Source organism: Myotis myotis, unplaced genomic scaffold (assembly GCF_014108235.1).
Source record: "Myotis myotis isolate mMyoMyo1 unplaced genomic scaffold, mMyoMyo1.p scaffold_m19_p_5, whole genome shotgun sequence".
Taxonomy (NCBI): Eukaryota; Metazoa; Chordata; class Mammalia; order Chiroptera; family Vespertilionidae; genus Myotis; species Myotis myotis.
This window is the reverse complement of record NW_023416357.1, coordinates 65,540,179-65,612,267: the sequence shown is the minus strand read 5'-3', so window position 1 is coordinate 65,612,267 and position 72,089 is coordinate 65,540,179. Positions and strand designations below refer to the sequence as shown.

The 72,089-nt window shown below is 39.0% G+C and overlaps 1 protein-coding gene and 1 pseudogene across 4 annotated transcripts; both read right to left on the bottom strand.

Moving 5' to 3' along the window:
• Positions 1-16,053: 16,053 nt before the first annotated feature.
• On the bottom strand, positions 16,054-56,657 carry WDR36 (WD repeat domain 36). Of its 4 annotated transcripts, none has more exons than XM_036309879.1 (23): positions 56,374-56,657; positions 53,499-53,526; positions 51,485-51,585; positions 49,796-49,913; positions 47,895-48,027; positions 46,120-46,174; positions 43,487-43,619; positions 43,053-43,228; positions 42,605-42,725; positions 42,168-42,233; positions 40,907-40,993; positions 39,652-39,797; positions 32,936-33,050; positions 32,281-32,446; positions 31,935-32,043; positions 29,898-29,977; positions 23,661-23,768; positions 22,168-22,265; positions 21,643-21,788; positions 18,959-19,078; positions 18,669-18,750; positions 17,383-17,570; positions 16,054-16,230 (listed from the first exon to the last, which is right to left on the bottom strand). In XM_036309879.1, the coding sequence occupies exons 1-23, from the start codon at positions 56,566-56,568 to the stop codon at positions 16,078-16,080; spliced, it is 2,724 nt and encodes a 907-aa protein (XP_036165772.1). In that variant the 5' UTR covers positions 56,569-56,657; the 3' UTR covers positions 16,054-16,077. The 4 variants fall into 4 exon arrangements, with proteins under 4 accessions (XP_036165772.1, XP_036165774.1, XP_036165773.1 ...); XM_036309881.1 differs by having other exon boundaries at positions 53,503-53,526; positions 56,374-56,474; XM_036309880.1 differs by lacking the exon at positions 42,168-42,233.
• A 3,239-nt stretch (positions 56,658-59,896) lies between these two features.
• Positions 59,897-61,983, bottom strand: LOC118656514 (annotated as a pseudogene).
• Between the last annotated feature and the right edge of the window lie 10,106 nt (positions 61,984-72,089).

Here is a 72,089-nt window from a genome sequence, read left to right as displayed (position 1 = left end):
TGAAAATAGTTGGAACTGATTCCAAACTCCTAGACTGATACATTGCATTATATTAATAATTTAAACATTTTTGACTTATCACTTCATTGGCTTAAGCCAAGGTTTGCCATCAAGTCCTTACTGAACTCAGCAGACCACTGATCCCAACTAAATCTGAGGTTGAATGGGATCTCAAAATCTAAGAGCTTCCCTGGCCCCAGTGGCCTTCTCAGAGGACCTGAGAGTAGTATTGATTCATTTTCCACATCTTGGAAATCAAGTTTTAGGCATTTTTGGAGATAAGCATTGGGTATTGCATAGTAAATGCTGGCACCGCCTAATCAGTCAATCAATCAATCAATCAGGTAGGGTAGTAAGTCTTAGCATTTTTGGTCTCAGGACTTTTTCACAAAAATTATCAATGAGCCCTAACTGGTTTGGCTCAGTGGATAGAGCGTCAGCCTGTGGACTCACGGGTCTTCTCCGGTCAAGGGCATGTACCTTGGTTGCCAGTACATCCCCAGTAGGGGATGTGCAGGAAGCAGCTGATGGATGTTTCTCTCTCATAGTGTTATGGGTTGGCTCAACGAGATAGACCACTGACTCAGAATTTAAATTTAAGAGCCTTTTATTAAGCTGGCCAGCTGACCACAGCGCCTATCTCCCCCTCTGGGAGATTCGGAGCATGTGGCAGAGATCAAGGGTGTAGTATGATCCTTTATAGCAAACAGTGTTACCTTAGAAGTTCACAGAAAGTTCAGAAGAACAAAGGGGGGGGGGGGGGGTAAACAGAGTCACACCTGGCTGGAGCGTATCATAACACATTGTTTTTCTAAGACAATCTAGCAATTTTTCTTCCATGGTTCCTAACCCTGCAATCCCTCTCCATACGTCAGTACCCTCTCCCAGCACATGCACAATCCTTCTCCATATCCTGACAACACAATCCTTCCTCATACATCCTCCTCCGAGCACATTCAGTAACATTCTGTAACCCTTCCATGCCATAGTCCCTCACCCTAGCACATTCCCTACTGGTCTTATGCCCGAATCAAATCTTTGATTCAGTACTCTCCTCTACGATATAATTGGCCAGGGTCTCGGCTGCTGACATAGAGTCTTAGTTCCCATGTCTTTCTCCTTCCCATTGGTGAGTTCATCAGGTGAGAGGCATGAGGATGATGGGGTTCCAGTGCCTCTTTCCTGCGACTTTGATGGCGGTTGGAGTGCTCAGCACCACCATCTGGCAGGGTCCATCCCATCTAGGTTCCAGGCTGCTAGGGTCGTGGCGCTGCACCCAGACAAGATCACCCAGAGAGAAGGCAGGCTGTGTTGGACTGGATCTCAGCACGTCCTCCTCCCGTATGGCTTTCATCACCCATTGTGCTGACATGGCGCTGCTCTGCAAAGCCTGTAAGGACTTAAGCAAATTTCGGGTAGACAGCCGGGCAATTTTTTTCTTCCCTTAGGTGGGGAAGAAGATGTGGCGGCCTGTCAAATATAATTTCAAAAGGGGTGAGTCCTTTTATATACGGAGTACATCTAGCTCTGAGGAGGGCAAAAGGAAGGAGACTTACCCAGTTTTTGCCAGTCTCTAATTTTAACTTAGTTAATGTTTTCTTTAAGATCCGATTTATCCTCTCTACCTGTCCAGAACTCTGTGGTCTATAAACACAATGCAATTTCCAAGTAACTCTCAGGGCCTTAACTATGGATTGTAACTTTGGCGATAAACGCCGGGCCATCATTGGACCCCATATATAGTGGTAGGCTAAACCGGGGGACAATTTTAGTGAGGAGTTTTCTAACTACTACCTGTGCTGTCTCTGCCTTGGTTGGGTATGCCTCAGGCCAGCCAGAGAAGATGTTAATGAAAACCAGCAATTATTTATACCCTCCTTGTCCTCCTGGTATCTCGGTGAAGTCCACTTCCCAGTGTTCTCCAGGGTTCTGACCTTGGAATCGCTGTCCCGGCGCGGCGACAACAGGGAGCCCTTGATTCACCCGGGCACACACTTGGCACCCTCTAGCCAAGTCTTGGGATATTTTCTGGAGCCCTGGGATGTAAAATTCTCTTTCTAGTAGTTCTGATAGCTTCGTTCCCCCCAGGTGGGTGCTCTAGTGGGCCTGGGAAGCAATGGTCCGCCCCAGGGCCTCTGGCACTGTAGACCTCCCATCTGGCAGAATTAGCCATCCAGCCTCTCCTTCCTGGGCCCTTAGTTTCTCAGCTAGCCACTGCTCCTCTGACAGATGAGTAGGCTTCTCTGGGAGCCTTCGTGGTAGCAGGGCTACGAGAAATTCTAGGGGCCCTACTGGTCTTTTAGCCACTTCCTTGGCCTCCTGTAAAGGGCAGTGTGAGGAGATATATCCTTGCAGTCCCTGGGTAGGTCTGGCAGGATGAGTGCCGGGGCGCTCACCAGGACTTCTTAGATCTCCCCTGGCTCCTCCTCATGTCACTACTGCCGCCCCACATACTGCATACCGGGTACCTTCCTCTACGAAGCTGCTCCCTCCGGATTCTGCAGGGGCTGGTCCACAAGGTTCTCGCGGAGGGAAGTGAGGGTAGTCAGTGTCTCCTCGCAGTCATGCAAAGGGGCCTGGGCCTTCTCGTCAGGGAGGAGTGTGGCAGGGTTCAAGGCAGCTGTTTTCAGGAAGCTGAAATGTTTGCTCTTTTTCCCTTTCCCACCAGAGGGCCTGAGTGAGTGCTATGAGTTCCACAACGAAGTCCACCTTTTGGCCCCCCACTGTCAGGGTCATTCTGGGCTCCTGGGGGCTAGCTGAGCCCCGACAACCCCAATCCACCTCCTCCACCAGCATGGGAGGGAGTCGGTTTCCCCGCATGTTCAGGGCACTCCCTTTTTCAATGTCCTTCCTTTCTGCAAAACGCACATTGATTTTCCCCAAGCCTGGGTTGGACTCCTTTTCTTCCGTGAGGCTTTTCTTTGCCCTTGTTGTCTCTCCGGCCCCTTGGGCCTCCCTCCTCGCTCAGGGCCAGGAGGACCTTGGCCATCCGGGTGTTTAAACCTGCCATCGGGTCCTTCCGATTGTCAAAAACCTTCTGGGCCACCTCAACCAACTTAGAGATTGATTTCCCCTCAAAGCCTTCTAACTTCTGTCATTTTTTCTAATATTTGGGGCCGACTGGGAAACAAATGTAACATTGACAGCCCTCCGACTTTCCGGGGCATCAGGATTAGGCCCCTGGACTGTCTCTGTCACTTTAGAGAGGTTTGTGGGTCTCCAAGCAGCAGCTCAGATGCCCCCAATAGAGTCTGGCAATACCGATCGAGAGCCTCCTTTCCCCTGTCACTATTGGGGTTTCAGTTGGGTTGCCTGGAGGGAAACATAGCCTTTAATCTGTCTTTTATTTGTTCTTTCAGAACGGACTAAAGGAGCTTTATTTCCCTACAGGGTCTTATATGTCACAGGACCTCACAGGGTCTGTAATTCATGTAACAGAGGGCTAGTATTCACCACTTTATTAACCCCCTCTGTTCTAGACAGGCCTTCCCCAGTTTCCTACAGTTGAGATTTTGTGCCACCCCTGACATGGGCATGGTCGCACAGGCCTGTAAGACAGTATACAGGTTGCTGTCAACTGTCTCTCAATAGAGACCAAAATTTAATGGGTATTCTTTGCCCACCTGGGCAACTGCCCTCTCGGCAGCTAGACACCTTTTACCTTTTGGGTTCATCCTACATAGTCTTCTTTCAGGACAGTTTACATATAGGCTAATTCTTCTTTCTAGCCATAAATACAGTTTGTCCAATTTCCGTAAAATGTATTCTGGCACAGGAGAAAGTTGTTTTGCTGTACATAGGTAGCTTAACCCCTATACAACTGGGCTCGGACCTCTGCCTAGCAAATTGCAGTCTATAAGTTCAATATGCAGCCTCCGGTCCTCCTAACCCAACGAGGTTTCGGCTAGTCTCTGAGTCAGCCTTCTCCTCTCTTGGAGAATTTCAAAGTCCTGATGGCTCCCAGGTCTAGGGAGAGTGCCCTTTTCTTAACTCTGTTTATTAGTTACAGGGCCCTGCTTTCCTTGTCTTCCCACCAGTCCCCTTTATGGCAGAGCAGCGACCAGGCCTCTTTGAAGGGAGTGTACTGGAAGGGGATATCAGCCCCTCCTCTTCCAGCAGCAACAGATACTAAACTCTTTCAGTACATTTGCAAGCAGGGAGCTTTTCCTAGCTCTATCTGCAGTTTTCATAGATCTCAGGCTTGCTACTCTATTTCTGGGGCTGTAGGAAGGCTAGTACCAATCATTGGCTTATGGCTTAACTGCTGTAGCCTGCAAGCCAAAGGCCTAAGTACTTTCTCGCTGCTGCTGCTGCTTCTCTTTTTTTAGGGCCACTGCAGGCAGCTCAAGCATCCAGCCCCCCTTCTTTGATCATTCATTCCCTAATCTGGTCTGGAGCTGGGGAATAGCGCCTCGGTCTGCCTTGCTTCCCCAGAGGGCTGCCTGTCTAGCCCCAGATCTAGAGGGCCGGCCTGCCGTAGTGGCCACATAGGAACTGCAGGGCTGGCGGATGTCGCAAGGTCCTGCAGGTTCTCCCCCTCTCTCCCTGAAGGACCGGGGGAGCCTTTCCCTTCTGGGGCCCGGCCAAAAGAATTGTCTGTCTCTGTCCCAATTTTCCCCTCGGGAGGCAAGCCCTCATCCACCGGGGTTTCTTGGACAATATGTCAATTTAAACCTGAATATAAGGAATTTGATCAGGATGCCCTGGGCGGCCGTATATGACATAATGGACCCGGTAGGCAGCGGTCAGATCAAAAGACCCTGCATTCGGCCACCCCTCCTGGAAAGTGGGCCACTCCCATTCACAGAATCGCTGTAAATCAAAAGCATTAACATTATAACTTTTAAATCTACCCCAGAACTTCAGTTTAATACAGTAAATTACAACCTAGGTAAGAGCCACTGATAGACAGAAATCTTTATTAACTAAGTAGGCCGATTCCCCTTTAACAGTGAGCAAAAGACTCTGAGAAAAAATAATTCTCGCAGCTGCAAGAGGCTTTGAAGACTATTAAAAGGGCCAGCCCAAACGTTCAGCCAAACGTATCAACAGAAAGCAGAATAAATCAAAGTAGCTTTTACTTTACACAGACCAGTAATGATTTACACTTTCTTAGTAGATCAGCCTAGGCTGGAGCTGTATCTAGTCCTGCTTCTCTGTAGTAATTTGGCTAGTCCCAAACAAACAAACAAACTTTTTCCCGACCCCATGATGATTGGTGGTGAGAGACAGACAAGGGAGGGGGTGACCTGTTTTCACAGATCCTCATGCAGGTGCCCGCCTGGCCGAGTCCCTTGGGAGCTTACATTCATCATAGCTAAGGTGCACCCGTATAAACCCCGGGCCTGGTCACCTCCACATGGGGGCGAGTCACCGTTATGCCATATGATGAATCGCGGAACCGCAGGTTGGGGCCCACTCGGACTCCGTAACCGAAGTCGTGGAGCCACACAAAGGAGAGGAGAGGGCAGGCCCCCTCCAGCTACACTCACACACTTTCACCAGACATTCACTCAGAGTTTAAACAATCCACCCAATTCCTAACAATTTCCCAATTCCTGAGGGAGCTCTATAGCTTCCCAGGAGGTAATCAAGCTTCCCTTCCACTCACTCGGAGTGGGCCTGACTGATAGGGGGTCGACGAAGATGACTGACCCTATCCCATTTGACAAAGACAAAGACAACAAAGAACAAAGACAAAATAAATCAGCCAAATGCAACCCAAGGTTGCCCGGAACCTGCAGCTCGCTCCTTGAAGTCCTGAAAATTTTCAAAAAACATTGCAGCAGGGTGTACACAGAAGCAGACAACTTTTTGACAATAAACACCAAGACAAACAAATACCAGACAGACAAACCCAGTGCAGTCTACAGCCGCACAAACCAGGGACCCCGGCCACCGTCGTGGCCGCGGGTCAGGACCAGGAGTACCGCTGCGTCCAGCCCTCCGTATAGGTCCTTCCGTGGGACGTCCCAATTCCTGTTTAACGACCGGTCCTTACCTCTCTCGAGAGTCCAGGTGGCTCGGTTTCCGAATTGAAAGTTTTTGGGTGGACTGGAGGCCTCCTTGTTAGTCGTTCTCCACAGGTGTGGGGTATCTCGCTGAGTGCCCAGCGACAAGTGGGGGAGAGCCTCCTGCCTTGAATAGGGGGTCCCTCTCCTCCCTGCCGGGGGAGAGCCTCCTGCCCTAATCAAGGGGTCCCTCTCACCCCTGCTGGAGGAGAGCCTCCTGCCTTGAATAGGGGGTCCCTCTCACCGCTGCCAGGGGAGAGCCTCCTGCCCTAAACAAGGGGTCCCTCTCCTCCCTGCCGGGTATCTCGCTGCAGGCCTCCAAATGTTATGGGTTGGCTCAACGAGATAGGCCACTGACTCAGAATTTAAATTTAAGAGCCTTTTATTAAGCTGGCCAGCTGACCACAGCGCCTATCTCCCCCTCTGGGAGATTCGGAGCATGTGGCAGAGATCAAGGGTGTAGTATGATCCTTTATAGCAAACAGTGTTACCTTAGAAGTTCACAGAAAGTTCAGAAGAACAAAGGGGGGGGGGGGAGTAAACAGAGTCACACCTGGCTGGAGCGTATCATAACACATTGTTTTTCTAAGACAATCTAGCAATTTTTCTTCCATGGTTCCTAACCCTGCAATCCCTCTCCATACGTCAGTACCCTCTCCCAGCACATGCACAATCCTTCTCCATATCCTGACAACACAATCCTTCCTCACACATCCTCCTCCCTCCGAGCACATTCAGCAACATTCTGTAACCCTTCCATGCCACAGTCCCTCACCCTAGCACAATAGATGTTTCTAACTCTCTATCCCTCTCCCTTCCTCTCTGTAAAAAATCAATAAAATATATTAAAATAAAAATCATCATTCTCCCCTTTAAAAAAATTATCAATGACCCTACCAGGCTCTGGTTATACAGATAATACCTATTTATATTTCCTGCATTTGAAGTACTGAGATCAAAGAGTCAAATAATTTCTTAGCCTTATTATAAAAATGGTATTTCGTAATATTCTGTGGACCCCTGAAAAGATTTCAGGGACCCCCAGGGAACACGGAATCACTCTGTAAAAACAATGGAATTAGGTATTTACTGAACACTTGTGGTATGCACAAAATTTGGTCTCTATTGTAAATTTGGAAGCTCAGCTGAGGGCAACAGCACAAGCAGAGACAGAGCCCTGGGAATGAGGCTACATTGGCAGAAGAAGAGGAAGCCAGGCAGAAGATTGGGGAAACAGTGAGAGACACTTGCTCATATGATCTAAACTCACCTTATGTACCTCTGGGAAATGCTATCTGTTCAGGGGTTTAGCTACATAAGAATTATAAGAAAAAAGGCCCTTTGTTTTAAAAAGAGTAATACTTTTTGAAGAATTCATATTTTTAAAAAAATAAAATTGGTTTCAAGTGATACGAGGTGTGGTATACTTGGTAAGTGACTGTCATTTCCCAGCAGGAAGAGGAATGGTAATTTCCCCCTTTGGGCTCTGGTAAAGGGTAAAGAGATAAGCTAATTGAGACTATGTCTCTCTTTGCCATTTAGTTCATGTGGAACCAAGAGGATTATTTCTGTTTATTGTTAAAGGAGAGTGAAACTCTCCACCCCAATATTCCTCATGCTTTCTGGGAACCCTCAGGTATGCACCGTTTAGGTGAGGACCTCTTCTGCTAAGAGCTGCCCTTCCCACCACTTCCTGGAGGAGTTCCAGGCTCAGTCAAGCGCCAGGTGACTCATGGCCGTTTCCATGGGTCTTCTGCCTCCCTGCTCCTGTCAGCACAGTGCAGAGAGGAGATAAGACCTGGAAACTATCCTCTCCTCTCAAAGAGCAAATGCTAGGGACTCAAGTCCAAGGGTGTGTTATCAGGTCAAGTGGTCCCTAGAGGTGGCTGGGAAGGGTCAGTGATCCGAGCAATAAACACAGTTGTAACTTTCAGGGGTGGTCTTCCAGGAGAAGTGACATGCTGGCCAACCACATAGAATATATGTACATATAGGTGTATATGCATGTGGATGGTGATTTATATATAAATTTATTTGTAAGTATATATAAATTTTATTTTAAAACCTAAGGAAGAGTAAAAAATAAATAGGATAAAAAAAAAAACACAACTCAATAAAAAAAAGTATTGGGATGTATATATCTCAAGGCCCAGAATCAATAGTTTATCCTATTTTGTCTAATTAAAAAGAAATTTACCATGCAATAATGCAGAAAAGTTTGTTTCCTTTGCACTTAGGTCATGGGCCCACACATTTCCAGAGGTAATAACTAGCATGCATTTAGCCACCCCTGCTTCCTACTGCCTTTTTCATTTCCCCTTGGTTTCTGAATTCTGTCTTTCTGTGTACCTCCCCCTCCCCCACCTCTCTTTCAAGATCCAAGATAGTCATCCTCTTCTCCATGCTGCGCTGCCTTTCCTCTGGCATAGCTCACCTCCTGGAGTTGACAGTCAGGCAGGCGCCTTGTCTCATTAGCATGAATATCTCCAACATCTTGTGGAACCCACACAAGGATACTGAATGAAACACAGGAAAGGGAATGAGGTGGGTGGAGAGGCACATGGGTCGCCACATACACCTGGGATTTCCTCACCGATTGCAGCAACCAGGCATAAACAACTCATCATGTCCTTTGCTGTCACTTTCTCATTGGGCTCGACTGTTTACTGTGCCAACAGCTAACACTGGCACTCAGCCCCCTGGGGCGTGTCCCTCAGCTCCCTAAGCCGGGTCTAACAAACACCAAAAGGCCAATTCCTTGCTTTTGTTTCCCCAGATATGGCCATCTAGTACCAACCCATTTCCTCCAGAGAATGCAAGGGAAGGTGCCCTCAGAAAAAAAAGAGTAGGGGTTTTTTTTCTCATTTTATCTCTTCATATGTATTGATTTCTGTGCTGTAATCAAATTCTTTGTTGAAACAAAAATGGCAGTAAAACAGCATGCAGGCCTTTTGTCATACTGCACTTTCTTCCATGCAGATATATGTGTACATTTAGAAGCTACTTGAGACCTTCTGTCTGCAGGCATACACATATACACACTCACACACGCACACACGCATGCAAGTGTACTCCACACTGAAAAACAAGGAAACAACTGGCAATCCCTTTTTTGGAAAGTGTGAACGCTTAGAAACAATTTCTCTTTCATCTTTGTCTAAATAAGAACAAAGCCAAAGAGGCCAGGCAAAAAACATAAAAGAATGATTTGCTAAAATTAAACTCCACAAGATCCAGAAATCCTTGCATGTTTTGTGTTCTGCTGTATTTCAAGAGCATAAAACAGCATCTGAGACAGTGTAGGTGTCTCGTCTTTGATGAAATGAATAAGTCAACTTCACTAGGTACTCTAGAGGGCAGGGTGTGGTCAGGAGTGAAGGAAAGAGGAACCAAAGTTATGGGACAGAGGCCAGATTGGAACGTTCAAGTGGGGGAAAAGGGCCAAAAACAAAGAAGTTGTAAAGACTGAAATTTAGTCAGATAGTGGAAAAAGTTAAATGATAGCATAAAAAGTGCTGATTTGAAATATCCTGGCCATAACAAATAAGTGATACAGCTAAAAATTATTGGGATTTATGCCACTCTACTTTTTTCAGTAAATCTTATTAAATCATTATCTATATGTCTGTGGATATAACACATGGACATTTTTTAAAAAATGGAGATTAAAACTATTGAAAATTTTACATAACTCCTTAGGAACATTTAGTAGAATTCAGCTGGAATTGGAAATTAGCATAATTGGAAGTAGAAATTCACTAGAAATTTTCAGTAGACAAGAGAAAATCCCTACAGAATTTATTACTTGATATAACTGATTACATTTCATCACAAGCCCTCTAACCACCGGATTTGGAGGGGAGTGGTCCAAAATTACCAAATAGTTTCTCAGTCTCTTTCACTTTCCAGTGGTTCTCAACCTTCTGGCCCTTTAAATACAGTTCCTCATGTTGTGACCCAACCATAAAATTATTTTCGTTGATACTTCACAACTGTAATGTTGCTACTGTTATGAATCATAATGTAAATATCTGATATGCAGGACGGTCTTAGGTGACCCCTGTGAAAGGGTCGTTTGACTGCCAAAGGGGTCGTGACCCACAGGTTGAGAACCACTGGTGGACTCTTTTGAATATAAGTAAAAATTTATATCCAAATTTTCAACTAAGCTGTTTCTTTCCTCTCAGCAGTTCAGTCCACTCCCCTTTTCTTTCCAAGATGCATGCCGATAAAGAGAAGCCTTCTGTCTTGCCAGATCATTTCCTCACCCTCCTTCCACCCACCACCACCCTGTGCCTTGTCTCAGCGCTCCAACTGGGCCCCGGGCTAGGGTGCTGCTGCCACCCTCGGGTCACGGCTCACCCTGCCACAGCGGCTCCCCTGTCAGCCTGTTGGCATTATATCTCAGCTCCCTCCCTTGTTCTCTAAGGAAGCAGGTGGAAACTTCCAGAGCTCTCCCAACATTATGCAGTCATGGAAAACTGAGCTGCCACAGGCCTCTCCCTCTGCCTAAATATGTTACCATACCCCGCCACTATGGCTCAGAGTTTAAGTAGGCTCATAAGATTCTATTTCAGGATTTTAAAAAAGATAATCACTCTCTGCCTGAGAACCGTCTGGCTCAGTGGTTGAGTGTCAACCCATGAACCAAGACATCACATTTTGATTCCTGGTCAAGGGCACATACCTGGGTAATGGGCTCAATCCCTAGTAGGGAGCGTGCAGGAGGCAGCCAATCAATGATTCTCTCTCATCATTGATGCTTCTCTCTCCCTCTCCCTTCCTCTCTGAAATCAATAAAAATATGTATTTTAAAGGTAATCACTTCCTAATTAGTTTAGGGGGGAATGTGTAAATTCAGAGCTGCCGGCAGCTGAATTGCCTCAAGTTTTAATCAAGTATATCTCACAGCACAAATGAAATTCTGGCACACAGTATCCTCAATAAGTATCTGAAGACTCAAGGAATGAGGAGACATCTTGACTGAACATTTAGCCAATAATGAGGAAAGCAAAAGGGGGAGTTGGAGAAACTGATTCCCAAGTAACCCCTAGATCTAGCAGTAGGTAAAGTCAATTTTTATACCTGGACTTTGCAGACACTGATGTATTTGAGTTGAGCTTCTGTCATTTGCAACTGCATGATTAATAAAAAGGCATAAACATAATAATTTAATCTAAATGATTTGTAAGAAAAATATAAATTTTTGAGTCAGAAAGCCCAATTAGTTTAGTAACCATAGAATAAGTTCAATAGACAAAAATCACCATATAATAAAGACTTTATGCAAGACTTTTTTCACCATTTGATGAGACAAATTTAAATATATAGGTAAAAATTTATTGACAGGAAACAGACAAATGCACCAGTTTCACCTTATCTACAAACAATTCTATCCTAGGAATGAAAATATGAATAATAGAAATCTTTGACTAAAGTTCACTGAATTGCAACAATTAAAGAAAACACTGATCTTTTGATATATGCTGAAAAATTTTTGTTAATCCTCACCCGAGGATATTTTTCCATTGATTTTGAGAGTGGAAGGGAGGGGGAGAGACAGAGAGAGAGAGAAATATCGATGTGAGAGACACATTGATTGGTTGCCTCCGCATGAGCCCCTACTGGGGCTAGGAATTGAGCCTGCAATTGGAATCAAAACCATAAGCAGCTGATGCTCTATCCACTGAGCCAAATCAGCTATGGCTCAAAAATCTCGTGATAAATCCTATATTTACCTCTAGTTTAAAAAGTACCAAATTACTAATACAATAGAACTTAACAAAAGGTGCCTACCAGAAATTTAGAGCATACATTATCCTTAATGGTGGAACATTAAAAGCATTTCCACAGAAATTAGTCAAAAATTTCTGCTAAGCACTGTTATTATTCAACATCATATGCCAGATCATAACTGAAGCAATTCTAATAAAACAATTAAATGAAATACCAATACTGAATAGGAAATGAAGTCTTACAATTTCAGAAGGTGGGATTCTCTTAGATTTTCTAAGAATACATTGAAACTTCTGCCTATAATTTTAGTGCAACCAAAATCAAAACTTCAAGATATGCTCACGAATAGCCAAGAAATTTTTGAAAATCATTAGGCTTTCTCCCCCACCAAATCTGTAAACATACCAGAAAACTATAATAAAAGCAATACATTATTTATTAGAGATATCAATTAAAGAATTTAGCACATAATAAAACTGATTTCAAATCAGTGAGTAAAGAAAGAATGGACTTTGGAAAATAGATTTTGGACTTTTGAATAAAAGTAGCTCTGTATCTTACACTCTTTACAAAATTCAATTCCAGATAAAGATCTAGATGCAAAAATAATAGATGTCTTAGAAAATACAGAATATGCTTTATATTTTGAAATGCCATAAGAATTATTTATCAATTTGACTATATATAAATATAAAACATCTACAAAAAAGATACCGTAAGTTAAAGACAAGTAACCAACTGAGACCAATACTACTAATAGACGTCAAAGACTATCTAAACTATGTGAAAAACTCCTAACGAACCCATGAGATGAAAAGACAAATCATTCAACAGAAAAATCAGCAGTATAAAAGATAATTCACATGAGAAATAGAATGCTCTAAAATAAACATAGTAAAGATGCCCATTCTCACTTCATCAGAAATTTTTACATTAAAAAAATAAAAATGTTTTCACATTTTAGATTAATAAAAAATTTAAAAATTTAATATCCTTAATGATATGGGGAGCAGGTACTCATTATTGCTGAGGAGAAACTGTAAAATGCTAATAGTCATTTTAGAAGCCAACTGAAGTATCTCTCAGGTTAAAACTGCCTAGCTCTGGCCCAGCCATTCAAAAGCTAAGCATATACTACAGAGAAATCTTTTAACTTTTTATTTTTCAACTAGAGGCCTGATGCATGAAATTCATGCAAGAGTAAGCCTTCCTTTCCCCGACTGCCAGCACCGGTTTCCCTCTGGCATCCAGGACCTGGGCTTCCCTCACAGCCCCGGCTTTGTCTGGAAGGATGTCCAGTCTAATTAGCATATTATGCTTTTATTATTATATAGTTTATGCCTCAATATTTTTTTGTATTAGTTTCATGTGTACAGCAGGGATTAAACAATTGTGTACAAAGTGGTCCTCCTACTTCAAGTACCCATCTGGCCCCACACACAGTTATCATATTAACTATAATCTCTATGCTGTAATTTACATTTCTATAACTACCAATTTCTACTTAAGCACTTCACCTTTTTCATTGAGACCCCCAAACCCCTTCCCCTCTGTCAACTGTTTGTTCTCTGTATGAGTCTGTTTCTATTTTAGTTTGTTCTGTAGATTCCACATATAAGTAAAATCATGGTTTTTGTCTTCCTCTGATTTATTTCACTTAGGATAATATTCTAGGTTGATCCATGCTGTCATAAAAGGTAAGATTCCTTTTTTGTTATGACCGAGTAGTATTTCATTGTGTATATGTACCCAGACAAATCTTATATGCAGAGAGAATAATACATTCTTTCAGCACTATTAGTTATTAGAAAAAAAGGAAAAGAAATTTAACCTAAGTTTCCATTATAGGCTATATAGATTGTGGACTACTATACAAAAGAGGTATGATTGTAATAAAATAAAAGATACCAAGTAGAAAAGTTGCTGAATGATATACATATATTTATGTAAAAAACAAGGATTACACACATTTTGTTTCATGTGGCTATATATAACATCTATATACATTCATAGACAAAAGGTATAGATGGAAAGTCAACAAGTGTTACTTCTAGGAAGCGTATTGAGATTAAAGGTCAATGTAAAAATATAGAACTGTCTCTGATGTTTTTACAAGTAAAATGCCATAAAATATATTTGTAATTTAAATTTTGAAAAGCAGTATGCAAAGACATGCATTCTCAGAAAAAAATATACACACAAATTATACTCTGTATTTCCTTCTTTTTCCCTTCCCTGATGGCAAACACACAGGAAAGGTTCGAGAGTACCTAAAAATGAGGATGTAATGCTGTCTAAATAAAACAATATCTCAAATAAAAACACTCAACTTCTGTATTCTCATTTGAAGAGAAAAAAAATTCAGTTCAACATTTATAAAAGCAATACAATTTCAGTTTAGAGCTCTTGTTTCAGCCATTTATAATTTTCACATGGTACATGCTTATATTTTGGAATTTTGCCACAACTTTAGAATATAGTATTGGACCAGAGGGAAATACAGTTTCAAAAGTTAGAACTTAAGTCATTGTTAATATTTTGATCAGTGGCTTTAAGTTTATACACACTTTTAAAAGAATAACAAGAACATAAAACTAGATTGGCTTATTTCTTTAGCAGTTTACTAATTCTACCTTATACAATTAAACTACATGCTTGATGTAAGTTATCACTGACAACTCCTTGTGAGGACTGTTCCTTCTGGAGATTATTCTGCAAAACCTTCTTACCCTAATGAGAATGATGATAATTGGCATTCAAATACAACCAGGTGAATTTTGTGAATTACACTACTTTTAAGTATATAAACTAAAAATTGTTTTTACTTTATTTTTAAAAATATATTTTTATTTATTTTAGATAGGAAGGGAGAGTGATAGAAACATCAATGATGGGAACCACTGATTGGTTGCTTCCTGCACGAACCCCACTAGCTATGGCTAAAAATTGTTTTTAGAGCACTGTGCTTTTAAGAACTGCTTATTTTTAATTCATGTATTGCTAGAGTTTTGAACCATGAAAGGAAAATAATGGTGAGAAAGGAGGAATTGCCAGAGCTATCAGGTTTCACAATGGTGATGAGAGAAAAGTTGAGTCAGCAGTTTCTTGCTAAATAAAGAGGTCATCAGTAAGGAAGAAAAACCTTTGAAGGATATCTTCAATGGAATTTGGAATTTCCCTCATCTATCTTAGGTATCTGTTCAACTGTCTCCTACAGCAATTTGCCAAGTCAAAGTGCCTCTCACATTCCTAAAAGAACATTTAGAAAGGCTACAATGGAGGGAGAGAGCACTAGGGCAGTGTCAGAAAACCTGGCTCTGACGCTGAGGTCCCACGCTGACATTAGCAGATTCCTCCTCTGATTACAAGAGGGCTGCACTAATGTCTGACAGCCTCCCAGCTCTGAGAATCAATGACCCCCATGTTCAGCAAAGGCCACCAAGAAAGGAAACACACCTTTTTACTTCATTTCATCAAGGTGCTTTCATAACTGTACCAGAGGCCCAGTGCATGAAATCTGTGAACTTGGGGGGGAGGGGGGGGGAGAAGCAGGGGGTCCCTCAGCCTGGCCTGCACCCTCTCGCAGGCAGTCCGGGAGCCCTCAGGGGATGTCCGACTAATGACTTAGGCCCACTCACCTGCTAAACCATCAGTCAGACATCCCTCTGGCAGTCTGGGCCCCTCACTCCTTACCGCCCCCCCTCCCCCTCTCCCTGCTCCTTACTGCTCAGCTTGCAGCTCCTTAGCACTATGGCAGAGGTGGGAGAGGCTCTCGCCACTACTGCTACGCTCGCCAACTGTGAGCCCAGCTTCTGGCCAACTGGCGCTCCCCCTGTGGGAGTGCACTGACCACCAGGGGGCATCTCCTGCATTGAGTGCCTGTCCCCTGGTGGTCAGTGCACATCATAGTGACCGGTTGTTCTGCTGTTTGGGTCAATTTGCATATTAGTTTTTTATTATATAGGATTATAGATCATTTTATCTTCAACATGATTAAGCAACATTTTACATGAAATATCCAGAATCTCTTATATACTACAAATATTCAAAAAAACAGGAGCTTGTGATGACAATTTTAAAAAAAGTCATACCTAAGTAACTAATGTGAAGAGGATCAGAAAATAAATTATTTGAGTGGATTCTTTAAGTTTTTAAAAAGAAAGGCTGGTATAATTTTATTTCAAGAAAGTATTTATCTTTTAAGTAGAAAATGACTGACTAGTCAGTAATGCTACTTTCTCTTACAATGAAACTTGAAGAACAAAGTATGAGTTAAACTGAACCCATTTAATATAAAAGTCTTAGGTTTATAAAAGTCACAAATTTATTTTTATTGTAACAAAGCACTTTTTATGTAATTTAAAATGCACATGCTTTGATTGAAGAGTGATTGCAAATGAATCCAGTTTTCTTCCACCTGGGATGACAACTGTGTCATTTCTTCTAGAAGTTTTGGCTCTGAAGGAAGCATTTTAAGGTGTAACTGAAGGAAAAAAAATAGTTGACCATTTAAGAAAATTAAATTTTGTTTATTCTGGACTCAACTTTTTTACTAAGGAATGTCAGAAGACACCATCCATTCTGAATATTTTTTTCTTAATTGCTGATTTGTTACCATCTCCCATTTCCCTGTCCTCTATCAAACTTTTCTTAGTTTGAGTTCCTTTAACTGTCTTACATGTCACACCCTTAGCAGAAGTGAAGTGGTCCTCATTCCCCTCCACTAAGAATAGTCCTCAAATAGACCCAGAAACAAGGACATAGTTCCTACACTAAATCCTTTTTCTGTGCTTCTTTAAGTTTCTCCTTCAATTGTAACCCACTGGTAATACATGCAGATGGGCTCTTTGTTTTCTAAAGATTTAAGTAACTTTTTATTTTTTTGGTAAATTTGGGAAAAGATATAGAAACTATTAGTGGAATTTCAATATTTTTCATCCCACATGCTATCAACTAAGTATATCTACTTTTTAAATAATTTTAAATAATCAGATCAAGTGAAAAGATTTTATATATTGATGAAGAATCATATCTGCTATCATTGAAAAAATGAGCATTATCTACCTCCTTCAATCCATTATACCATTGAACTTAACATAAGTCCTCCATTACATTAGTCATGATAGCAACTCTGTTATTGCCAAATCACTTGAAACTCCTTCAACCAAGAGAAAAGTATTTTTACCTCAGCATAGAAAAAAAAGCAAAAAATGAATATAAACCTGACTTTCTCTTCATGATCACAGAAAAACAGCCAAAATGTAACTACTTTAAAAGTTAATAGATGTCATAGAAAATTCAGAATTGAGTCTAAATTCTGCTGAGTAAAAAACTTAAATAAATAAATAATTAAATTAAATTAAAAACTACAAAGCTGTGTAGTCCAGGTGCCCAGCATGGTAGTCACGAGGTACAGGTGACTGTTCACATTTAATTAAATTCCCATAAACTAAAAAGTTCCGTTTCTCAGTCACATCAGCCACATTTAAGTGCTCAGGAGCCACATGTGACAGATAAATGGCTGCCATGCTGGGCAGCACAGGCATAGAACATTTCCATCTTTGCAGAAAGTGCAATGAGACAAGTTGCTTCAGAGGAAGGCAAGCTGAGAAGTACTGTCTTACATTAGACTTACCTTTAGAAACAGTGCAAGGTATGCCTGGGCTAACTCAAAATCACGCTTTCGGGCCAACATCATTCCAATCATTTTTAAGAAACTCTGCATAACTTCCACAGACCCACCACCTTCAGGAGACAAGCTCCGCAGCTCTGTTTCAATTGCCGACGGACCTAATTCTTTCAGAAGGTTAAGAGCAGCATCATCTGTATTAAATTTTAAAAAGAATCCAGTTATTACCTGTATCAATTTACTTAGGAAACTAGTTTTTCCATTTCATATCCCAAGCAACATATACATAAATTGCACAGGAAATTCTCTCTGTGGATTAATTTTTTTCTGTTAAGTAGTAGAATAAACCAAATTAAATAAAACCAGTACAAATAATGAGAGCAATACAATAAAAAGTACTAAAAATACTAAACTACACTAGTGCTTCCCTTCTTTGTCTCCCACCCCCAAAAGTAAAACTCCTTTTATGAACTTGCTGTTCTTCAGTCATCAGTACCATTCTTTGACTTTGCAAATGAGGACTCGAGTAATTTTGGTACAAAAACAAAAGCATTTGGAACAGACAACAAGAGGATAAATCAAATAAGAGAGTGATTGTGATTTTGTAATTGCTTACAGCTCTTATTGTTTATCATTACTAGCTACAGACTATAGCTTTCAAAAAGGTATATCTACTATTAACAAACTCAATAAATTTTAAAATTATCTTTTGATGAGATAATTTGGGAATATCTAAAATCATTGAAGACAAAAGTCTCTGTTATATTCCCAAACTGTGTGGCAAACTGTTTTTGTAAATAAAAACAAAAGCATTAGAAAAAAATCTAATTTTGCATGTAAAAAGTGTGAATATTTTCAGAAGACTATTCTGATATCAATATCATCTTAGTTTAGCGTCACTCATCTATAATAATAAAAGGGTATTATGCTAATTAGGCCAGTCGTCCTTCTGGATGAAGCCAGGGCTGGAGGGAAGCCAGCCCTGGGTGCCAGTGAGAGGCCGGAGGGAGGCCAGCCTGGGCCCCGGGTGTGAGGGAAACCAGTGCCGGCAGCTGGGGGAAGGAAGGCCTATTCTTGCACGAATTTCATGTATCAGGCCTCTAGTTTAATATAACAGTAGAAAAGCTAAAGTTACTTCAGAGTAAAACCCAAGTTTCAACCCTTTTAGTTCTTATTATCTTCTTTTAGCTACTGAGAAACCTGCTAATATTTCACTCAATTTCTTTTCATAGAAAGTAAAATAAGCTAAAAATACTTGGTAAATATTTTATAATTTTTTATAATTAACTTACATTTATTATTCATGAGTCCTTCTTCAAGTTTCAAGAAGAAATCTGATTTTTGAGCCAAAATTCCAAGATTTACCACTTTAGACTTAAAAATAAATACACATTATTCAAAGAAGACAAGTGTAAGGAAAAATATGTATAGTCTATAATTAAAAGCTATCATTAATTTACTCTATATGCATAAAACTGGGTGTTGGTAAAAAAAAAAACACAAAACTACAACTGTATAATACAGAACACCCCCCAACCCCCATCTCCCCCATATACTTAGAATGCTCCAATTTGGTTTTTACCTGCTGTGGATCATTATTTTGCTCAGGCGCAGCATATCTGGGTACAAGGCCAGGAACTGTTGGTATAAAAAATGGTGCTGACTTGGGTACTTTGGGAGGTTCCTTTGGTTTATTCTTTTTCTGATTAAGAGAAAAAAATAAAAAGATGAGCAAGTAATCATCTGGCTAACAGTTACTAATATTTAATTCTCAATAAATTTTTTTTTTTAAAAAGTCCAAAAAGTAACGAAAATTTTTCAGATTAGAATGTTAAAATAAAATCCCATTAATCAATATCACAGATATCTTTAAAATAGGTTTCCCAATGCAAATCTCCAGAACCCCTGCTAATAAGTCAGAAGAGAAATGACGGGGTTCAGGAGAAGCCCTAGGACAAACACACCTCATTTTCCTGAAACATGAATATTTAGGTGAAGAAATAATAAACACTTCTGAAATTCTTTAATATTAAAATACAAACTTTTTATCAAAGTGGGCTAGAAAGCAAAATTTACAAATGCTCAATATTTTCCCAGAGCCCAGAGCCTTTAGAAGTAATTAGGTGTAATATTTTTTGTGAAGCTTATTGCTAATTCTTCTACTTTGTTAAAATTTTTATTTTTCCTTAGTAATCTGTGTTTTTAAGAAGAGAATACTATGGCCTGTTTATAAAATGTTTCAAGTGTTAGTAAAATTCAATCAGGAAAACCACTATCAGATTTCCCACCGACAGAATTTAGTTTTGATGACTACAGGCTACACATCACTATCTCAAGAACATTTGATGAAGAGCCTTTGTATGGTAAACTGCCTGATAAAGGGGGCTCACACTTTTACCTCCCACTATTTTTCTTCTATTCCAGGAGCTCTGTAACCTTAGGGAGATTTGCTTTTTGAAAGAAAGCTAGGGATATTGGGGGCCTTAAGGAGGAATGGAATAAAAGAAAGCTACTACCTGAAAACAGGATAAAGTGCTGCTAAATTACAGGGTAAGCACAGCCCTTCTTTGAGATGGTAGAGGAATAAGAGTCACAGTTTCACTTCTAACTCTGTTACAGAGTGACAAGGGAGACAGTCCCTGAACTGTAAATAAAAATAAAAGGCTTTTGGAGGAGTTCCACAGTGCTCTGGAGATTATTTATCGCCTACGGAAAACCAAAAGTAGAAAAATTGCCACAAAACAAATACAAAATTCTAACTTTTTTTGTTCAGTAGGATATAAAAATATTGGAAGTGAGAACTTCTCTCATAAAATCATTCACTCAGGTTTGTATTTAAGTTTTTACACAGAACAAACTATGTCTTAGCAAGGAACAGAGTAGTCCAAAAACTTAGCTCATTAATTGGGCATTACTCTGATTACTCCCTTCACACTCATCTACTACTTATACTTTTTGATGCGTCGTTTTTAAAGCTAGTCCTTGGAGGACTACCTTTAGCTAACAGACTGGGCAACAGCCTTGAGGAAATTAACATGTGAAAACTTTCCTTACCCAAGACACTCATATCTGTTTGGGTACTAAGTTATTGGTTACAAAAAAACTTACTACTTTGTCATAGTTATCGATGTCCTTACACTTTTTTTATGGCCAGCCCACAATATAACTTAGCATACATACGACCTCTAGTGAATGTATGTGTATATCTATCCAAACCGAGCTTCATAATCAATGCTTAGCATTATCACAGGACAGCCTCTAAAATTTTCTACTCTAGTCTATTCCTCTCAATTGTTTTCACTACTCACAAATGAGGATCATGAAACATTCTCTGAAAAACACTAATATATTATCTATTTTTCATGAAAAATTATAATTTCCTCAAATACAAAGGGGCCAGGTTTTTTTCATTGGCATTGTCACGGGACATTACCTAGTACCTAGTTCTTATTAACTTACATGCCTGGATCCAACAAAGCAAGCTCTAAACATCTTCTTATAGTTGGCAGAGTAGCATATAGAATAATAAATGGTAGTTGAAGTTTAATTTTAAAAAGACTAGTGAAAGTCTTTTCGTTTCCAAATGACTAGTGATAGATATCACACATGGTGGCAATATTTTTTTCTTGTTTTAGAAATTAGGGGATGATGGGGGGGGGGGGTGCGTAATGTGGGGATAAGGACACATATGTAATAACTTAATCAAGAAATTTAAAAAAAAAAAAAGTTAAAAAAGTAGTTTAGAGGCTGGATTAAAAACATCAAATTTATAATAGCTCTGCAGTTGTAGGCTGTACTTCTGCTATACCCAAAGGTCTGCTGAATGCTCTCAAAATTAATGCATATAAAGAGAATTCTGTGATAATCACACTAGATTAAACAGGATTCAACTAAATGGCATGCTCTTAGGTATTAATACATTGTATGCGGGAAACGTGTTTACACGTTTTACGTATTTATACGTTCTACCAGTGCAGTAGAGCGCGGGACACGTATTAATACGTTTTTTATAGACTAGCGGTAGAATGCGGGTAACGTACAAATACGTAAACTAAAGTTATCGTAATTTTACTGAACGTTGCCATTTGCGCAAAAAATTAGCAAAAATGGCCCGTGCCACCTGTTAGCGCGCGATAAAAACTACCCGCAAACAATGTGTTAACTGTTCCTCCTAAAGCTCTCAAAGTAGGGGAAGCTATTTCTACTAAAGAAAATGCTTCTGGAATGTGTTTTTAGGGGTGAATATTCAGTGTACTACAGTAGTACCTTAATAACATCAAGATTAAGAAGGTTTTTCCACCGTGATTCAGGAAGGAGGGATAGAGTCACCAACTGCTCATTCAACTGTTCTGGGGAATCATACTCTATCATTTCATCACTTGGTTCTATGGTTTCTTCTGATAATTCTACATCTGAAAACAAAAATTTGGGGGTAAACAAAAATTAACACAGAATATTTTTATCATGTAAAAGAAATTTAATTCAGACCAAATCCATTAGTATTTCATAACACGTTTACTCAATGTAGATTTGTAAATTCTTAATCTCCTCATCTTCTCATATTAAGTATAATTCCCATCACAAGACCTAAAACACTTCTCCCTAATACCAATAGATTACCAATAGATAATCTTATCAATTACATTTTTGTCAAAAATTTATGAAGTCATTCAAAATATTTCATATCAGTTAAATACTTTGATTGAATCCATTAAACTTTGCCTTCATTAGCAATACGCCCATGTTAGGTTTATGATCTTACACTTCAAAAAATTACTATTTTGTGATTACCTTCAGTTTGACAAGTTCCAGGAAGCATCACTACTGAAGGAACATAATCTGTGGGAAGTGGCCGTAATGAAACAACTGAATACAGGGAAATATTGGACCTGAGAAATAAAAACATAAGCCATATTTTAAAACTTAAAAATACAGGTTTTTTGGGAAAAACTTCAATTACTGGTCTGAAAAAACTTCAATTACTCTACAATCTTGAATTTGGCTACAGATTCCAATCATGTACAACTTAAAAACAACCTCAAAGATAAATAAAATAGTATTAATTTGAAAATGCCTTGATTCATGTCATAGATGTTATCACAAGAAAGCTGTGCATAAACATTACTAATGTAGTACACAAAAGTATTTGAGAGATCAGTACTAGGGAGTACTTTTATAAAGTAACATAAACTCCATGTCTTTATATTGTTTTGACAATTGTCAATCTTCAGTTAAGAACATAATACCTAACTGAAGGAAGGACAGACTCAGAGAGTTAAGTCAGACACAGAATAAGATCATCAGATCCTTGAGATTGTAAACAGTCATGGATTTCTCCTTCCCTAGAATGGCCCTCTAAGTGGCCATGTTTCTGCTACCTTGACCCTGCACATGACCTTGGATGACTAATCAAGATGTAGCTTCCTATCCCCAAGTGAGTTAATCAGATTCTGTTTTCCATACATTATGAATTTAGAATGAAAACAAAAAGTTGGGGAAATCAGGTTCTGAGCTATATGTATAGTGGTACTACATTGCTGCTAAGGTCCCACAGCTACTATTCTTCTCTTATCTTGATTGTTCAAGCCTCACAGATTCCAGGAGATACTCCATTTTGCTTATTAAGGTGGCCAGAGTGTATTTCAATTGCATACTGAATTTTTTTGTGTGTCATAAAAACTTAATTAGAAAATTTTATAATTAGAAAAAAAAGGTAAGTTTTTTTCTCTTCCTCAATAATGAATAACAGTTAAAAGACATAGACATCTGACCCTAGGAAATAACCAGCACTTTTTCTCGGTCCAGATGATGGACCATCTACCTTAACCTCTTACATGTTCATCACAATGGAGTTGGGTGTGAAGAGTTATGTAACTAGAACGATCTTAGCAAGCATCTTTCCCAAACAATGCCTTATAGATAAAGTAGTCTGAAGTTGACAGGTGACTCACTAAGGTTATAAAGCAGTATTGGGGTAGTAGCAGGAGGGCCAGAACCTGGCTAGGGACTCCTATTTTTCTAACATTTTAAAATTCACATATCCTTTTTGCAAAATAAAAGCTAAATAAGAGATAAAAATCAATTGTGTGGTTGAACAAAGGTATCTAAATTATCAAGCAGATGTTGAATCAGCCATAAACTTATGGTAAATTAACCCTCTGTCAACAATGTGACATTTCCATTTTATAAATTAGGAAAAAAAAGGTTATGTTAGCAACTATGGTTGTCTGACAATATCATCTTTCTTCTCCTTACCCCAAACAGAACTATATGAATGAACTCACCATAGATAAATTCCAAGGTGGTCCACGTGGGAAGTGGCCAGAAAGTCTCCGGTAGGGGACATCGTTACATTGAGAGGAGCTGAGTCCAACAAAAAACTGTCTATAAGGCTATAAAAAGGATCAAGATGTTAAACTCTACCAAAACATTTAACTCACAAATATATTTTTGTTAAAAATAATACGAAATAATACAGAAAAGTTTCATTTTTTATTTTTTAATAATCACCAATACCAGAAAGGCATCAATAACAAAGAGCTTTGTCAGTTATGTTACTATTTGAAAATAACCTCTCTTAATGAGAATGACTCGGAACTTCAAATTACCAATTAGCCAGAGAAAGAGTTTCAACAGGGAGAACACAGGAGGAAATACTTTTTCTGGAATGCCATTTTGGTAGACTGACTTGGGAACATTTCTCTTGTATTTTTGTTATCCCAGTGAAAATAATAAAAGGCTTAGGCAGCCGTAACTGGTTTGGCTCAGTGGACAGAGCGTTGGCCTGCGGACTGAAAGGTCCCAGGTTCGATTCCAGTCAAGGGCATGTACCTTGGTTGCGGGCACATCCCCAGTAGGAGATGTGCAGGAGGCAGCTGATCGATGTTTCTCTCTCATCGATGTTTCTAACTCTCTATTCCTCTCCCTTCCTCTCTGTAAAATCAATAAAATATATATATATTTTTTAAAAGGCTTAGGCAACAGAAGAAATTAAAATGACTGTAAATAAGAATAAGAAAACAGTAATGGAAAAAACTCGAGCAAATCTGTTTTTCAAATAGGTAACCACACTATACATGAAACATATGAAAGAATTCAGTCTACAGAGCATAACCATAAAGCAGTGTATAAAAACTAGTCTCACAGCTTGAAAAGTTGGAAGGGTTGAAAAGATGGGTAAGAAGGGGGAGTGATCACCCCCAGGTAGGAGGCTTGGAGTAGTTGGAGTAGGCTTCTCAGAAAACACAGTGTTGGAGATGAGCCTTCCAAATGGATGTTGATGATAGAGAAAGTGTATCCTGGATGAGGAAAGTGTGGAAGGCAAGGCAAAGGAAAACACAACTGGGTTTAGTGAGGAGTGCAGTTTGGTACATAAGCATAAGGCTACATGCAGGCTCCTCAATACAAAATACCTAAATTTGTTTTTACTTTAATCAATGAAAAGTCACTGAAGGCTTTGAAAAGATAGTAATGTAATCTTCACTTTCATAAAAAATCTGCCATCAGAATGTAGAGTATATTTGAACAGGAAGAAGAGTGAAATTGTGCTAGCAGTCATCTAACAGCATTAAAGATCTGATCTAGGATGATGACAGCAGGAAGTGACCTAAGTGAATTTAATGAGCAAAGAGAAAGATCTGCAAAGGAAGCTTCTTAGGTTGGCTGAGGGTGCGAATACTTTGTGTACTTTAAGAGAAATATACTGTTTTAATCACAGCTATTTTAAAAACTATTTTATTCACTGAAGGCAGTACATTATCCATGGGAAGGCACAACAAAATGCCTTAAGTTCAGAATCTACATTATATAAAACATCATTTTAAGAAAAACAATAACAATAGTTAACAGTTTTTAGTATTCCATGCTAGGAAGTATCCTGAGCCTTTGAGTCTACTAATTGAATCCTCACTACCTTGTAAGGCAGATCTGTATTATATAAATCAGAAAATGAGGCCCAGTAAGATTTAAAAACTTGCTGAAGGTAGAAAATTAAGCCAAGAATGTCACACAAGCAGTCTGTACTCTTAATCACTATAAACTCAGTAAAACCACTGCTGAAACTAAAGTATAACAAGCCGCTCAACAGCATATTTACATGCTGGAAATGTTTACACTGGTGATTCATGAGCAGCGCAAATGTGAATGAAGTCTCTCCAGTGGAGACGTTAAGTGACTTGTCCAAAATAAAATCTCTCGCCCTCGCCGGTTTTGCTAAGTGGATAGAGCATCAGCCCATGGACTGAAGGGTTCCGGGTTCAATTCCAATCAAAGACACATACCTAGGTTGCAGGCTTGATCCCTGGCCATGGTCTGTGTGCAGGCGGGAGGCAACCAATCAATGTGTCTCTCTCACATCGATATTTCTCTCTCTGTCTCTCTCCCTCCCTTCCACTCTCTCTAAAAATCAATGGGAAAATATCCTCAGGTGAGGATTAATTTTAAAAAAAATCCCTCAATTTGTTCAGAGTGTAATTAATACAGTAAAACTTAAATAATGAATGATAGGAAAATAAGCCTTAAAATTAGGAACACTGGAAAGTGTGCTCAGGAAAATGACTGTTATTTAATTCTTAGTTATGGTGAAAAAGGTGAAGAATAACCTGTCTGATTTCTGCTCAAACTTACTCTGGAAGCTCACAAGAATGCCTTCTCTTAAGAATCAAGAGAACTGGGGAAAATAAAACTTTGGTAAACACTTATTATATACCAAATACTATTAAATTATTTATGTTATTTAACCCAAACAACCCTGAGCAGAAACATTACTCCAATGTATATAAACGAAAATTAAGCCTAAACACAGCAGTTTCAGATCTTACCATTTCTTGTCTTGATCAATATTTGTGCATTAACTTAACTATGTGAGGGGTGAATCATCCTAACATGTCTGCTAAAAAGAGGATCTACAATCTACTGCTTAAGCAAATTTATTTTATATAATACTATAATTATTTTGTCAAATTCATTGTGCAACTTGATTCCATAGCTGTTGCGTGTGGGTAGACAGACCTTCCGTTATGTAAAAGCATCAAATTGAGGAAGATGATTTCCACATACAAAGCATATTTTACATGGCCATATTAATTCATAAAGTATAAGTGTGCAGGCTTAATCCCAGACTTAACTACCATATAGTCCCTGCCAAGGTCACAGAATGAAAAGTTCCAGATAAGGTACATAGTTTTTGAGAGAAGATCAATAAAATCCTCACTGTAAGAAATCAGATTTTCAAACACAAAGCCTTGCATACCAAGTCCTTTCTGGTTATATCAGGGGTGGGGAACCTATTTTCTGCCAAGGGCCATTTGGATATTTATAACATCATTTGTGGGTCAAACAATATTGTCAACTTAAAAATTAGCCTGCTATATTTGGTCAAACATTTAATTAACTCACTCCTAATGCCTTGCCAGGGCCAGACCAAATGATTTTGAGGGCCTTATACAGCCCACTGGCCAGATGTTCCCCACCCCTTGGTTATATCCTGAACAAATGCAGACAGCGTGTAGATGATCAATCTCCAAAGTGATGGAATCAACTTACACAAAAATCTTTAATGAGTAGAAGAAAGGGATGGTTTTGCCTCAGTGAGAAATGCAAAATAATATTCTATTCCAATTATTCTCATGTAATGCTCCTCAGAAAACAGCAATGAGACAGAACAAAATGTAAAATTCTATTAAAGCTGCACAGCTGGTGTGGTTCAGTGGTTGAGCACTGACCCATGAACCAGGAGGTCACAGTTCAATTCCTGGTCAAAGAACATGTCCGGGTTGCAGGCTTGATCCCCAGCAGGGGACATTGCTATTTTATACTTTTCTCATCCCCCAAAGAGTTCAACATGAACTTCCAGTAGATTGAAAACAAAGAAATAAAGATGGTAGTGGTAGGGAATGACAAAAAATTTCAACTGGCTCTAACTGGATTGGCTCAATGGATAGAGCGTCGGCCTGCGGACTGAAGGGTCCCAGGTTCAATTCCAGTCAAGGGCATGTACCTTGGTTGCGGGCACATCCCCAGTAGGGGGTGTGCAGGAGGCAGCTGATTGATGTTTCTCTCACATCGATGTTTCTAACTCTCTATCCCTCTCCCTTCCTCTCTGTAAAAAATCAATAAAATATATTAAAAAAAAATTTCAACTGTGCTTCTATGAGAACCCTACATAATAAGAAAACTTTCTATATTTTAAAACAATTTTACAGGAAACAGTTCAGTGCCTATGCAATTGTTTTAGATAGGCACAACTCCAGGTAGATTACACCTATATGTTACCACACCCAAAGGTTTACTCATAAATAGTTTCACTTTTCAGACTCTGTTATGAGCATATTCATTCTTTAAATATTTAATATGTGATGTAAATGACGAAGCTGCATACTGAAGAAAGAACTAGGAATCTCCAAAGATTGTCATACAAATTATGATTTAGAAACAAGAGAATCAAAAACCCCAATAATTACATATGGGTATATGATGAAACACTAATCCTCACTTCCTCATTATCTTCTACATCAAGAAAATCAGTTCATTCTTAATAACATATGACACAGCCCAAGCAAGGTGGAAAGCACAACTGTTGGGAAATGTTTTTTCCTCCAATGCTTATTGCAGCAAAATGTAATTCATGAAATATGCCACCATGGGCAAATCACGTCGCTTCTCTTTGAGTCTCCGTTTCCTCATTTGTAAAATGGAACTAATAATAGTAATAGTACCTGCACCCACTCGAATATGAGGGAAGGTGAAAAATAAAAGTATATAAAGTGCTTAGTAGCTAATGGTAAATGCTAATTTAGTTGCAATTAGACAGCAGCAGTTGTGTGACATGGTTTTTCAAGCTTCCTCATTTACTCCACTTCCAATCTTAGCCAAAGTAGTCCTTATTTTTGTCTTTATTAAAATTAGACTTTGGTTCAATCAGTGTAGACGTAATTACATTTTCTTTTAATAATCCCTGTGTGACTCATTTCTTGTTTGTGTGTCTGCCATCTTCATGCCTTTGTATTCATTTAAAATTGCCGGTATTCACCAAAAGATATCAGAATCAAAAACTTATCAAATTTAAATCTGCTCAACTTTTTACTGAAATAAAAGATTTAGCAAAAAGACTAATGCTGAGTCAAAGACTGATAGATTTAAATGCTTCTAGATCCTATTTTTTCCATTCGAAAGATAAATTTGCTGCTTTGTAAAAAATATTTTGTTAATTTAGTACTACTGAACATTAACCTATCTCTCCCATCTAATATGAACTAAAACTACTAAAAAGGAAAATGACAAGGGCATGTGTCAACTCTATTACTTGTACAACTTTCCTATTGTAATTAAAGCAATTGAAATTACAATGTTCAGTTTTAGAAAAATAGCAAAAGTCCTAGACTACCAATATTTCTAATGATGCCCTTTTTTTTTTTTTTTTTTTTAAAGTAAGGAAATACCAACTTTAGGTGAACTTTTTGAAGTCAGAGGATATAGCCCAGGAACATGTGTGGACATGATAGTTTTTAGAGCTGGACTAATCAGCAACACACTTTTGTTGCACATATTCCAAATCGGGTGCCTATGCTGCATAAATAGCTGTGTCTCATTTCTATATCAAACTTGAAAGGAAATTATTACATCAGGGTTTTTCCTTTCTAAAGGTCAAATTGCTTTCAAGTATGAGCTTATCCAACTCCTCGGGGGAAAAAAAAGTAGAATTGGACAGAGCTTAGTAATTTAGAAATATTTCAAAGATTAAAAAGTACCATCTTCTTTCTCATCTTTCTTACCAATGTCTTTCCTTATGGTATATTCCTGTTAAATTAGATATTTTGCTATTCCCATCACTCCTTCCTAAGCAATTCTATGTTAATATGATTTTAAATTGCATCTATTCCCATATAATTTTTAAGAGTATTTTTAATTGATTTTTTAAATAGAGGAAGTGAGAAAGAGAAACATTGATCTGTTGCCTCCTGTATGTAGCCCAACCAGGAATTGAACCCAAAACCTGGGTATGTGCCCTGACCTGGAATCAAACCTGCGACCCTTCGGTACATGGGACAATGCTCAACCAACTGAGCCACAAAGGCCAGGGCTATTCCTATATAATTTTTAACAACAACAAAGCACACACACACACACACACATTCTCTCTCTCAGTCTCCAATGTTCAAATTAATTAACGGAATTGAATAATGTTTTCTCTTTGAGAACTGTTTTAGTAGCAAGTTTAAGTCTATGAGATAGATTTCTGAACACTGCTGGGTTTTACCCAAATCTTAAGATGCACATGTTTCATTCTTGAAGGTATCTAAAATGTCTTCCTTTAAGAATTATGTTAGAGACAGAGAATATATAACATACATCAAGGAAAGTTAAGGTTTTTGATCTTTTAACTAAATTCAATATGAACAAAAAAACATACAAAATAAAAGTTTGAGTCATATTTTTAAAAGCACACAATCCATTAATTACAGGTAAAAGATAATGATTGAGAAATTTTCTGATAGAGGTTAAGGATTTAAAAATAAACTCACCACCCAGAAGGAAGGTCCCAAGTTCTAATAGAGCAATCCATTGAAGCAGTTATTAACCAACGACCATCAGGACTGAAAGCCTTTAAGTTAAAAAAAATAAATAAGAGTACATACATAATTTGTGTGTGTGTATACATGTATATGTATGTTTGTGCCTGCATTTTTAACAGCTTAAAGAATGCAATAAATTAAAAGATACAGACTACATGAAAAACTAAGTTTGAGTAAAATTTAGACTACCTTATTTTATATAAAAGAAACCATTTCTTATATACCACTGATTTGGATATAGATAAGGATTAGGCTTTTATAGGAAATATAAAAAGTTTTGAAATTAACACTAAAAATTAAATCTTTATCTCCTCTATTTATAGACAATTAACAAACTGTGTTTAACTACAAATTATTTTTAATATAAAGCTGCTGTTCTGAGAGCATTCAATTACTAGTAGAAATATTTTGTTACCTAATTTGATTACAACGTATCTGTGAAAGCAACAAAAACTACATTTTCTTAAACAGTCTATATATTAGACTAGCTTTCTAAGAATAAACCTAATTTTGAATTCATATTATCTTAAAATATTAAAGTTACTAAAAAAAGTCATTATACTTTCACTTGTAGTTTCAGTTAAAAATCTTCTTCACTAATCATGTTTGATTTCCAAAATGTAATTTAAATCTGCAATAAGAGTTTCAAAATAAATTTAAACTATAAACTACTTATAAAGAAGGTATACCTTTTCTATCATTAAAAATGAATAATAATAGCTCTCTCCTTGCCTATAGCAAGTGTTTTGAGGCTTAAATCACGTAGGATGTGGAAGAAGGCCCAAAAGGAAAAACTTTAGGGTTTATAATGGCAGTAGATTGTATTCATCCAGAAGTCTAAGCACATCAAAGGGATCATGACTATCCATATTAGCACATGATTTTGGATAAGTGAACTCTAATTTGTTCATCAGGGCTGCAGTAATATTGTGGAAACTCAAAACTTAAGGTACAGAGAGGTCAATTTACAGAATAGAACAAGCTATTAAAGGATGGGAAAATAATCTGATAAATAAATCTTATAGATTTAATTTAAGAGGAGTAATTTAATACTGAGTAGTAGAAACTACAGAAACACAAGTTGAAAAATGTGAAAAGGAAACAAAAAACAAAAAACAGGAAGATTGTTGGCACTGACAGATGTTTTAAAAAATGCTATTTCATCATAAATTACCCCACTCCCCCCTCATTTCTATAGATACTGTCACAACAAATTCTGTTGATGGGTAGTTCTACCAATCTCCAATCTCCAGATCAACACCATTTCTCCTTATTTTTAAGGAAATGGGTAAGCATTGCAAATTCTGATTTTTGGTATGAGAATGAATAAGTAAAAGTAGCTGTTGGAACTGGCATTCAGTAGCTAGGATTTTATTTTTTTCTCTTTTCAAATAAATCAAGGAATCTGCAATTGATGAAAAATGACAATATAAACTTAATATGGTCCTCTACAAACAACTTTTAAACCAGAGTGCTTATCATCATATCATACATCCCACCGTAAGAATATAATAATAGTAAGCTAAATCACATTACCAGTTAAACTCTTTTGGAATTAAGCTATACAAACTCTAGAAATAAAACAAAACTAGCACACACCAGGTACCAGATATTCCAAGTCTTTTAGTATTAATTTTTTATGCATGTAGAAAATCAGAAATAAGTTCCTTCAGCCTAGTTTAATATTAAGTCAGAAATGATATACTTATGTTTCCATAGATCATTCAACCTCTAGAGTATATTTTGGTCCTGTTTACAGTCTAAGAGAAAAAGATAAACTCTGTGATATATATTTTTTAATCTGATGGCATTAACTCACTGAGAAATATTTAACTTTCTTTTAATTCTGCATTTTCCTTAAAAAATCTACTAGTATGATGAGTTTAATGCTATTCAAGGAAAACAGTTTCAATTATTTGAACATTTTTTAACCTAAACAGAAGCAGAAATGAGTCAAATTTTGTTTAAACATCTGGTTTGTTTTACCATGTCATTTATTTGGCCTTGGTGTCCAGAAAACTCTCTGACAGTCTTTCTAGTTTCTATGTCCAGAACACTAATGGAGAAGTCATCCAAGGCGAGTCCCAGAATGCCACTAGCAAGATAAATGCATCAGTTTTAATAAACAAACAAAAACTTGAACTAAAATCTCACAGGCATTTTAATTTTTTAAATCAAGTGTACCTTTGGAATATAAGCAAAATGCTGTTCTTTTTATATTAAAAATCGGATTTTTTCCCCACTTGGTAAATTATGTACTTTATTTAAATTAAGAACTTTTTACCAAAAACATCAAGAGGAAAATTCATTATCATTAAAAGAGGAATTTTACCTGTCTCTGTGTAGCAGCATCATATTTGGAGATGAATCAAGGCTCATAGAATGGATTAAAATTTTGTTTTTAAAGTTCCAAAACTTGAGTAATCCTTCACTACCAGTCGTAATTGTCAACTGGTTTAATCCATCCACTGCAACACCTCTAACAGACCCTTTATGAGCTTTAAAGCATATGTTAAAAGAAAAAAGAATAAGAATTGATATTGCCTCTCTGAATACTGCCCAAAGAGTGATTCCCTTATTTAAATAACTAAGTTCCACTATTTACCTTACTAAAATTTTAATATTACTCTGAATTTTAGCGAGTAGGGAGATTATTATATTGCTTGAGTAAAAATAAAGTCAATCAGATTAATATACAAAGGTTTCAAAAAAAAGTTAAGATTTTCTGCGCAAAGCAAGAAGAAAACAAAAATTTTAATTTGTATATTATCTACTTTCCTTTAACATCTGTGACTTAATTCTCTGAGTATTTCAACATGGTGGCTATAAGATGTAATGGCAGTATCTGTCATATGGAGTTGACAATAGCCCATCAATAACTGTAGCAAAATGGCTGGCAGTTAAGAATTTAATACATGCCAATGAGTTATTAGCCTCATACCTATCTATATTATTTTTTTAATAAGAAAAAGAAAAACATGCAATACCTTGATCCTCACCAAACCTTCCTCGATGTATACCAGACTGCATGTTATATACATCTACAGATCCTGATGAGAGACCAATTACAGCAAAGTTTCCACAAGAAGTTATATCCACTGCCTTAGGGGAAAAAAAAATTAAACACAAGTGACACAGCAATTAACTAACATTTTTATTGTACTTTAGCTTCCATAGTGTTTTTTTAATCCACTAATTACCTTATTCTTTTTTAAAATAAAGCATGGCATGATAAATTAATTAGTTCATTAATTTTTTTAAACATTCCTATATTTGGATATCTAAGACATATCTGCTTGATTCTATCTCCTTTCTCTAAGAAGTATGAAGAAATTATTATCCAAGACCATAAAACATAACCAAGGAAACTCAGTTGAAATTTACAAAGTCAGAATAATTGTGTTATCAGCTGGCCTTCAATTTTTAATTTATTCACCACAGTGCATTCCATTCCTGAATTTGTCTTTATCTTACCTTACTTTTTAATTGCTTCTACAGCTATACAAAACTAAAAACCTACCATTAGAATGTCCAATAAAAAAGCTCAAAATATTTTAATTATGACATATTAGGAAGAGAATACAAGAGAATACACAAGGCATTACATAGAAAACATTAGTTTATAAGCAGTTTCTCTAAAATAAACTCATATCTTCATACTTTTTTAAAAGTGTCAGTCAATATTGTATTGATGAGGTGTCTTTTTTTCTATGTTAAAAACATGAGACTGGTTCAATATTGGGTTGTGACCAGAGAAATCCCTGATTGCCACTGTGTGTCAGTCCGATATTACCCACCCAAGGAAGAATTGAAAATACTGCTAAATTTATGCCTAAAGAAATAAACTTCTAAAACCTAAAATAAAAAATTTATTAGAGGCTATGACTCAGATACACTATGACCCAAGTCAAGACATACTTACATAGCATTTACATAAGTATGTCCCACTTACATTATTTTTCTAGATAATTAAAGCTTATTCCATAAAAATATATATTATGAACTAATCTTAAAAAAAGCATTCTCTCTTTCTAAACAGAATATAAACATAATCTTACCGACTTTGAAAAACTCATAAATGTTTACACTATGTTGTAGTTATAATATCAGGAACTAATGGAGATACTAGGCTATAATCTACAAGTAGCAAAGGACCTCAATGTGCTTGCTATACTTTTTATAATTTGTATTTACTTATTTTAATTGATTCTGAGATGAAAGGAGAGGGAGAAAAATAGAGAAATATCCATGGGAGAGCAAAATATAGATCAGCTACTGGGGAACTGAGCCCACAACGTAGGCATGTGCCCTGACCAGGAATGGAACTGAATCTTTTGGTGCATAGGATGATGTCCAACCAACTGAGCAACACCAGCCTGGGTGAACTTGTATTCATTTTAATAAAATTTACTGTTGTTAGTGGGCCTGCTTCTGTAATCTCCTTTTCTTATTTATTCATGCTAATCTCTTATCAAAGGCAGCATAAACAAAGCAAAATGAGTAAACTGAGAGAGGGTTACCTTTGAGTAACAAATTGTACTTTAGTGCATGGGCTGTCTAATAAATACTACTGTTTATTACTTACTGGTTACTGATTTTGTTCCAGGTAGCTGAGTTTGCCAAACATATGACTAAGTATATACATACACTTAATATTCATATACTCAGTGATCTATGAGTCATCATTATAGGCTGTGAGTTAAGAACACAGGTTCTAAATTGAATAGTCCTAGGTTCAAATCCCAGCTCTTCCATTTACTAGCATTACTGACCTTAGGCATGTTACTCATTATATTAAGCCTCAGTTTTATTGTCAATAAAAAGAGGCTAACAATAGCCATATCATAGGATTGTTGTGAGAATAATATACAATAATATGTGCTAGGCAGAGACACTAGAACAAAGCAAGCACAGAAAAACCTATTAACTGTAATTATCATTACCACTACTATCACAACCGCTACTCAAAATTGAGCAGGTAAACTTAAGACACTTAAGACAGAATCTCTATTGTTAAGAAAATAGTATAAAATCTTAAGATTGGATTTTTGTGCTATGGTTAATAGAGCATACATACTTACAAATAAACTTGCACAAAACAGGATCAAATGTGGAGTTAAATTTTTAATAAGTATTTTCAAAACCCTAGCTGCTTTCTTTGCAGATACGGACAAACTCATCCTAAAACTCATATGGAAATGCAAGGGACCAGAATAGCCAAAACAATCTTGTGGGGTGGAGGAGAGCAGGAGAATAAACTTGGAAGATTCAATCTTCCTGAATTCAAAACTTACTACAAAGGTAAAAGGTACCATAATCAAGACAGTTTGGTACTGGCATAAAGATGGATATATAGAACAATAAAAGAGAACTGAGAGTCCAGAAGTAAACCCTCACATAATGTCAAATGATTTTGGGCAAGGGTGCCAAGATCATTCAATGGTAAAAGAATAATCTTCTGAACAAATGATGCTGAACACCTAACTAGATATTAACTCAGAAATGATTATAGATCAAAAGTAACAGCTAAGACTATGAAACTCTTATAAGAAATCACAGGGGTAAATCTCCATGGCCTTGGGTTAAGCAATGATTTTTCTAAAACCACGAGCAGTATATAAAAAAAAAATAGGTTAGACTTCACTAAAATTAAAAAATCTTAGGCAGAAAATGATACCAGCAAGAAAACAAAATGATGGCCCATAGAATGGGAGAAAATATCTGCAAATCATGTATCTAATAAGGTACTTGTACCTGGATTATATAAAGAGCTATTAAAACTCAATAATAAAAAGATAAATAATTCCATTAAACAATGGGCAAAGGATTTAATAAACATTTCTCCAAAGAAAATACACAAACAGCCAATAAGCACATGAAAAATGTTCACCATAATTAAGTCATTGAGGAAATGCAAATTAAAACCACAATGAGATACTCACTAGGATGGCAATAATCAAACGAACAGACAGTAGTAAGGCTAGGATGTATAGAATTTGGAACCTCTATACATTGCTGGTTAGAAATGCAGCTTTTTTGAAAAACCGGTTGACAGTTCCTCAAAAATGTTAAAGAGAGTTATATTATGACTTAATCATTCTTCTTAGATATAAATGCAGAGAAATAAAACACATGTCCACATAAAAATCTGTATACCAATGTTCATAAGCAGTACTTATAGCCAAAAAGTAGGAACAACACAAATGTCCATCAATTAACTGACCAATGGCTAACCAAAATGAGGTTTATACACAAAATGGAGTATTATTCAGCAATAAAAGGTATACAGTTTTGATACAAGCTACAACATGGATGCATCTTGAAAACATGCTAAGTAAAAGAAGCCAATCACAAAGATCATATATTGCATGATTCCCTTTATGTGAAACTAGAGGCCTGGTGCACAAAAATTTGTGCACTTGGGAGGATCCCTCAGCCGGGCTATGCCCTCTTGCAGTCTGGGACCCCTTGGAGGATGTCCAGCTGCTGGCTTAGGCCCGCTCCCTGGGGGATCAGGCCCAAACTGGCAGTAAGACATCCCTCTGGCAGCCTGGCAGTCCTCAGGGGATGTCCACTTACCAGCAGGGAGCAGACCTAAGCTGCAGTTGGACATCCTTAGCGCTGCTGAGGAGGCAGGAGAGGCTCCCACCACCACCGCTGTGCTGGCAGCCATCAGCCTGGCTTGTGGCTGAGCAGAGCTCCCCCTGTAGGAGCGCACTGACCACCAGGGGACAGCTCCTGCATTGAGCATCTGCCCCCTGGTGGTCAGTATGTGTCATAGTGACCAGTCATTCCCAGTCGTTCTGCTGTTAGGGTCAATTTGCATATTACCCTTTTATTATATAGGATAGAAGGCTGGTGCATAGGTGGGGGCCAGCTGGTGGGTGCCTGCCAGCCTGGATGAGGGGCTAATGGGTGTTTGCAGGCTGGTCAAGCCCCCCCCAGTGGGGACCCTCACCCCGTGGAGGTTTGGCTAGCCTGGGTGAGGGGATGATGGCTGTTTTCAGGCTGGCCACACCCCCTTTAGGGTGGGAGGTCCCCTCTGGGGTGCCTGGCCAGTCTGGGTGAGGGGCTAAGGGCCATTTTCAGGCTGGTCAAGCACCCCGGCGACGGAAGCTCCCAGCCTCTCCTTTTTTTCTTTTTCTTTTTATTCTGGGATTTATTTACCTTCTATAATTGAAACTTTGTAGCCTTGAGTGGAGCTCAGAGCCAGCCAGGATGGGCGGGAAGACTGGCTTCCTCCATCGCCAGGGGAAACCCAAGCCTCCTGCTCGCTCCAGCTCTGTGGTCACGGCCGGCTGAAAGCAGGTATCTGGGGTTTATTTATCTCCTATAATTGAAACTTTGTTGCCTTGAGTGGAGCTCAGAGCCGGCTGTGGCAGGTGGGAAGCTTGGCTTCCTCCATCACTGGGGCAATCAAGCCTCCTGCTTGCTCCAGCTCCATGGCTGCTGGCTGCCATTTTGGTTGGGTTAATTTGCATATAGTCACTCTGACTGCCCGGTGGGCATGGCTTAAGGCATAGTGAAGATACAGTCAATTTGCATGTTTGTCTTTTATTAGTGTAGATGGCCAGAATAGGCAAATCTATAGACAGTGGGGCCTTGACTTACAAGTGTCCCGACTAACGAGTTTTTCGAGATATGAGCTGTCTCTTGGCTGATTTTTTGCTTTGAGTTGCGAGCTAAAATTCGGGTTATGAGCCAGCTTCAGATATCCCACCGCTAGCTGGCGCAGCGAACGTCAGTAATTTGACATACGAGTAATTTGAGTTATGAGCGCCGTCACGGAACAAATTAAACTCGTAAGTCAAGGCCCCACTGTATACTAGAGGCCCGGTGCATGAAAATTCATGCATTAGTGGGGGGTTCGTCAGCACGGCCATCCGAGGCTTGCCTGTGCCTCAGGCCGCCCCTGGGCAGTTGGGGGGCTGAGGGCGGGTCCGGCTGCACTGTGTGCCTGCTGCACCGCCGGCAGGGCTGAAAGGACTGGGGGACTCCTGCAGGGCTTAGGGGACTGGGCGCCGCCATCTTTGTGACAGTGTGATGGTCAATTTGCATATTCCTTCTTTATTAGATAGCCTAAAAATCTAAGCTATTTATAGGCCAGTAGCTATGACGCGCACTGATCACCAGGGGGCAGACGCTCAATGTGGCAGCTGCGGTTCTTGGGTGACGCACCCAGAACCAGAGAGGAAGAAGCCCGACTCTGGGGTGTGTCACCCATGAACCATCCTTTTGCAATCCGGGAGCCCTCAGGGGATGTGGGAGAGCAGGTTTAGGCTTGATCCCTGCAGGCCAGGCTGAGGGACCCTGTGCACCGGGCCTCTAGTCTACCTATAATAATAACGGCATAATATGCTAATTAGACTGGATGACCTTCCGGACAAAGCCGGGGCTGCGAGGGAAGCCAGGGTCCTGGGTGCCAGAGGGAAGCCGATGCCAGCAGCCTGGAGAAGGAAGGCCTACTCTTGCACAAATTTCCTGCATCAGGCCTCTAGTACAGTATAGGGATAAAAAGTAACTTGTGATTATCTAGGTTAGGGAGATGGGAAAGGGAAAAAGTGAGAGAATACAGATGGTTGCTTATAAGTATAGGATTTCATTTTGAGGTGATGGGAATGTTCTAAAATTAGATTGATAAAATTTTTGTGATGACTGCACCAATTCTATTAATATACTTAAAACCACTGAGTTAATTATATACTTTAAATGAGTGAATTATATCTCAATAAAACTGTTTAAGAAAAAGCAGAGGCAATATTTCTGCAAACCAAACTTGACATCTTTCTCTATATCTTAAATCTCAACCTAACAGAAAATTCACATATTAACAAAAGAAAACAAAAATAAAATTTCAAAGAGGAGTAAGAACTCACAAATAAACACTGGCATTTAAATGTAAAGCTTGTATTTAAATATGCTTAGACTGTACTCAATCAGAGTTTCTCTAAAAGGCATTTATCACAATACACATACACGAAAAAACAAGAAATAAAGGATTTAAATAACTTCTACACCTATTACTCATTAAAGATTTATCTAAATCCTACTCATATAGTAAAAGAAATCAAGGAAGGAAGGAAGGATGAAAATAAAGAGGGGAAGAAACCTTCAAATTCGTATTTATTGAATACAATACTGTACACTCAACATAATTCAGGTGAAGAAATATATGAATAGCTCTGGCTGATATGGCTCAGTTGGATGGAGCTTTATCCTGTGCACCAAAGGGTTACTAGTTCCATCCCTGATGGGGCAGATATGGGAGACAACCAAACTATGTTTCTCTCACATTGATGCTTTTCTCTCTCTCTCTCCCTCTCTCCCCCTTCCTCTCTTTAAAATCAATCAAACATATTAAAACGTATATTTGTGGGTGTGTATACATACATACATATATATATATATATATATATATATATATATATATATATTAATCAATGCTGAAATAATCTTCAAAGGGTATTCTGAGTAATCCTATATGAGTAACAAAATGTAAGAAACCAACATACTACATCTGATTAAGCAAAGCTTAACTTAAACCTAAAGTAATTCTCTGTAAGCTGGAAAACTTAATACTATTAGGGACTAATTTGAAAATGCTTATGTTCTTTCAACCAATATTATCACCAATGAAGTTGAGTATAACAAGATTACAAGATGGTTTTATGGGGGGAAATACTCTTAAAACAAGCTCACTTACTGTTGCAGTAATGTCATCTTTCTTCAGCTCTTTTGGCTTGAGAAAGTAAGAGCCTATAGTAGATCTTTGATAGTTCCAGGTTGAGCAAGATAGCTTACCCTGATGGCAAGCAATAATACCATCCCAGTCACTTTCACGAGCTTCCTCTAAAACATAATTAAAATCATAAACCAATTGCTTTCATTCCCCCATTCATTTCTTCACCTATCATTTATTAAGCATCTAATCTTCCATGTTATCATTAGACATTAGAGACACAATTATAAACATGTAATTCCTGATAGTTATGAGCTTGTAATCCAATAAGAGATTCTGATCAGCAGAAATTACAGTAAAGTATGATTGTGCCTTATAAGAGCACTCAGGAAGTTTGCTAAGAAATTTGGGAAGAACAATAAATGGCTCCATGAAAAAAGCAGTAAAACAAGGAAAAATTAACTGGGAGGATGAGATAGAAGGGTACGCACAGGTCCAAGAGTAACCTGAACAAAATTAAGAACAGCAAGTAAGTGAAGCATTTTCTTGAGGGGTGAGAGGAGGCAGGGCAACTGGGGCCACGTCGCCAAGCGTCTTGAAAGCCATGTAAAGAAAGGAGATTCACCCTAAAGGTAATAAGGGGCCACTGAAAGATTTTTAAGATGAGTGACATGATTCAGATGTTTCAGAAATGTCACTTGGTTCTAAGATAAAAACCAGAAAGGAGGATGGTCAAAATTAAAGTTTTAAAAAAATATCAGTCATCAGGTTGTTAAAATAACCTTGAAGTCAAAATGGTGCTTATATGGTTTTTCTATGATAGTTTTCAATCAATAATCCCATTACCTATGCATTGTTCTTCAGATTACTTCTTTGAATGAAGCACTGCTCAAATGAGAGTTTATTTTAAGATCTCAGTGTATTCAGATCTTTATTAAGTTAGTCAGAGTGCTATGTCCTCAGATCTTGCCTTTTTATACTAGTGAATTTCATTATATTAGGCATATGACAGAATAAAAAGGGCTACAAAGTGATATATCAAATAGTTTATTAATAGCTCTTAGAAATGAGCAAAGCCTGAAATTAATAGATAACAAGTTCAAATTATAAATAACTCTTTTTCAGTCTTCACACAAGATTAGCATGCACTTGGGTTACCTTCCAGATGCTTATTAATATTTGCAAAAACATCTATTAAAATAGAAAAAGATAAAGAAATGTACAGTAGGAAATAAATGACAAAGCAGAACTTCTCAAAACACAGTAAGAAGTTACTTACCAGCTGCAAACTTTGTGATGGGCGGAAGTCTCACTGACAGGGTATTTTGAAGTCCTTTACGTTTAACTCTTTTTTTATTTATTAATCCTAGGGTTGGGGGGAGAGGGGAATATAGCTATGAATCCTTCTTAATGAAATGTACATAAAAGTTATTCACTGTCACATAACTATAAAGTTCAAGATACTCTCATTTAAGTCAGAAGCAAAATAAAGATGTTATTACCACTATCATTCAATTGCTTGTCAAGTTTAGCTAAGTAATGCCATAAAAAATTAAACTATGATATATAATTTATAAAAGATGGTAAAAATATTTTTTGCAGGTGAATGGTGATACAGTCATGTCAATTAAGAGAAACAGCCAAATAATTATTAAAAGTAATAATAGTTTCACTGGATCAGATACCGGACCAATACAAATAAAAAAGATCAGCAAGTTCCCTACAATGCAGCAATATTTAATATCATTATAATATAAATATTATATATTTTTATATTACATTATATTTCTTACTGCAACAAAGATCCCATTCATGTTAGCAAAATAATATTAGAAAATCATATTAAGATATGTAAAATACCACTGAGTGATCTTAACTATGTAGGACAACAAGAGGAAAACCAAAAAGAATTCACTCAGGAAATGAAAAGATGGCTTGAATGAGGAGATACCATATTGCTAGATGTGAAGATTCTTAAGGATATCAAATTTCTTCAATTTAAGAGAAATTATTTTGGATATTGATTTTTAAATGATCCTGAAATTCATCTGTAAGTATATACATGCATGAAGAGCCAGGACATTAGCTTACAAAGAAGAGTAATTATGACTAAAACTGGGAAACATTTTTGTTTAGCAAACAGAATCTTTCAAATGCTGGGGAACCCTTGTAAGGGACAGAGAACAAAATGTGCCCTATTTACAAAAAGATGGGATACTTGCTTTCTCTAAGCTCCTTTCCATCTTTAAAATTCTACTCTTTACAAATGGCTCAAGCTAGAGCATCAAGGTCTTTGGGGTAGCAGCCATACGTTTTTACACCAAAGATGTTTAACTCTTCAATAATCTTACAGCAGCACCTCAACCACTTCTATAGCAACACTGATCTTAGGAATCTTACTGCTGCCCTTTATATAAGGGTTTTTTAATTTTATTAAGAGAAAAATGTATCAATAAAACCTCTTCTGGTCATCTCACAGAATCTTGAAACGTTTCTTTTGTGACCAACAGTTTTTTTTTTCTACCTTGCAAATGACCTACCATGTCCCAAACTCTTGTTAAATTTTTCATGTATTGTGGAAAATGACTGAAGAGTTCCATCTTGACCTGTTGACATATATAGAAAATGCCTAATCAAGCTTCATCAAAACCATGGACCATCTAAACCACAGATCTTACATCCTTCATTACAGTATTCAATTGTGTACTTATTAAGAACAAAGAATAGAATGAAACATTACCATTGTCTCAGAATTAGTAAACAGAATGACATTCCAAATGAAGATAATTATCATCTACAACGTTTCCTGAATATTCAAAGTTAACTCATTCTTCTTCACTTCCTTTTACCCTTTCCCCACATTTCCGAGTAAATCAAAGAGACATTTGAATTTTAAAATGTGCAAATACCAAACTTAATAAAGATTAAGCACCCTGTTCTCAATACTTGCTGGAATCAAGTATGCACAGAAACTCACTTGCGCTAAGAATCTGTTGTCCATTTTGTCCATAATATCTAATTTTGGTAAGAGGAGCACTATGTCCCATTCTGAATCTCAAAAGCCGGCCTTCACCAGTGGGACCATCAAATATCCATACCTGCCAAGAAATAAAATGGTAAGGTTCTTCCACAATGTAAGTTATCTGCAAGCAGCCAAATCATCTTTGACATAAATCAACTGGCACTGGGTAGTGCTGGCCAGGCTGCTGACCCTGCAGTGGAGGGTTAGGGGAGCGATAAACTATAATGCTTTCTCACTTCATAGCAATGTAGCCTGCTGTGTTTTTGTTTCATCTCTACCAGTATCTTATTCCACATTCCTTCCACCTTCTAGGTGTCAGGCTAAAATATTAAAGCAGACTTGTAATAACCTGAAGAGTAGGAGAGATGAGCCAGGAAGATGACAACAACAATAATCATAATACCCTAAGAGCATTGTCAGCGCCATTTGTGACAAGAAGTGGCTCCCTATGGAGAAATGTCAATCCGGCAATTGCTGTAGAGTGTGCATTTCTCATTTGATTGATAAATTTTTTGTCTTCAAGATCCCAGAGTCCAATATGGCCACATGGGCTTCCAGCTGCCATTATTGGATGACCATCTGTTATTAAAATAAAATACATTAACAAAAACATGCACCATAAATTATCAAGTAACTCTTCTTTCTACCCTTTTAATCCATAAAGTGAGAAAAGACTATACACCAAGAATCTATCAATGTTCCTTTGACTCTTTATACTCCAGTATTTCATTCTTTTCTGTTAAATTATAAAAACATCTATTAAGAAAATTTCTGTGAGTTTAAGAGTAATGAATGCACTTTAAGTGTTCTTAAGTCATAGCAATAATTAAGAGTTACCTGTGCGAAATGAAATAGAAGTAATAGGTCCCCAGTCTTGACGAAACTTCATTAATGTTTCATCAAACTTAATGTTATGAATGATAACCTGACCCGACATAAGACCAACAGCAACAACATCCACAGCTGGTGCCTAAAAATTAAAAGATTCAACTTTTAAAATATTTTCAAACAGCTTTAATAATCCTGATTATATGCTTCCTTATTTACATGTTATCAAAAGAAATCATGTTATTTAGCACAAAAGTATTTAAGAATAATTTTCTCCCCAAGTGATTTCTCACCTTCAAATTTGGTAGTTACCATTACCTCCTCTTTCCCAAAACATGGCTGACTTGATAAGAAAACAGTCATAACAGAAACGGAAGTTCATGTCTGAAATCACTATAGATCATTGATTAGTTGTAAACAGAAAAATAAGACAATTCTTAGAAAACATAAAGGCTTGCCATATGCACAGGAACATAAAAGGCCAATGCATGACAACATAAACGGCCAACTACAGCCCTAACAGGTTTGGCTCAGTGGATAGAGCATTGGCCTGCAGACTGATTCCGGGCAAGGGCATGTACCTTGGCTGCGGGCACATCCCCAGTGGGGGGTGTGCAGGAGGCAGCCGACTGATGTTTCTCTCTCATCGATGTTTCTAATTCTCTATCCCTCTCCCTTCCTCTCTGTAAAAAAAATCAATAAAATATATTTTTTTTTAAAAAGGCCAACTACAAAGGAAGTGAAGAGTTGTTTACTCGAGGAAAACAGGAAAAACCTATAAAATATGTTAAAAGGCAAAAAAGTTTTAAACTTAGTCTGTTTCAGCTATAATCGCCTACGATTATAATCTTCATTTTATATAATGATCTTACATACAGGCTCTATAATAAGTTTCTCTATTTTAGCACAGAAGATCAATGCCCAATCCTATATAATAAAAGGCTAATATGCAAATCGACTAAACAACCGACGACCAGTCGCTATGATGCACACTGACCACCAGGGGGCAGATGACCAACGCAGAGGCTGCCCCCTGGTCATCAGTATGCTCCTACAGGGGGAGCGCCGCTCAACCAGAAGCCCTGAGTTGGGCTCATGGCTGGCGGCAGTGGCAGGAGCCTCTCCTGTCTGCAAAGCAATGCTAAGGATGTCTGATTGATGATTTAGGCCCGCTCCCCAGGGGGATGGGGCCTAAGCCATCAGTCGGACCTCCCCCAGGAGCTCCCGGACTGCAAGAGGGTGCAGGCCGGGCTGAGGGATGCCCCCCCCCCCCGCCCGAGTGCACAAATTTCGTGCACCAGGCCTCTACTACCATTATAAAATGGAATCTAGCTCAACATTTTATTAATTTGCTATCATATGACCACTATGCATAAGACCCTGTGTAGATACTATGGATACTAAAACAAGTATATCCCTTGCCTTCAAGGGACCCAATCATCTGATATCTTTGGGGTTTTCTGGGTAGGCAAAAACAGAGCAATGTTGATAGTAAGAAAGAATGAAGAAATGCATATAAATTAGACAGGTATAAACAACAGATATTGAGAAAGACAAGGGTATATTGGCAGCATGTTGTGTCCAATCCTATATAATAAGAGAGGAATATGCTAATTAGACATTATACCCTGAGGGGTAACGACCAAGCGCATCACAACCAGATCACGGATCAGCAGGAGGGTGGGCCAGCGAGGTACAAGCAGGCTGCGGAGAGCTACAGGAAGGGGGAGGGTAGCAAGCTACGAGGGGCGTAGTGGGGAGAGGTGTGGGAGGAGCTCCAGGAGGGAGGCAGCAACCTACTGGCTATAAGCGGGTGGCAGAGAGCAACAGGACAGGGTAGGGCAGCAAGCAAGCGGGAGGCAGAGAACTACAGGAGAGCTGGGCAGCAGGCAGAGAGCTACAGGAGAGCAGGGCAGCGGGTGGAGAGCTACAGGAGGGCGGGGCAGTGGGTGGAGAGCTGCAGGAGAGTGGGGCAGCAGGCGGAGAGCTACAGGAGAGCAGGGCAGCAGGTGGAGAGCTACAGGAGGGCGGGGCAGTGGGTGGAGAGCTACAGGAGGGCGGGGCAGCGGGTGGAGAGCTACAGGAGGGCGGGGCAGCGGGTGGAGAGCTACAGGAGGGCGGCAGCGACCTACTGGCGCACGGATTCGTACGCAGGGCTACTAGTATACATATACAATTCTCTGCAGAAATACTTCCATTCATTCAGACATGTCTATACTCAAAACAAATAGTTATTTCTGGAAGAGCCCAGAAAAAGTATTAGTATTTGGGCCCCAATTATTTCAAGCTACAAATCTTAACAACCTGACAAATGTCTGTGTGACCCACAATGAACAACTCATCTCGATTACGTACAAGGCACTAGACTACATGCTTGCAGAATGATTGGTAAACATAGTTCCACAGCAACCACTAGTTAAGAACCTAATTTCAGGCAAAACAGTTTCCACAAAGTTTATAGGCAAAGGTTTTATTATCTGTTTTCAATTACATTTCCAAAACAATATTTTGAGCATATTCATAAAGATAAACTAGTCTATATATTATTTTGTGTCTAGGTCTAAAAATATAATCAACCCCTGAAACTGGAAGATACAGATACAGCTACTAAATTCGTTTCTTCTTTGAAAAAAAATACTAACCTGCTGAAGAGCCGTCACTCCAACTTTCCATCCCGGAAATGTATATAGAAGTTTACTACAAGAAGAAAAACAGTTGAAAGCTATTTTTCTGGGAGGAAAACAAAATCAACTACACATTAAAAATTAAAAGAGCAAGTGATAATCATTAGGTTCTTACTCTGCCCCACACTATTCTAAAAATACATATTAACTCATTTAATACTCAAAACAATCCCATGAGATAAACTTATACCACTTTTCAGATAAAGAAACCAAGAAACTTAAATATGTGAAATAATTAAGATCCCGTAGCTAATAACTGACAGAAACTGGAGAGATCAATTCCAAATCCCAAGCTGCTAATAACTACTATACTATTCCAACTCTTTAAAAAATTAAATAGAAAAAAAACATGAGTAAAAACTACTTTATATTAGAGGCTATAATAGAAAACAATCTTAGAATATAGGCAAATCTCATTTTTCACTGCAATCTTTCTAGAAACATAACAACAGGGGTTATAGCTACAATACTACAACTGTTATATGGCAATAGTGAAGCTGCTCTAAATTTCAGAATCAAGCCATAAATAACTAAGCCCATGGAGCAGAGTTATAATCGCTGCTCCGTGGTTGAGCAGCACCCCATGAACCAGGAGGTTGTGGTTCAATTCCTGGTCAGGGCAATGCCTGGGGTGTGGGCTAGATCCCCGGAACGGGGTATGCAGGAGGTAGCCAATTTATGATTCTCTTTTATCAATGATGTTTCTATCTCCCTCTCCCTTCCTTTCTCTGAAATCAATAAAAACATATTTAAAAAAAGACACTACAAAAAAACCTTTATCTTATTTTCTCTTTTTAATGGATAAGGACTTTGGGAAGGATAATTTAGATAGTCATACACACACACACACATTATTGATTTTAGAGAGATAAAAGAAGGGAAGGAGGAAAGGGGAGGGGAGGGAGGGGAGAGAGGGAGAGAGGAAAGGAGGGAGAAAGGGAGAGAGGGAGGGAGAGAGAAAAGGAGAGAGGAAGAAAGGAAGGGAGAGAGGGAGGAAGGAGGGAGGGAGGGAGGGAGGGAGGGAGGGAGGGAGGGAGGGAGGGAGGAATCGATTTGTTATTTCACTTATGCATTCACTGGCTGATTCTTATAGGTGCCCTGACAGGGATCAAACTCACAACCATGGCATATTGTGACAACAATCTAAACAACTAAGCTACCCATCCAGAGCTTGAGGTCATGTTTTTGTTTGCTTTTTAAATACTATGTAAGGAAGCCTGAGCTGCCACTTTTTCTCTGGATAAATCTTCAAATAATAGGTAGAGGCACTCAAAATCATTTATCTAGCCCTCCAGCTATACCAATAATATTATAGTAGATGTCTATCATGTTTGTGATGGATGATAAGAGTACTTTTAGCCTGAAACCACTCTTAAATGCTACCACTAAATTACTAGAAGCTGCCCAGTGACAATCTTATAATTATTTTCTGGACTTATGTTACTTTACTAGAGCCTTCTCTATAGTTACATGATTTTTTTTTTACAATGACTAGGGCCATTAGTATATACTTTTCAATGGGCATATATGAAGCTGCCTACCATGTGCCATGACTACATGCCAAACTTTCATGTATGTGATGCCGTAAGTAACAATTCCAAAAATATGTACATTTATTGAAAGCCCTCCAAGTAAACATATAAAGGCAGAGAGAATTGAGAGACTTAAGTACCCATTAGGTAGGAATAGATAAGTAGGAGCCACCCATACTATATTCTAAATAAAGTGCTCACTTGGATTTCACATTCCACAACTGCAGCCTTCCTTGTTCACTGCCAAGAAGTATTTTATTCAAGTAGGTACTTGGATGCAAAATTGCAGAAATTTTAAATACCGATTTATCAAAAGTCAATTGCAGATATTCTTCTATAAAAGCAAAAGTTATGAATAACATGTAATTATTTTTTATAAATTAGTTCAAAATGTTTTCATATACCCATATATTCATCACTTAAAATAAGTCTACCACATCAAAGATTTATATACTAATATAAATCAAAGACTTATTTTTACAAACTTATAAACATTCTGTAAGAAATTAAATAAATGTGATGGGGGCAATCTGTAAATATAATTTAAAGTGTCAAAAATTTTCTAAAAGTTCCAATATCAGTATTACTAAAAATGTCTCTCACTGCTAAATTGGTTTATAGAAATGAAAAATAAGAACTTAAAGAAAATGACAATAGGAATAAATAAGCCTTAATATTTTTATAATCAATACTGAATGTTCCACGTGAAGTGCTCTGAGCTCTTCCAGGAAATGAAGGGCCAACTACCTCAAAGATGTAATAAGTAAGAGGCAAACCTCAGTGAAATTAAGAACATGTCCCTCACATATTTCCACAGAAGAACCTATAACATGTTTTGAAATGTTCTACATGTTTAAAATTCCTATGTATAAATTTTGTTTTCTACTTCATACATGGATTATCCATAATTAAAACAATTTTTTACTAAATTTTCCAATAAGTTTGAGTATCCAAGAAGGTACTTTTCATTTAATCATTAGTTCACATACTATCTGGCACACTGCTACACACTCCCATGGGTATGTGTATCCCAGTCTAAGAAGCATAGATACAGGTAAAAATTATACCAAGTTTACTTTAAATACTATTTTTAAAAGATTCTCACCGTTATCTGATTTAAGTTTTATTTAAAAGTCATTACAAACAACTCCCTGAAGAAATGTGCTGCTCTAACAGTAATAAAAACTTGGGCATCAGCATCTACGGAAAGCCAGTAGGACTCTAAGAATCAGATTCTCAAACTTTATAAAAGGCCTTTTAATATCCATCTGCACAGGGACTACTTTTGGAGGTAATATAAGATAAAAATGTAAGCAGATTTAAAAACAGCTTTATTTCATAAAAGACCCACAGTGTTTTACTGAGGAAAGCTGGGGATATTCTGGTGATGAATGCCTAATCTTTGAAGATAATACAGTCCCATAAGCATAGCTCAGTGCCACTGTGTAAGAATATCACTGTTAAAGAACATTAACTTTTCCTTAGAAAAAGGATGTACATTTTCCTTCAGACTATAGCAGTGGTCTGCAAACTGCGGCTCACGGGCCACATGCGGCTCTTTGGCCCCTTGAGTGTGGCTCTTCCACAAAATACCATGTGCGGGCGCGCACGTACAGTGCGATTGAAACTTCGTGGCCCATGTGCAGAAGTCGGTATTTTGTGGAAGAGCCACACTCAAGGGCCCAAAGAGCCACATGTGGCCCGTGAGCCGCAGTTTGCCAACCACTGGATTATAGGATTTTCAAGTTTACTGTTACTAAAAGTTGAAAATACAAACCAAGATTAACAGGTATAAATATATATCAAAATTCATTCCACAGAGAATATAACATGTCACTAAAAACTTGGAGAGCTGCAATGGAAAATGTATTAGTCTATATAATATATACTGGTAAACACATTAAACAGGTTATAAAGAGCTCAACTAGCTGACTAAAATTGCTTATCCAGTTTTTACTTAGAACCGTTTTCCCTATACATGTTACAGATTCTTTGTTAAAAATTTTTTACTGCTTATATATGAAATCTGGTATAGATTTTTTTTCAATTCTATCTCTAAACATGCCATCCCAAGATAAAGCAATAAATTGGTTAATTCTTACCTTCTGAGTATATGTGCCAAATAATAAGAATGCTGTCAGTATCAACAGAGATAACATGATCCCCAAAGGGTTGCAAAAGATGGATTTCTGCCTTATGACCCTTAAAGGTATGTACTACCTACAATGTCAAAGTTCAAAAGAATTTCATATTATTCATTCATCATGCAATATTATTCATATTAATCATGTTAATCATGTTAAGAAACATGATCTAACTTCGGACTATCCATGCTAGATTAACAAATAGCAAGGAATCAGGTATTTTCAACTGCTCTCTAGCCAGTTCAATAATAAGGAAACATGGATTGGAAACAGAATGAGATCTGAGAGGCTGAGCCTCTCAAGTGAGCTCAGGAAGGAGGCACACACACACAGCTGGGGTCCCTCACTTAATCCAACCAGCACAACTCCATGCATCCTAGAAAAGTGATATATTCTAGAAGGCTGACCTCCACAGACTCCATCAAAAGCTGGCTTCCAGATATGAGAAAAGGAGAGAGATATAGGGTATTTCTTTCCCATAGCTTTGTTTTAGGGAAGAAGTACTGTGTTCCTCAATAACTATGGTTTCAGTTCTCACCAGGCTTCAGTAACACTATTTCTTTTAATCTCATTGGACGTAGTGGTGGTGACAGTTTTCTAGGTAATAGTCTTTGATGCCTTTGCACACCTAATCTATAATAATAAAAGCTTAATATGCTAATTAGACCGGGTGACATTCCGGATGAAGAGGAGCTGTGAGGGAAGCCCAGGTCCCGGGTGCCTGCCCAGTGGCTGGAGGGAAGCCCGGGTCCTGGGTGCCAGAGGGAAGCCAGTGCTGGGAGCCAGGAGAAGGAAGGCCTACTCTTTTTTTTTTTTTTAAATTGTGTTTTATTGCTTAAAGTATTACAAAGAGTATTACATATGTCTCCTTTTCTTTTCTTTTCCCCCTTTGACCTTCCCCCAGCCTCCCCTACCCGCCAGTATCTTGTGTCCATTGGTTATGCTTATATGCATGCATACAAGTCCTTCAGTTGATCTCTTAACGCACCCCCCCCCACCAACCCTCCCTGGCAGGAAGGCCTACTCTTGCACGAATTTTGTGCATCAGGCCTCTAGTATGTATATATATATAAAATCTCTCAGAGAAAACTACAAACTGCAATACTTTGCAAAAAACAGACATTTTCCCTAACTCTCTAAAAACCCAAACATCTCCCATGAAAGAACTCCACAGGTAAGTTGCCATCCTACCACAGGTAGTGATGATGGAGGACTTTGGGAACAAATGTCAGTCCATTCAACCCTTAACAAGCACAATGATTCTATCACTTGGCCAGGCACCCCTACTGCCACTCTCCCTTTCGTTCTGGACCACTAAAGCCAGATCATCTCTCTAGTTTTCCCAGGACAAACTTAGATTAAGACATAAAAGATTGGCAGATTAAGAAAAAAAAAAGATTCTTCATTATTAGTGGAGAAAACAAGAGAATCTAGCTTTCTTTATGTAGGGACAAGTACTTAGTTTTTAGAAAAGGAGTTAGACGCTGAGCTGTTCACAATAAAAAGCCAATTCTCATAAAGCTGTGGTGCCAATGTGAATAAAGTCCCAGAAGAAGGAGGCCAACTTCAAAGTTCTCTCCACTATCATGACAATTTGACTACTAACTGCAAAAGACAATCAAATTAAAATAGTCCAGTGGTACAAACCTCTTTATTACGGGCAAATGCAGAGAAAACATTTCCATAAGCAGCAAAGACCAGCCTCCCATCAGCTGCCATACAGCAGATATCCTGTGGAAGAGAGTTACCTAGGAAAAAAGAAATATGAAGTGATAAAAAATTAAGATCTTGAAACAGATGGAAACCTCAAGTATACACATAACATTTTTCCTGGTTATAATTTAAAAATATGTGTGTGTACAAATATGAAAGCTAACCATCAGAGTATAAAATTTTGACTTTAATGTTATTTTAGACATCTAATAATAACTATGAGGCTGAAACTATGAAATCATCTTAACCCTCACTAAGAGAACTAATGCCTCGTATTTGCAGACATAAACACATAATTCTAAGGAAGTGAAAAGAAGCTTTTTGAGGTTATTTGGGAAAAATCCTTAATACACAAAACTTTAGCAGACAGACATTCAGCCCATATGTGAATGTTTTCAGGAACATCAAGTTCACTAATAACTCCAGGAAAATTTTTAAAGTAAATAAAAACTTAGAATCCCATCTAACTCTACACTTTGGAGAATCCTCAAAAATACTCCATATGGCCCTAGCCAGTTTGGCTCAGTGGACAGACCACTGGCCTGCAGACTGAAGGGTCCCAGGTTCCAGTCAAGGGCATATGCATGGGTTGCAGGCTCGATCCCCAATAGGGAGCATGCAGGAGGCAGCCAATCAGTGATTCCCTCTCATCATTGATGTTTCTCTCTCTCTCCCTCTCCCTCTCTGAAATCAATAAAATTATGTATTTTTAAAAAAATACTCCATATGGTATTCTACATGTTGACCCTTAAAATGAACAATCTGGCTCCCACTCCATCTTCTCCAAGATAAATATGCCTATCAACTGTTGTCTTTCTCATATGATATGATTTCTTGAATCCTCTCTCACTGTCATGGTCACCCTGGCCTTTTTAAAATTTTCTGCTTAGGGGGTTAGAGGATTAGAAGATAAAGAATTAAGCATTTTTTTATGCTGCATATTACACTTTGGGATTTCATTTACAAAATACTATTTTTATAGGTTTATTATTCACTTCTGTATTCAACTGAGGTTACGTTGTCCTTCTTCTGCCTCCTATAATCTTTTAAAAACTTTAAGTTTATCAGATATATCCAATAGATTCCTTACAGTTCTCCTCTGTCTCTCTTACAAAGATCATAACTGATAGTAAACCTAGTCTCTGCACTTTGGCAAGCCCTTTATTTTATTAAACAATTTCAAAAAAATAAATATTCCTTCCATTAGAAAAATATCTAAATGTGTGAAAAGGGAAAATGTCTTCCTTACAATCAAAGTGATGATGAAATATGAAAAGCACTATTTGGTAATCATAATACTGATTACTGATTCAGGTAAGAAGTATCACTGAATGATAAAAGCAGCAGCTGACACTTTGAAGAGTAACAGGATATTTATAATGTCTCAATGTATCTTACCACAAGATACATATTAATTACAGAGGGCAAAACTTTAAAATGGAGCCTCCTGACAAATGTCACCTTAACAAAACTATCAGTTATCACTGCCAGGAAAAGGGCTAAGAAACAGCATGTGTGTTCTGATATGATTCACTGAGAATTCAGCATCATTTCTTTGTTATTCTTGACACAGTACATAACCTCTACTTAATCACACAGAAATTTTTTTTAAAATAAATTTAACGGATAGTCTAAAAAAGAACTAGCCTATATAGACTTCAAAAATGTCAATGATGTAAAACAAAACAAAACAAAAAAGACAAAAATGTCAATGATGTGAAGCACAGCAAAAGTCTAACGAACTATTCCACATTAAAGAAGATTTAAGAGACATGACAACTAAATGTAGCATATGATCCTGACTTGATATATATATTTTTTTTTTTGCTATGTAGGTCTATCAGAAATACACACTGGATTCCTTATATGTTCTGTAAGTCTTAAATTTATGTTGAAATTTTAAAAAGATACAAAGTATACATAGATTCAGAATAAAGTTTACACTTACTTACTGCGACCAAACTAAGTTTCTGAACCTGTTTTAAAAGAGGAAAAAAAAAGATTAAATTCTCACCAACAAAAATCTATAATAATAAAAGCATAGTATGCTAATTAGGCCGGGCAGCCAAACGACCTTCTGGATGTCATTCTGGACATCCTTCTGGATGAAGCTGCGGCGGTGGGGGCTGAGGCAGAATGGTTAGGGGCAATCAGGCAGGCAGGTGAGTAGTTAGGGGTGATCAGGCAGGCAGGCAGGTGAGCGGTTAGGAACGAGCAGTCCCAGATTGTGAGAGGGATGTCCAACTGCCAGGATAGGGTCTAAACTGGCAGTTGGACATCCCCTGAGGGGTCTTGGATTTCGAGAGGGTGCAGGCCCAGCTGAGGGACCTCCCCCAGACCCCCATGCACGAATTTCATGCACCAGGCCTCTAGTAATTATAATAATCTAACACTTGAAGATCAAAATATAATCTCATACATAAATTTGATATGCTGTCCTTCCTAAGACAATTAGTGATCCTAATTTTCATTATTAGGAAAACTTATCATTTCAACTATTTCATCAGTAATGGTGAAGGAAAGGGTAGGTGAATGTTTTTTATAATGGGCCACACAGAAAATATTTTAGGGCTTTGCAGGCTATGTGGTCTTTGTTGTGTCTACTCAACTGCGAATGTACCAAGAGAGCAGTCATATATAATGCATAAACAAATGTGTGTGGCTGTATTCCTATAAACTTAATCTTTTCATATGCCATGAAATACTATTCTTTTGATTTTTCCCCCTAAACATCTAAAAATGTCTAAACTGCCCATCTCAGAAGCACAGAGCTCCAGAGAGGTATAAATGTGAAATCAAACCCCACAGATGCAAGAGTGCTAAGATTGAAAGGGCCCTTAACAATGATTTAAATATCCTATGTTTCACCCTAACCAGTTTGGCTCAGTGGATAGAGCGTTGGCCTGCAGACTGAAAGGTCCCGGGTTCGATTCCAGTCAAGGGCATGTACCTTGGTTGCGGGCACATCCCCACTGGGGAGTGTGCAGGAGGCAGCTGGTCGATGTTTCTCTCTCATCGATGTTTCTTTCTCCCTCTCCCTTCCTCTCTGTAAAAAATCAATAAAATAAAAATAAAAATATCCTATGTTTCTTAAAAGAGTAGATGTCTCCATCCCATGCCAAATTTGATTATACTGCATCCTACTACTGTGCAAATTTTACTTGGAGCTTGTCATGTTATGTTAGAATAAACACAAAACTACATGGGGAAAAAATAAAATGTCATACAAAAACAAATGGTGAGCAAGGCTGCCTTGCAGACTATAGTTTGCTGACCCTAATCTGTGGTTACTGATCCAGCTGTGAAACCTTGAGAAAGTTACTCAGGCTCCCTGTGACTCAAAGTCTCCATAAAGCAAGGATGAATACAGATACCTGCTTTATGAAATTATCATGATACTCAATGAGTAAAATTTGTGTAAAACAGTTAGAATGGAACCAGTCATATCATAACTGCTCAATAAATGTTAGCTACTATGACCATCACCTCCACCTTTGGCTTGGCCTTCACTTTCCAATTCCACTAATTCAACAGGCTGCCAACAACCAGTTCTTCTTGCTAATAACCCACTTGATTTTCACAATCCATCAAGGAATAGAACTTTATAGCATGGTTTCCAGAAAAAAGTACTCCATTAACACTTGCCATTATCATCTTCCTCATAAAAGAAAAGCTTAAGAACCATGCGATTGCATTCGTATGTGGGACAGAAAACTGAAACTCTGAGACACAGAGAGACAACAGCATGGTGGTTACCAGAGGGAAGGGGGACAGGAGAGGTAGAGGATAAAGGGGACAAGTATATGATGACGGAAGATGATCTGACGATGGGGGTGGACACACAATGCGATATACAGTACAGATCATGTATCACAGTAACGGACACTCGAAACCTATGACACAATTGACCAATGTCACCCCAATAAATTTAATTTTTTTTTTAAAAAAAAAAAGGTTCCTGCTTTCACAGTGCATACATTCATTTGGAGAAGACAAAAGAAGGAGGTAAACAGCAACAAAGACTATTCCAATCACTCATGAGATGTGGGATGCCAGACCCTCAACATCGGTGGAAAATAGATGCTCAGGGGAAGTTTGGGGAAATTAGTTTGCTATCAAAAGTGGACAGTTCCCTACCTCATAATTAATCCCACCCTCTCCATCTCTCTCAACAGATGTCAGTGAATCTCTAATCCAGCTGTGGCATCAACTGCCCGATAAATGCCTTGCAGTTCTTCCTCACCAAGAGTGGGGGGCCTAAGCACTTGTCTCAATCACAGTTACAGCTTCAAGAGAACTAACATGACGACTCACTGTACGAATAGACTGCCCTGGGACTGAAATGTTCTCTGGTGCTTCCCCCTAACCCAGTGGTTCTCAACCTTCTGGCCCTTTAAATACAGTTCCTCATGTTGTGACCCAACCATAACATTATTTTCGTTGCTACTTCATAACTGTACTGTTGCTGCTGTTATGAATCGTAATGTACATATCGGATACGCAGGATGGTCTTAGGCGACCCCTGTGAAAGGGTCGTTCGATCGCCAAAGGGGTCGCGACCCACAGGTTGAGAACCGCTGCCCTAACCGGACTGCCTCGGAAACCCGCCCCAGCGGACTGCGAGGTCTAACGCAGCATCGGGGGCGAGGCGAAGGTGAAAAGCAGCAGGAAGGGGTTAAGGAAGAGACGGGCAGAAAGACAGTCCTAGGGGGGCGGGGGGCGGGACGGGGACGGTGCGGGAGGAGGACGGGGCTGGAGAGCGGGATGACCCCGGGTCCGGGAGGGTGGTTCCCGGAGAGCGGGTGATGGAAGGAGTCACTCACGTCGTAGGTGTGGAAGCTCTTGCCCACGCAGGTCGTCACGTAGAAGCGGCGCTTCAGCGCGTTGAACCGCACCACGTGTGGAATGTCGTTGCTGAAAAGCCCTAAGGCCCGGAACCCTGCGAACAGTGCGCTGGCCGAGCGGCCTCCTGCGTCCCGCTCCATCGCTGCGGAGGTCCGGTCGGCTCTGGGCTCCATCCAGTCCCGACAGAAACCACGCAGCCGGTCTTGAACACGGCGCGTGGGGCAAACCTGGGGCCGGACTACAGACTCACAAGCGCTTCCGGTGCCTCCTGCCAATCGCGTCAGCGAAGACTGTCCTCAGTGCAATCGAAAAAGAGCTCCCTCCGGGTCTCACAATGGAGGCGCGATTTCGGTTCCGGTCCCGCAGGCCACAGTCCCCAGCAGTTAGCGGTGCTCCCAGCTCTGATGCGGCTGATCAGTCACTTTTCAGCAGGACCTTGGGGAGGAGAGCGCTCAAGTCCAGGACGTTGAATGGGAGACCAAAGTCTTAAAACCAAAATGAATCAGGTTAAACATGTGGATATGAAAACGTATAAAACGTGAGGCTATTGAGAAAATTTGAACGCTAACTGGATATTTAATGTTTATTATATTTATGTGATAGTAGTATTGTTACTATATTTTTAAAGCCCTTTGTCATTTGGATATACATATCGATATATTTACGGATAAAATGATATACCCGTATTTGCTTTCCAATAGTTAGGGACATAATGTCGGGTTTGGATGAAACAGATTGATAATTGTTGAACCTAGGGAATAGATATATTAGAGTTCATAATACTATCCTGATACTTCCAATAAAATAGAAAATTTTCATAATAAAAAAATATATATATTTTTTCTTTTCGCCGAGTTTGTTTACAGTGGAATAGACTGGGATATTAACTGATTATTAATTGTTTATGTCTCTGTTACAGAACATGCACACACAATTTTAATTACTAGATTAACATTTTTAAAGAACTTTTTAAAATTGTATATAATGCATACGTTGTTTTAATAATCAGAAGTGAAGACTTCTGTAGCTATTGGCAGTTTAGGGAGAAAATTGAAAAGTTTCCCAACCAGGCTTTACAGTTCATGGAGCCTTTGACACTTATCTTAATATAACCCTCAAATTAAGACTCAGAGGTGTTTATGGCACAAATTGTAGTGCTGTTTAATACACGGGGAATTGATTCATTGGGGTTAAGTGATTTGTCCAAAGTTCCAAGATTACTTAATGCCCCAAATCAGAGTAACACAGTGTTTAGAAAGGGAGAAGGGGCAATCACTGAAGGGCAGATGGAGGATGGGAGAAATATGCATTCGGCAATCATATTTTCAAGATGAAATGAGCCTCGTGATGGGTGTAGATTCACATTAGATGAGGGACATGAGGTTCCTGGAGATTACCTAACTTGTCAATGAATTAAAGGTAGTGTAGTATTTTGAATGTAGGCCTGTCTGACAATCAGATTTATGTTTTTTGACCTACATCTGGACACAAATTTAAAAATTAGAACTGTCATGAAAAACCTAGTAGCAATAGATACATATGTTGGTTGTTGTGCTGTGATCGTTTAACGGGAAGATGTTATGAACTGATTGTGAATATTCTAGTTTTAACAGCTGGTGAGAGTTCATTTATTCCTACCAGTTACCTCCCTGAGTTACTTGCTATTCAGCTGCCAGCAAATTGTGTGAGTGTGTGTTGGGAGAAAAGGAATAGCTATTATTATTATTATTATTATTTTTAACTGCGCAAAAAAAGGTTTATTCATTTTCCAAGGGAGGAAAGGGGCCCAGAGCTATAGAGAGCTAACGGCCAGCTGTTATTATTTTTATTTAGAGACTAGAGGCCTGGTCCATGAAATTCGTGTGTGTGTGGGGGGGGAGGGGGGTGTCCCTCAGCCCAACCTGCACCCTCTCCAATCTGGGACCCCTTAAGGGATGTTGGACTGCCCAGTTAGGCCCGATCCCACCGTCCCTCTCACAAACCAGGACTGCTGGCTCCCAACCGCTCACCAGTGCCTGCCTGCCTGATTGCCCCTAACCACTCCCCTACCAGCCTGATCGACGCCTAACTGCTCCCCTGCCAGCCCGATTGCCCCCAACTGCCCTCCCCTGCTGGCCTAGTCGCCCCTAACTGCCCTCCCCTGCCAGCCATCTTGTGGTGGCCATCTTTGACCACATGGGGGCAGCCATCTTGTGTGTTGGAGTGATGGTCAATTTGCATATTACTCTTTCATTTAGATAGGATGTCCCCAAGGATGCTAATACCAACTTAGATTTAAAGAAAAAGTTGATGTAGTATATTATTGACAAACTAGAGGCCCAGTGCACAGATTCATGCACCGATGGGATCCCTCAGCTTGGCTGGTGCCCTCTCACAATCCGGGACCCCTCAGGGGATGTTGGACTGCTGGTTTCGGCCCGATCCCCACAGGCCAGGCCAAGGGACCCATTCCTGCACTGGGCCTCTAGTATGCATATAAGATCTTTGGTTAATCTCTTCCCACCCTCCCCCTTCCCTCTGAGATTCATCAGTCTTTTCCATGTTTCCATGCCTGTGTGTTAAGCATCTGCCCCCTGGTGGTCAGTGCACGTCATAGCTACCAATTGAACGGTCGAAGGGTCGAATGATTGCTTAGGCATATATATATATATATATATATATATATATATATATATAATAACTATGTCATGTTGTCATTTCTAACTTTTAAAAAGAGGTTAAATAGGGATGGTTTTTGAATAGTTATATAATAATTACCATTTCCTTTTTGTTACTAACTTCATTTATTGTGGTCACTAGCCTTCAAGGTGTATTGTCATCACCAGCCTTCAAGATGGCCCTCAATAATTCTTACCTCCTCATATTCATGTCCTTGTATAGTCCCCTCTCATAATAAATAGCATGTATAACTAGGCTATGTCATAAAAGACACTGAACATTTTGATTGATTCCTTCTTGGGTCATGTGCTCTTCAGGAAGTCAACTGCCCTGCTGGGAAGATACTCATGCAGTCCTGTGGAGTGTTTCACATGCCAAGGAATTGAGGGCCTTCTTCCAACCACCAGCACCACCTTGCTAGATGTGCCAGTAAAGCACCTTGAAAGCAGATCTTCCAGCCCTAGCCAGGCTTTCACATGATTGCAACTGTGCTGACACATTGGCTGCAACCTCAGGAAAGGTTCTGAGCCAGAGCCACCCTATTAAGCCACACCTGTATTTCTGTTTCAACTGTGTAACATGATAAATGTTTATTGCTGTTTTAGGCCACTGATTTTGAGGATACTTTGTTACACATTAATACATAACTAATGTATTTATGGTTAGCTTGCTAATCAAATTTAGAAATTCTTACACTTCATTTCATTGTGCTGACAGAAGCATGTCGGAAACACAAAGAAGCTTCAAGATCTTTCTTGTCCATCCCCTTAATTCATAGTTGTGTGAACTAATGTGCAATGTGGTGGTAGAAGAGGAGGTACCACATGTCAGTTCTCCTTATTCTCAGTCTAAGACTCTTTCCACTTTGGGGAGTTGTTCGTTTTTTCCCTGGTGGTGGAAGATGTCTGAGAGCATGTCTGTTCCTGGCTCAGTAGTACCACTAGAAAACACATTGCACCATCATATTGTTAACCAGGGTAGAAAGAAGAGGTTGGCTAAATAAATCAGATCTGACTTTCCCACAAATAAGCAAGTACATATCACTAAAATGTTGTCATGTGAATCCTGATCTGGAGTTTGGAGACTATAGGACATGCTTGTTTTAGCCATCCTCCTTGATAAATATCACTTAAATGTTGCATAGAAAAACCTCTTTAGTAGCACACCATTTATTTGAACTCTTTTCATGTAAATCCTTTTGCACATATCAAGCACTACTCTCTGCTTTCAAAGTAATAAGGAATTTAAATTAATCTGCTTCACAGTTTTGCCTATGACCCAGATCTGGATTGACTGTTTCTCTAATCACTTTCTTTGATAACATTGCACGGTCCTGAGAATTATCAACATTGCTTCCTTTATTATAGTTTAACATGGAAATGGATGATGGCTGCTTTTCCCAAAATTCAAAACAAACTTTGCCTGATAAAATAACAGCAAATGAAACAGTTCTCCAATAGTACCTACGCTAGCACTTAGCCTGAAAGAAGAATCAGCTCCCTGGAGGGAGTGTACTTAGGTTTGCTCTCACTATCAGTGTCCATTTAACAGTATCCTGTCCAATAGTCTGGCTGGATAAATTCTGTTGGTTTTAAAGAGCCTTTTACTTCCTTTTCAATTATGCTGGGAGCTCAAAGCTGAAGTACTCCATTGTAATGAGCTTGGATAATAGGACATGTGGGCTAAGAACATCAGAGGATGACATTACAGCAATGCCATTCAATGTTCTGCCGTTCTCTTAAGGACTTTTGTGACTTGAGTGCCCAAAATCTAGCTCCGCTCCAAATGATCTATCAAATGCAGCTCCCAAGCACATTGTCTTTCATGTAACAGCTTTTCCTAAGTATGTTATACAGTCTTTTCCCTGAATAGAATATTTGGTGTTCTATCAGACCCATGTAGACTCACTGGCAGTGAGACTAGTACCTTTCTTTCATCCTGATTTGAAAGAATATCCCCTGCTACATTGATGGAAATACAGCCTTGATTCTCCATTCATTACCACACCTTTCTGACACTAAGGGACTAAGAGTAGAAAAAAAAAAGTACATAAAATGAAGACATTATGATAATAGGTGTCCACCAATCTGGAGAATTGTTAGAATAACAAGACCAATAAAGATTTAAAGATTTCTTTTCATCAAGTTCACTTTCTAAAAATGCATTCCGTTCAATGGCCTGATTTAGCCTTTGCTCAAAGTCTTCCAGTGAAACTATGGATGCTCACTCTAGGTCAGTGGTTCTCAACCTTCCTAATGCCGCGACCCTTTAGTACAGTTCCTCATGTTGTGGTGACCTTCAACCATAAAATTATTTTCGTTGCTACCTCATAACTGTAATTTTGCTACTGTTATGAATCATAATGTAAATATCTGATATGCAGGATGTATTTTCATTGTTACAAATTGAACATAATTAAAGCATAGTGATTAATCACAAAAACAATATGTAATTATATAGGTGTTTTCCGATGGTCTTAGGCGACCCCTGTGAAAGGGTTGTTCGACCCCCAAAGGGGTTGAGACCCACAGGTTGGCGACCCACAGATTGAGAACCGCTGCTCTAGGGGTCATGCTCCAGCTCTCGGACATACTTACGCAGCTGCTCCTGAATGGCCGGAGTCTGACTTAAATCACCTTCTAATACTGAGACCTGCTTGTAGCTCAGTGCATATTGATGTTCTAGTTTCTCCTGTAATGTTTCCACTTCATATTTCAGCCTTTGGTTATCAGCTTGCAAGTCTCTATTTCTTTGTTCAGCCTGTACTAATTGTGCCTGCAACTCTGTTCTAATTCTCTGCTTCCTTCCTGAAATTCAGCTAGCTCATCCTGAGCTTCCTGGAAGCTTTCTTTATACTTTAAGGACAGTTCCTTCCAATAAGCGATTTCCACCTTTAAACTTGAGAAATCTGGCATATCTTCACCATCCATGAACAAGAAAACGTCAAACGTATCAAAAGCGCATATTCGCCGCCACCCAATGTCTCCGCTCTGCTGGCCTCCCCAGACCTGTCCAGCCGCTCAGCTCCACTCCCCTCCACAGTCTGAGCTCCACCTTTTTTTTTTAACTTTTTTTTGTGTGAAATTTATTGTTTCCACATTAAAATATTTTTTTTGGAGGGGAAGTATTTTTTTCTCTCTTTTTTTAACCAACAGAGGTGAGAAGGCATAATTTCGCATGCTTATCTCTTTGGTGCAGAATCAGTACTCATGATTGCAAAAATGGCCTCCTCAGAAGCAATACCCTGACCATCAAAGACCCCTCTAAAAGTAGAAATTTTTAAGGAATAATGGGTTCTTATAGTTCTTTTCCTTGTCTGTCATATACTCCAAAAGACCATATGTTTAAACTATGTTTAAGGGTCAGTTTGAAATTCTAAATACCTGAATACATGGTTGGCTGTCTGACTAAATTGTCACTGGTGGTGGTCAATATGCAAAAGAATTACTGAGACCCTACAAAACAATATTCTGATTCCGAAAGAAAGCTGGGAACAGGAATCTGCGTTTAAATAGACTTTCCAGGTGAGTCTGATGCCAGTAGTTCACAAGGCACCTTGAGACCTATTGACCTTTAAGGAAATGGCTGGCACAGAGATGCTGTTTGTTTGATACTGGAAATGGATGAGATAATGGAATGTGTGCTGCCAGTACATGTTATCAGGGCCTCCAATTCTCTGGCACCAGTTGAAAAAGGCATCACTGAAATAACACAGTCTTGTATGATGGAAAACCTCAGTCACATGTGGTCCTGAATTCATTACACTCTCTCTGAAGTCTTCAGGTAAATTCCAGAGAAAGGAATAACTGAATCTCATTTAAGAATTATTTATAGCTTTTAAAAATAAGAACAACGAGGCTATTATTTTACTCCTAAGGAGACGAGGGTTTACTTTCTGTGGGAAACCGTTTGTTGTCTTCACTAGCTGATAAGGGTAGACAGAGAACCCCCCCTCTCCCCCAAGGCTGGGTGCCTTTGAAGCCCTAGCAAAGGTCAAAGCTGGGCGACACCTCTGTTTTTCCAGACAGTGGTAGCTGAAGTAACTTCCCCATTTATTATTATGTAAATCCTTGCTGATGGGCTAGTCTGCCTGTTGCCAGGGGTCGCCTGCCTAAGGACTATGCTATGGGTGTACCCCAGATCAATAAAAGCTTGGTGAGGCCTGAGCACCCGTGGAAGTCCTTCCTCCTGAGTTGGACTTACCCGCCTGGTCCCCCAGTATTTCCAAATTATCTCGTGTCTTTCCTCTTTCATTTGTGTGCGGCTCTGCTTCCAGGTCTTGAACCCTGAACCACGCGGGACGTGGAGGGAAACACACTCAACAACTTTCTAGAGAAATGAACCCTAAGTAATCCAGATTTAGACAGCATGTTCAAAGAGGTGTTGCAGCTGAGACTGAAAGATGAAGTGAAATCACACACTGACCAGTGGGCCTCCTAGTTCCTTCCACACTATGTTCTCGGAAAACCAACCTTCCGGCCTATATTTACCTCTAAATAGGAGATTGAGGAAAACTTAAGTGTCCCAGAGAAAACACAGACAGAAGCTGCCACTTGGTGATCTTGCACTGACATGACTTTGTCACCTGAATGATCTACATTTCATTCAAAAAGTATTTAACATCTAACAAAGACACTTCCAGATGCTTCTGATATTGCTAAAATCAAAACAGATTTACAGGATATTTCAGACATACAAAAACTTGAGCTCATGGAGTTTGTCTTCTATGAAAGAGAGACAGATGTTAACGTAAAAAAACTATTGAAACCTGTAAAGGATTTATTTGAGCCAAACTGTCGACATATGCCGGGAAGCAGAACCTCAACGAATTAAGAGAGTGCTCCAAATAATGGCGGGATTACAATTGTATTTATACATTGCAATCAAAGGAGGGACATAGATGAGTTACATGAAATTCATTGGTGATAGATTAAGGAGGAAGGATAAAGCAAAGCGAGGGGGTGGGGGTGGGGGGGAATCTCCGGGATTGGACAAAAAGTAAAATGATGGACAGGAACAGTTAACATGACAAATGAAGGAATCTGTGGTATCTGTCCTGGGCCCAGCACACCTGGCTGTGCCCCAGGGGCTCCATAAAAAGGGAAGTCACAAGTTACCCAGACATCCCAAGGACATGTTATCATAGATGCAAAAAGACAGATAGGCTCAGTTATGGCAAAGGTTGACCTTATCAGTGAAGATATCTGCTTAGGACGTAACTGCCCACCATAACTGCTTTTTGTTAAAGTTTAATTTCAGACCATCCTTTGTGGTTACTTTAGGTCTCCGAGTTTGCAAAACTGCCATGCATGCCAAACCGGTTTGGCTCAGTGGATAGAGCGTCGGCCTGCGGACTGAAAGTTCCCAGGTTCCTTGGTTGCAGGCACATCCCCAATAGGAGGTGTGCAGGAGGCAGCTGGTCGATGTTTCTCTCTCATCGATGTTTCTAACTCTCTATCCCTCTCCCTTCCTCTCTGTGGAAAATCAATAAAATATATTTAAAAACAAAAAAAACAAAACTGCCATGCAGGCCTCTCCTGAGCTTGTCAGGTCAGCATGTGGCCCCTTTTTGTCCACACATCCCCCTTTTGGTCATAAATCAATCCAAAGGATGCATTGATGACCAACCTTTTGGTTGGATAATGGAGTCCCATGGTGCTAGGAAGGCTCATTCCTAGGATGTCTCAGTGTTAGCATGTCTTGCTGAATAGGTGGACCACTGGGGATGGGCAAGACCATAACCTTAGAGGGCATTTAAGGTCGAATTATTATTATTTAAAAAAGGACAGGTAAATGGGAGGCAGTCAGGTCCTATACGTCCTTGTTAAAAAGTATTCTGGATCATTTCGAATTTTTGAGCCATCATGATCCGAGTCTTTTTGCTGTTTGTCTTAAATTTTGCTTTTCTGCATCTAGTATAATATTTACATATCATGAACACAAAAATCACAAAGGTATTGATTACATCCCAGGATTTGGAATGAGGAACCTGGTTAGCAAAAAAAACAGTTTACAGAAGCAGAAGTTAAGCATGTTAATTATAGTTCCGGGTCTCGGGGTTACTGAATTGACAGAAACACCTTATCCAGAGCCCTCGGGTCTTGAGACCACTGAGTTGCCAGGAACTCATTAAATTTAGAGTAATTGCGCTGCCCTGGCCTTGGGACCACTGAGTCAACTGGAATGCATTATCTGTGGCCACTAAAACAACCTAGGATAATTGAGCTGTCCTGTTTCCCAGGTACAGAAGAATATGCTTTCCAAAACCAGTAAGATAACAATCAATGGGATAGTCATTCAATTGAATGGGATGATGTATACAATTCAGAAAATCAAAAAACTTTTCCACTGTTAAGCAAAGCAAATAGGTACCATACTTCATTCCCCACTGGTTTTATGTACATGAGTCAAATCATGGACTCACCTTTACTAGTTCGGGGATTGTACTGCCCCCTAACTACAAGTAGTTTGACCGAATTAATTTTTCTAAACTGCCAGTTTGGCACATTTAATTTTCATTTACTCACCCCACTTCTTTTAGGGGCATTCTCTATTCTGTTCCTGCTCTCCTGTCTCCAAGCACATCTAGCCCCATTTGTCCCTGGACTTTCTCACTGGCTAGAAAAAATGTTCTTACAGTTACCAAGTGCCCTAGTGCCACGGTCCCCATCAGTACTGTCCTCACTGAAGTCCAGTTCCCCTCCTGCGGGCATTGAGCTTCCTCCTGGCCTGTGTGGAGTCCAAGCTAGGGATCTCACGGATGAAACTGCTGGCTTCCAGGATCAAGGCCGTTTTCTGGTGCAGGAGCTGGGAGTGGTGTAGCCAGGTCTGGATGCCATCAGCAGAGCGACTGTGTATAGTCCTTTTCAAGTTGGGGTGAGTCCTTGGGAAGTGAGCTTCTTTACCCACACCGAGTTCCCAGGCTGGAAAGGATGTATAGAGTCCGAGGTGGCACTCGCAGGGCGTTTCGAACAAGCTTATGGGTGGCTTGTAATTTCTGTAAGAGATCACGTCCAAGAAAGGGGTACAGGCATTCTGGCAAATACAGGAATTCATGAACCACCTGGTGGCTGCCTAACTGACATGGGGGGGGGGGGGCAGAACAGTCTGCAGCTGTGGTCCCGGTAGCTCCAATAATGGTGACTTCCTTTCCTGAGAGGGGAGCTACCTTCTGAGTAACGACTGAGTGCTTTGCCCCTGTATCAAACATAAAGTTCAGTCTGGCCCCTGATTTTCATTTTGACCATCGGCTCATGGGGGCCCAGTTGTAAAGAGCCCCGTCTGTCCTAGTCGGAGTCAGCTGTTGCCAGTCTGAGGAGGTCTGCCTCAAGCAGCTCTGGCCAATAGTGGCTGGGTGGTTTGGATGGTCTTGCCAGCTTCTTCTGGCCTGCTCCTGCTCTGCCTGCCTTTTCACTCCTGCTACTAAACCTTACTCTGTCCCTTCTTACACACACAGTACCGGACCCAAGGCAGCAAGGTTTGAGCAATTTTAAAATTCCTTAACATACATTCTAAAGGAATTAATCAAAATAAGGCTTATTTTCTAACTTCATTTGTCCTTGGGTGTGGACAGCAAATGACACTAATCAGGTTGACATAAATGATTTAACCTTTGTTTAGGGAGGCAAATGCAAATTATTTACTCCCAAGTGTCCTTGGTTTAAGGAAGATAGGATTTCTGCTCAGTTTCCCTATTCTCCTTGTTCCAGCTTACTGGCCTATCATGCATTCAACTTTCTTTCAACATTTTTCTTTTCCTTCTCTTCACATACAAAACCTTCACAAATTTCACACTTTCAAATTAGCCTTCAAACCTTCTTTCTATGGCCTTCAAAAATGCATAACCATGCCTCAAACCTTCCATTACGTATTTCTCTTTACCTTTCTCCATCACACCAAAGCCATACTTTCCAGTTAGTTAGAACTCTTAGCCTTAATTTTTTAGGTGACATTTAAATAATTAACATTCCTCAGATTAGCAATACATTCATATTTTTTTTAAGAAACACAAACAAATTTCACTAGCTAAACAATTTTAAACAAAGACACATACTTAAACAATAAAGACAGATAACATTCCCCATTAAAAACTTTGAATCACCACGGCTAGCAATATCAGTTTGTGAGCATACAGGCCTTGTTGACGTCGTCTTGGGATAGCTGTCTACCTCCGTGGTCAGCGACTTCTCATCCTTGAAAGACCTCAGCTGTTTCTCGTCCTTGAGAAGTCTTTGATCTCTACTGTAGACGGAGATGGCTGTCAGAGATGGGAGTAGATGTCCATTCACAGTCAGGTGCCCTTTTTAAATGAGAAATGTGAATCCAGATCTAACTCCTTTAAGTTTAGCTGCACATGGGTTAGTAATACCTGGTAAGGTCCTCTCCAACGAGGTTAGAGAGAGTCTTTTATTTGGTGTCTTTCCAATACACCAAATCTCCTGGTTGTAAGCTATGATCTTTGAAATCTTCCATCTCCCAGGAGCGCACTGTGAAATGAATCTATTACCAATTTGTTAGTTCCTACAATGCAGAATGTCTGCTCTTTACTTTTCCTTATATTTGGGAAACAAAAGATTTAGAAGTCAACAATATTTTAAAGGCATAAGAATAATTATCCTCAATTCATTTAGTCCCATAGTTATTTCTGTTTATCCTGATTATTTGCCAGTAGGTTTTGAATTCAGTTATTCCTTGAAGTTCTATAAATCTTCATCCAGTTCAAAAATATGACCTGCTTACAAGCCTGAAATTTAGATTAAGTCAGAGTCTTTTTCATGGAATTTCCTAAACATATACCTACAAATGCATCAGAATAAAGCTGTCCACAAATGACAAAATTTAAAAGTGGCATGGTTATAGATTTGTGCTTTTCTATAAAATATCCAAGACAACAATTTTTTGGTAAGTAATAATCCCTGTACACATAAAGAATATATAATATGTAGGATTTTAAAATGAGGCACATGGCTTATTGCAAGCAGTGTTTTCAGCATTGAAAATAATTCATAAACTCCCAATCTGTGCAAAGCAAATACCAGAGCATCACTGGCAGATGCGCTCCCCCCCCCCCCCCCCCCACCGGGGATCCTGACTCTTGGCTTCCCAGCCCCTAACGGGACACATGCTACCCTACCCCATTGCTAATTCAAAGGGAGGGTGGGCCTTTGCTGTTTCAAGATGGCGACCCCCAGGGGAGCGGCAAGCCATGTGGCCAACATGGTGGCTTCCAAATCATGCAGCTCAACATGGTGGCTGTCTACACTGTTCTTTGCAGTTAAATTTAAACTGGTTTTTGTATTAAAAATTTCAGTTGAGATCACAGAGTTAATCCTTTTTTTAATCAGACCAATAAGCAGCATATTTTGAATTCCTAATTATTTCAGAGAAAGCCAAAATTACTTTTTCAAAAATACCACAACTGCACAATTTCTCCCAATTCAATCCGAACCTTAAACTTTTAGTTGGCAAGTCAAATATTTAGCATTTCTTAATCAGTAACATTTTTAAGAATAAACTTCAAAAATATAAGACACAATCAACCAACAGATTCAATTCTACCCTCTAGATTTTATACGAGGCACACTCAGATCAATATTATGTATTATGTCACTTCAAAATACCTAGACATAAGTTTTTATTGTTTGATTCAGTAAACTTTAAGGTCTCAAGTTCCCAGCAGCTCTGGAAAACCATACCTGAGGCTGGTAAAACAGGCCAGGCCCAGCCCTTGACTTTAAAACGACCATTTTTCTCTGGGGAAAGTCAAGAAGCAAACTTGTAGCTACACAATTTCTTGAGATTCAAATCCAATTATTATTATTATTAAGGCATTGACTTTGGCAAAGTTTTGTAACAGAGACAATTTTACTGAATTTTCTTTTGGAGGCTTGTTGCTAGAACAAGCCTGCATTTCTTCCCTGGGTAAAATTCACCATTTTCCTTAGGAAATAATCAGTCTTGGGTTTTATTCTGTACATTTGTGAAGAGACTCCAGTTCAAAACTCTATCTAAATGTCCAAAAACAGGACAATTGTGCGCATTAGTTTTAAACCAGCTTTTCTCTTTACATGTGAACAGAAGTACCAGACGCATTTTTAAATTTTGTAAAACTTTTCAATTATGAGAAGGAGGTTTTAAATTAGAATACTTGGGGAGGAGGCATCCATATTGGATCACCATGTGTTCCCTTCTTCCCTTCCCCAAATCCTGCTTTGGGGAAGTTTCAGCAAATGACTCAAATGGCGTGTTTTTCCCAAAGTCATGATTAATAGAAAGACATTTCAAATTTTTTTCCTATTTCACTACAACTAAGACACAAAAACATCAAGGTGCACAGAACACACTAAAAGTTTACAGCAGAGAATGTCCAGCATTAGAAACTACCAAAGCAGTGGCTTTTGTCCCTGGTTCAGGAACTTCCCCTCTCTAGAATTTCAGTATATTCCCAATGGACTATTCAAAAAACAAACAAACAAACAATGGGCTAAAGGAAAAACAAGGTGTAGACATTAATTAACTTCAGAATAGTTCTGAGACAGTCTCTAAAATTTTATTAATTTCCATCTTATTAGAATAAATTTTTCCTGTGCTTTTCTCTAGAAGCTTCTAATTTCCAAATTAAGATATGCTTCCCATGTACTCATTCAGTTTAATTTCAGAGCTGGCATTTTCTAATTTCTGCATGCAAAATATTAACATAGGTACCCCAAACAAACTGCATTTTAGCCATTTCTCAGTTAATATTTTCTAATTAAATCTTCCCATTTCTGTAAAGTACTTGCAAGTAAAGGCTTCCTATCAGGAGTATTAAATGAGGGCTGGTGTCTTGGGACCTTCTGGCCTTAGAGGCACAATTTCCCATGTTAATTTTATTATTGAATATCTGTAGAGTCTGAGCAAATTTTCCAGGGGTGTTATGTAGTGGGTTGCAAAATGTGCTGCTTGTGGGTTGAGCTCCATGAGGCTGTCACCCCTCATGTCGCAATTCAACCCTCTTACGTGTCTCAGTTTCTCTCCTGGCTGTCTAAAACAGCCAGAAGGGCTCGGGGCGCTGGCTTACCAGGCCTTATGGGTGCTCCCCTGGATGAGCCAGTCAGTTAATTACAGTGGAGTTGGAATTTCCCTGTGGGGCTCCTGCACATCGTGAGGTAGAACCTCTGACACCTCCACAAAGGTTCTTAGTCACCTAAGAACACCCGAGAACCGGGCAAGAGGGAGGATGTGCCCCTTTATCTTTGGAGCTGTCAGCTCTCATTTATACAGCGAAGGTTTTCTTTTTTGCTCAGACTTTCAGAAAGCCATTCCAATTAAAAAGCCGAAATCAAAACCAGCCACCCATTTTTTTCCGCCATTCCTGCCTTAGCCTGGGTTCTGTCAACCCTTAACCTAATCAACCCCGATTCCACCTCGAGGATTTTAAACAGCTCAAATAAAGTCCGACCTTCGACCAAAGCAAGGGAAGGTTCTGGATCTAAGAGACAACTCACCCATGTTCACCCAATGGGCGGAGAACCGGTGGGCTCAATGGGCCCTTTGCTGGATCCTAGCACCAAGTCAAAGTCCAAGGAATGGTCCTGTGTGAGCTTCTTTGGAATCCTGCCATGACTATGCCAATTAATGTTAACATAAAAAAACCATTGAAACCTGTAAAGAATTTTTGTGAGTTTATTTGAGCCAAACTGTGGACATATGCCGGGAAGCAGAACCTCAACGAATTGAGATAGTGCTCCGAAGAATGGCGGGGTTACAATTGTATTTATACATTGCAATCAAAGGAGGGACATAGGTGAGTTACATGAAATTCATTGGTGATAGATTAAGGAGGAAGGATAAAGCAAAGAGGGGAAACCTCCGGGATTGGACAAAAAGTAAAATGATGGACAGGAACAGTTAACATGACAAATGAAGGAATCTGTGGTATCTGTCCTGGGCCCAGCACACCTGGCTGCGCCCCAGGGGCTCCATAAAAAGGGAAGTCACAAGTTACCCAGACATCCCAAGGACATGTTATCATAGATGCAAAAAGACAGACAGGCTCAGTTATGGCAAAGATTGACCTTATCAGTGAAGATACTGGCTTGGGACGTAACTGCCCACCATAACTGCTTTCCATTAAAGTTTAATTTCAGACCATCCTTTGTGGTCACTTTAGGTCTCCGAGTTTGCAAAACTGCCATGCAGGCCTCTCCTGAGCTTGTCAGGTCAGCATGTGGCCCCTTTTCATCCACACAGACAATAAAAAAGAAGTAAACAATAATTTTGAAGGATGTTGGTAAGTGTTCTAGGTGGCAGGGGGGGAAATATGGTGAGGAATAGAAAGTGTCAGAGTTGCAACATTAAATAGCTACCAGGGAAATTCTCACTTTGAACAACAGTTTGGAATCACAGAATATATTTTTTGTATCCTACATATATTATATCATGAATATGTTTTCATATAACTAAATATTGACAATATTACTTAATTCTTATATTGCATGCACAATTTAAATAACGTTAATGAAATAAATGTTAATGTAACCACCATTCAGATGAAGAAATTAAACATTGACAATCAATGATTCTCTCTCATCATTGATATTTCTACCTCTCTCTCCCTCTCCCTTCCTCTCTGAAATTAATAAAGATATATTTAAAAAAAACATTGATAGTAACTTAGAAGTTTCCCAAGTGAATGTCCAGCATTACATAATTGTTGCTAACTTTTGTGATAATTATTCTTTTGCTTTTTAATTTATCCATGTATCATAACTTAATCAGATCTTATATGACATTTAGCTTGTTTCTAATTTTTGCTATTACAAATTGGGTCCCTGGATTGTAATTCTAGTTAAGCTACTGTTTCTTTGCGTAGCTATTATTATGCAATAAACTAAAACGTAACTAAAACTCTTCAGTTTTCCTATGAATCAGATGCTTGCTCAATACACACCAGGAAATTAACAAGAGAGCGATAAATGAATGAGTGTATGAGTGTGTGAATGAGTAAAGGTTTAAAAGGGTATATTCTCAAGGCATCTTTTTATCTAAAGAAAAT

Excerpts from the sequence above, each read along its gene's own strand:
- WDR36 (XM_036309879.1), bottom strand. The coding sequence starts at position 56,568 with ATGGAGCCCAGAGCCGACCGGACCTCCGCAGCGATGGAGCGGGACGCA. Across the intron at positions 46,175-47,894 it reads TTGTGGAATGTGAAATCCAA|TAAACTTCTATATACATTTC; the intron begins GTGAGCACTTTA and ends TTCTTCTTGTAG. Across the intron at positions 32,447-32,935 it reads AAGGTTTGGTGAGGATCAAG|CTCATAAAGGGTCTGTTAGA; the intron begins GTATTGCATGTT and ends TATGCTTTAAAG.